Source organism: Oncorhynchus tshawytscha, linkage group LG20 (genome assembly GCF_018296145.1).
Source record: "Oncorhynchus tshawytscha isolate Ot180627B linkage group LG20, Otsh_v2.0, whole genome shotgun sequence".
In the NCBI taxonomy this organism is placed as follows: domain Eukaryota; kingdom Metazoa; phylum Chordata; class Actinopteri; order Salmoniformes; family Salmonidae; genus Oncorhynchus; species Oncorhynchus tshawytscha.
In genome coordinates, this window is record NC_056448.1 from 48,990,074 (window position 1) to 49,062,162 (window position 72,089).

General features: G+C 42.9%; 2 protein-coding genes across 3 annotated transcripts; both read left to right on the forward strand.

The window, feature by feature from the left end:
- The first annotated feature begins 8,316 nt into the window (after window positions 1-8,316).
- On the forward strand, window positions 8,317-44,270 carry ythdc1 (YTH domain containing 1). Of its 2 annotated transcripts, none has more exons than XM_024381446.2 (15): window positions 8,317-8,594; window positions 12,655-12,756; window positions 18,304-18,626; window positions 20,168-20,534; window positions 22,451-22,599; window positions 22,970-23,078; window positions 23,648-23,765; window positions 24,046-24,130; window positions 25,924-26,093; window positions 30,349-30,428; window positions 31,309-31,345; window positions 41,196-41,238; window positions 42,416-42,481; window positions 43,066-43,224; window positions 43,332-44,270. In XM_024381446.2, exons 1-15 carry the CDS (start codon window positions 8,567-8,569, stop codon window positions 43,545-43,547), a joined length of 2,052 nt encoding a protein of 683 aa, XP_024237214.1. In that variant the 5' UTR covers window positions 8,317-8,566; the 3' UTR covers window positions 43,548-44,270. The 2 variants fall into 2 exon arrangements, with proteins under 2 accessions (XP_024237214.1, XP_024237215.1); XM_024381447.2 differs by having other exon boundaries at window positions 43,066-43,200.
- Window positions 44,271-50,925: 6,655 nt separating this feature from the next.
- On the forward strand, window positions 50,926-60,329 carry dnajc25 (DnaJ (Hsp40) homolog, subfamily C, member 25). Its single transcript, XM_042302772.1, has 4 exons — window positions 50,926-51,260; window positions 53,979-54,131; window positions 56,697-57,167; window positions 59,855-60,329. The coding sequence occupies exons 1-4, from the start codon at window positions 50,961-50,963 to the stop codon at window positions 59,975-59,977; spliced, it is 1,047 nt and encodes a 348-aa protein (XP_042158706.1). The 5' UTR covers window positions 50,926-50,960; the 3' UTR covers window positions 59,978-60,329.
- Window positions 60,330-72,089: the final 11,760 nt, after the last annotated feature.

The window sequence follows — 72,089 nt, forward strand, 5'->3', positions numbered from 1 at the left end:
AGGTAGTCTGAGAGTATTCACGTCTCCTGGATACTCTAGGCATGGTGGGTTACATTTTCCCAGAAACATTGGACTTGAATTTGATTGTTTGTTATGATTAACTAGTCATGTGACTCAAGTCACAGACACATCTCAACATCAAATGTTCAGGGAGACTGTGTGAATCAGGCCTTCATGGTCCAATTGCTGCAACAACAACAAACACTACTAAAGGACACCAATAAGAAGAGACTTGCTTGGGCCAAGAAACACGAGCAATGGACATTAGACCGGTGGAAATCTGTCCTTTGGTCTGATGAACGGATGATCTCTGCATGTGTGGTTCCCACCGTGAAGCATGGAGGAGGAGGACGTGTGGGGGTGTTTTGCTGGTGACACTGTTGTTGATTTATTTAGAATTCAAGGCATACTTAACCACCATGGCTACCACAGAATTCTGCAGTGATACGCCATCCCATCTGGTTTGCGCATAATGGGACTATCATTTGTTTGTCAACTGGAAAATGACCCAAAACACAACTCCAGACTGTGTAAGGGCTATTTGACCAAGAAGGAGAGTGATGGAGTGCTGCATCAGATGACCTGGCCTCCACAATCACCCGACCACAACCCAATTGAGATGGTTTGAGATGAGTTGGACCGCAGAGTGAAGGAAAAGCAGCCAACAAGTGCTCAGCATATGTGGGAACTCCTTCAAGACTGTTGGAAAAGCATTCCCCATGAAGCTGGTTGAGAGAATGCCAAGAGTGCGAAAGCTTTCAAGGCAAAGGGTGGCTACTTTGAAGAATCTCAAATATAAATTATTTTTATTTGTTTAACACTTTTTTGGTTACTACATGATTCCATGTGTGTTATTTTTGTACTTTTCTATTTTTCGGACAACTTTCACTCCACTACATTCCTAAAGAAAATATGTCCCGAGACAGAGATGCATACAAAGCTCTCCCTCGCCCTCCATTTGGCAAATCTGACCATAATTCTATCCTCCTGATTCCTGTTTACAAGCAAAAACTAAAGCAGGAAGTACCAGTGACTCGCTCAATACGGAAGTGGTCAGATGACGTGGATGCTACCCTACAGGACTGTATGTTCTGGGATTCATCCAATGGTATTGAGGAGTCAATTAGTACATCAACGACGTCGTCCCCACAGTGACTGTATGTACATTTCCCAACCAGGACCCATGGATTACAGGCAACATCCGCACAGAGCTAAAGGCTAGAGCTGCCGCTTTCAAGGAGCGAGACACTAATCAGGACGCTTATCAGAAATCCCGCTGCGCCCTCAGACAAACCATCAAACATCAATACATGACTTAGATTGAATCCTACTACACCGGCTCTGACGCTCGTCGGATGTGGCAGGGTTTGGAAACCATTACAGACTACAAAGGGAAACCCAGCCACGAGTTGCCCAGTGACGTGAGCCCACCAGACGAGTTAAATGCCTTTGATCCTCGCTTCGAGGCAAGCAACACTGAAGCATGCATGAGAGCACCAGCTGTTCCAGATGACGGTGTAATCACGCTCTCCGTAGCCGATGTGAGCAAGACTTTTATGGGAATCTCTCCTGTCTGAGGCAACACTGATTGCTACGCAAATGGATGTTGCACCTCAATTTAGCAAGGAACACAGCCGCCAGAGGAAAAGGAAGAGATTCCATGATGAGACCTCTCAAGAGGAGACCGCTCAGGACAGTGGAGCAACGGTGTTTCGGAACTGTGTTTTTTACTGCTATGGGCAACATCACAAGTGACTTGGACACTAGGTTCCACACCACTGCAAAAAAATTGTCATACTTTTCTGCTGTTCTGAAAGTTGGGCAGATTAGTGAAGATAAAGTCCCTTCTGTGTGCCAACCACTGATCATGAAGTATTCTATAGATCTGAGTTTCAAAATGAAGTAAGACACCTGAACACTGTATATGCTGCCACTTTCCCCCCTAACTTGACCCCTCTTGGTCTCCTGACACCTGAACACTGCCACTTGTTCCCTCTTGGTCTCCTGAATGCAATTTGTAAGACCAGCCCTGCCCTGTCTGGAACTGTGAGGAGTAACAGCGTAACCTATGTTGTTAGCTACCATGACAAAGACCAAAGCCGGCGGGAGTACTGTTGAGGACAGTGGTGTCTCTCTATCACAGGTGACGGGTCTTTTAAACAAACAAAAAGAGACCTACAAGCAGTTGTTACAACAACAAGAAAATAGCTTCAAGTGTTTTGTCCAAATACTTGTCTATTCTACTTAGAAAATAATGGGCGACCTGACCAGAGAGGTCCAGGACCTGAAGAACAGTTTGTAGTTGTCCCAGGGTCAGCTCGACAAGTTGAAGCAGGAGAACGGCAAGATGACAGCAATCTGTAAGTCATTGAGAGAGGACATCAGTTCTGTGTGTGAACCCATGATAACGATGACAGATAAATGGAGGGACAATCAAGGCCAGAACAACACGGGGAGTGGGCGGAATTGCAGAATCTCCACATGAGACCTGGACAGAATCTGATGACAAAGTGAGGGAAATGATCTCTGAGAAATTGAAGATGGACCAAAGGAAGATTGAGGTGGAGCGCGCCCACAGGACTGGAAAACCCACCACTGGCCTAGGTGACAGGCCCAGGCTGATAGTGGTCAAGTTCCTGAGGTTCAAGGACAAGTTAGATGTTCTGGAAAGAGCCAAGAACTTGAGAGGATCTTATATCTTCCTCAACGAGGACTATCCTGAAGCTGTGCACCAGAAGAGGATAGAACTGTTCCCAGACATGAAAGCTGCCAGAGCGCGTGGGGACATTGCGTACATCCGCTATGACAGACTCATTGTCCACCCGACCTCCCAGAAGCCTGGAAGGGATGAGAGAGCCAAGCCTATGGGTTCATGTCTTCAACCCTGCAGCACACACAAACACACCAATTGATTAATGGACTGCTGAATGTATATATTTTTATTTTGCTTTGTCTGCTTTTTTAAGTATTAAGCCCATCTCTGATCAGCTACCCAGGAAAGGGCTGAAAACAGCCCATATTAATAAATGTAGCCTTAGAAATAAGGTTTGTGAAATCAATAACTTGCTAACATCAGATAACATTCATATATTATCCATTTCTGAGACTCACTTAGATAATTCATTTGATGATACATCAGTAGCAATACAAGGATAAAACATCTATAGAAGAGACAGAAATGCTTATGGGGGAGGTGTTGCTGTATATATTCAGTCATATCCCTGTAATGCTTAGAGAATATCTTATGTCAAGTGTTATTGAAGTTTTGTGGTGGCAGGTTCCCTTGGCACATCTAAAGCTATTTATTGTGGGGTGTTGCTGTAGGCTACCAAGTGCTAACAGTCAGTATCTAAATAATGTGTGTGAAATCCTTCATAGTGTATGTGATGTAAACAGAGAGGTCTACTTTCTTGGGGACCTGAATATTGACTGGTTTTCATCAAGATGTCTGCTCACGAGGAAGCTTCTCACTGTAACCAGTGTCTGTAATCTGGTTCAGGTTATTAATCAACCCACTCAACAGGAAGCTTCTCACTGTAACCAGTGTCTGTAATCTGGTTCAGGTTATTAATCAACCTACCAGGGTGTTTACAAACACTACAGAAACAAGATCATCCACATGTATCGATCACATGTTTACTAATACTGTAGAACTTAGTTCTAAAGCTGTATCTGAACCCATTGGATGCAGTGATCACAATATAGTGGCTATATGCAGGAAAGCCAAAGTTCCAACAGCTGGGTCTAAAATAGTGTATAAGTGATCATACAAAAGATTTAGCTGTGACTCTTATGTGGATGATGTTAAAAACATTTGTTGGTCTGATGTGATTAATGAGGAGCATCCAGACGCTGCACTTGATTCATTTCTGAAATTGCTTCTTCTAATTATAGTTAAACATGGAAATGTTAAGAAACTGACTGTTATAACTGTTAAGGCTCCATGGATTGATGAGGAATTGAAAAACTGTATGGTTGAAAGAGATGGGGCAAAAGGAGTGGCTAATAAGTCTGGCTGCACATCTGACTGGCTGACTTACTGCAAATTAGAAATGATGTGACTAAACTCAACAAGAAGAAGAAGAAACTGTATTATGAAGCCAAGATCAATGATGTAGAGAATGACACGTTAAATTAAATTATGGGCAGAAAGACATTCAACTCCATCTTTCATCGAATCAGATGGCTTATTCATCACGAAATTATTTGATGTTGCCAATTATTTTAATGATTATTCATTGGCAAAGTGGGCAAACTTAGGCAGGAAATGACAACAACGAACAGTGAGCCATTAATTATAGTCACGCATAAAAAACAAAGAAAGAAAAGCATTATAATTTTGAATATTATAAAGTTAGCGTGGGAGAGGTGTAAAAATGATTTAACGATCAATCATGACAAACCTCCTGGCCTTGACAACTTAGATGGAAAGCTACTGAGGATGGTAGCTGACTCTATAGCCACTCCTACTGAGGATGGTAGCTGACTCTATAGCCACTTCTATCTGTCATATCTTTAATCTGAGTCTAGAGGAAAGTCTTTGTCCTCAGGCCTGGAGGGAAGCCAAAGTCATTCAACTACCCAAGAGTGGTAAAGCGGCCTTTATTGGTTCTAACTATGGATGCACGATATATCGGTGAACATATCGGAATCGGACGATATTAGCTAAAAATGCCAACGTCGGTATTGGCCGATGTCAAGTTTAACGCTGATGTGCAAAACCGATGTCTTTGTCATGGGTGATGTTGGCTTTCGCCGACTGGCCGTGCACCGGTACACACTACCAAGTGAGCTATTTTTCAGATGTTGCCCTACAGGAGTTACACAGTAATAGCGTCACTGCTATCAGCTTCACGACATACATACTATGGAACGCCGTTTGGGTCTTTGCCTGTCAAAAAAGATACAGTAGCACTGCCAAAGCTGTACAAAAAAACACTGCAAACACCGGCCACGAAAGATGTGTTTACAATACCGCCTTGGTAATGAAGCATAATTTGTTCGACCGCAACCTCTGGGGTAGCTAGCTTTAGCTTAGTACCCAGCTAGCACCAATACAACCATCCTGAAAACAATGACCAGTGGAAATGGCAGTCATTTTCATTATTCTTAGCAATGATTTAGGAATCCTTGTGAGTAAGTATTAGCTAGGTTGCCACTTGTTGGTCACCTGTTGAAATTGAACTTTAGTTCATAAAAATAAATAGCTAGCCAGCTACTTAACCATGTTGTCCAAAGATAACGTTATAAGCAGCCAGCTAGCTTCATCTGGCAAGTGATGCTCGACCGGACCGAGTTATGTGGTGTGAAGCTAGCCACAATAAGGATTAGCCACAGCAGTTTTCAAAATAAAAGTAGGGAATAATGCTACTATTTGTATTAATTTGCATCACTGTCAATTACATACTTTTATTTTGAAGACTAACCGCAAAGTCCACTATTGTGGCTAATCCTTATTGTGGCTAGCTTCACATAGATGGGTCCGACCACCATTAATCAAATAAGAACTGTCTTGTAAATTAGGGTTATTTTAGATGATGGCACCTAGTTATATAGTTAGCTAGGTAACTATCGCTACTGAAACAGATTATGTCGTGTTGCTGTGTTTTGGGGAAGAACATTGTTTGCACCCATCAGCTAGCTTTTTTTTAATGACCAGCAGTGTAGGTACGCGAGACAACTTTACCAGCATCATAGCATACATATCGATGAATCGTTGTGACATATGAAATACGAGTGATTAGTGTAATCAATGTGTAATAACTACTTAAAAAATGTATGAGCGTGTTAAATTATTATGTGACCTGCAGTCATATTCAGGCCCTGATTGGTCAACAAGCTTAATTGACACGTCAAATAGTGTTATAGTATATTTTTTTGACACGCAAAGACCCAAGCGGCGTTCTATAGAAATCCTGGTTGAGAATGAAACGACTGAACAAATGAACAACGAAACAGCACATCAAGTAAGTGAAAGAAATAGGTTGTGATTATGTTTTACTGGTAATGGGGACATGCGTAAATGCCAACAAAATAAATTTTTGGTCAGTGCGGTGTGTGTATCCTTTATTTAACTAGGTAAGTCAGTTAAGAACAAATTCCTATTTACAATGACGGCCTAAGCTGGGCGAATGCTGGGCCATTTGTGCGCCGCCCTATGAGACTCCCAATCACGGCCGGATGTGATGCTTTTTTGACACCACACTCCACAAAGAAAGTTCTGCAGGCTCTAGTTTTGTCTAATCTTGATTATTGTCCAGTCGTGTGGTCCAGTGCTGCAAGGAAAGACCTATTTAAGCTGCAGCTGGCCCAGAACAGAGCGACACGTTTTGCTCTTCATTGTAATCAGAGGGCTGATATAAATACTATGCATGCCCAGTCTCTCTTGGCTAAGAGTTGAGGAGAGACAGACTGCATCACTTCTTATTTTTATAATAAACATTGTGTTGAAAATCCCAAATTGTTTGCTTACACTTACACACACACTTATCCCACCAGACATTCCACCAGGGGTCTTTTCACAGTCCCCAAATCCAGAACAAATTCAAGAAAGCGTACAGTATTATATAGAGCCCTTATTGCATGGAACTTCCTTCCATCTCATATTGCTCAAATAAACAGCAAGCTGGTTTTAAAAAATAGATAAAGCAACACCTGACGGCACAACGCCTAGATAGTTTGTGTGCATGTATTGATATGTAAGGCTACGTGTGCCTTTAAAAAAATGTATGTAGTTCTGAGCTGTTCTAGTCTATTGATGTATTATGACATCATTATTATGTCACTCTGTTTCATGTTCTGTGTGGACCCCAGGAAGAGTAGCTGCTGCTTTTGCAACAGCTAATGGGGATTCTATCAACTGGGCAGCAGGTAGCCTAGTGGTTAGAGCGCTGGGCCAGTAACCGAAAGGTTGCTGGATCGAATCCCAGAGCTGACAAGGTAAAAAAAAGACACTTAACATACTGTAGGCCGTCATTGTAAATAAGGATTTGTTCTTAACTGACCTGCCTAGTTAAATAATAATCCTAATAAATGACCGAATACCAATTCAATTGAAAGAGGACAAAATTAGATTAAAACATTGGATCCTGTTGATCAGGTAGCTTTGGTCAACAAGATCTGCCATTCTTATTGTGCATAATGGAACTGACATAGATTGGAAAAGGTGCTATCTCAAACCTAAAAGGGTTCTTTGGCTGACCCCATAGAACCCTTTTTGGTTCCAGGGAGAATGCTTTTGAGTTCCGTGTAAAAAAACTTTTTTTACATGGAACCAAAAAGCGTTATCCTATGGGAACAGCCAAAGAACCCTTTCGTGAACCCTTTTTTTCTAAGATTGTAGATGAGTGGGCTGTCATTACTTCAGAACAATTGAAAGTTGTGTACATTGCAATAAAGTAAATAACTTTTGCCTTTAATTTGATATTGAATATACAGAGGGAGTTCTAGCCCTTGACCTTGACCATGACATTAGACATATGTCATTGGATGAAGAGGTCTTCTGTATGGGGGAGTTTTGTTAGAGGCCCTACGCTTGTTCTGAACATTAACATACATCGCTTGAGGTAAGGTTTTCGAAGCTTAAGGAACTTATCTTTCATATCAGCAAGAAATCATTAAAAAAAAAAACGTTAAATTGATGGGAGTTGTTGAACACAAAGCAGCACTTCGGGCTGTCTAGCTCCTGGCTATCCTTTCTTTGGATTGTGGGATAGATCTCATTATTGTAAGGATTTTTTAAATATTTGATAAGGGCTGTTTACGTTAATCGCCTGTATTCAATGGAGAAAAAGCATATGCTTCGAGACTCATTTCATGAATATGCATTAGCTATCTCGAGACCACGCCCATATGTGTTTATTTGTCACATGCGCTGAGTACAACGGGTGTAGTAGACCTTACCCTGAAATGCTTACTTTAAAAGCCATTCATTTTTGTTGTTGGCCAAATTCAAAAGTTATTGATCTCCAAATAAAAAACGAATTCCTTGCTTTAGTGGGGGAAACAACGCCACCTGCTGGAGGGAGACATGTTTCCCTTCGAGTTGAGCCTCTCGCTCCCCCCCCCCCAGCCCTCGGAGTTGTGGGTAAAACGTTTTGCAGCGGTCCACTAGATAGCACAGCCTCAAAGTTAACGACATCTTAAAAAAAAAAAAAAAAAATTCATGAACACAAAAAAAATCGTATTTTTATTTTTTATATACAAGGTTACCAGTTTGGTCAACGTTAGGGTTAAAAGTTGTGTTTAATGTTAGGTTTCATCACATTTAAAAGACGACAACGTGCCTGAAATAGGAGGAGTTTCAGACTTTGTGGCTGTGGTAACGACCCTTTGCAGCAGGAGGAGGGATGCAGTCATCCGCCATTTCAGCTGCTACGATGAGACCTACTTCCAGTAAACATTGACGAGGGAACCATCCATTTACCTCATTGTAGATGTTGTAGTTAGATATAGAGCAACGATTAGGTATAGGGCAACGATTAGGTATAGGGCAACTATTAGGCATAAGGCAACCGTGAGAGGAGACAAAACGAGTCCTCTAAAGGTTTGCGGAAAGGGGCGGAAGATGGCGGTCGACAGACGAGACGACAAAGGTACGACGCCTCTAACCATTCTCCCTCCTATCCCTGTGTGTGTGTGTGTGTGTGTGTGTGTGTGTGTGTGTGTGTGTGTGTGTGTGTGTGTGTGTGTGTGTGTGTGTGTGTGTGTGTGTGTGTGTGTGTGTGTGTGTGTGTGTGTGCCACAGCTAAGTTAACCATTTGAGGGGTTAGGTAACGTTGTCTACAGCGATGCTTAACCGTTAGTATCATGTCGCATTAGCTATAAAAACATAATCAAGCTGATTTATGCCTCCCCCCCGGATCTAGTAACCAAACCCCATTCCAGGGCCGTCATTGGAAATACCAATTTGTTCTTATTTTAACTGACTTGCCTAGTTAAAGGTTAAATAAGGGTAGATCAACAAAGTAAATCACGTTATTCAGCTGTTTTTACCTAATTTAAGTAGAATACTATTGGAGATGTGTGATGCTAATTAAATGTGTATTCTGGGTTAGGGTATGGTGATATCTTACTATCCAAACACATCTGGAAATGGATGTTATTGGTCTCAAACACATTTAGCAGATGTTATTGCGTGTGTAGCGAAATTCTACTATTCTCCCCCATGTACCGGTACGTACATGATCCATTCATGCTGCAAAGTCGTCAAGTAACTCCTTAACAATATTTTATGGTGAGATGGCGGGCAAAAACTGGCAAAATATGTGTGCTTTCTTTGAGACGTTTTCCAACACAACACTAAAATGCCTAATGCCTAGGAATGCCAGTCAGGGATGTTGCTTCTCTCTTTAAGCCAATCAGGTTTCAGCAGTCTGTTTACCCCTGGCAGAACGCAGCCGTGCAACATCAGGAAGTAGCATTAGTGTCTAGCATGGTGGTGGAAACTAATGTTTCCCAAACAAAGTATGCATATTTAACGCATTTTTTTCCCAGCCTACTCGCTATTTATTATTATAAATTCATTAGGTCCTAATCTATGGATTTCACATGGCTAGCCTTGGGAGGGCAAAGGCTCACCCACTTGGGAGCCAGGTCCACCTACTGGGGAGCCAGGCCCAAACAACCAGAATTAGTTTTTCCAAACAAAAGGGCTTTATTACAGACAGAAATACTCCACAGCTGTCCGGGTGGGTGGTCTCCGATGATCCCACAGGTGAAGAACCCAGATATGGAGGTCCTGGGCTGGCGTGGTTACATGTGGTTGTGAGGCCTGTTAGACTTACTGCCAGATTCTCTAAAACAACGTTGGATTCAGCTTGAACATTAAATTATCTGACACAGCTCTGGTGGAGATTACTGCAGTCAGCATGCCAATTGCACGCTCCCCCAAAACATTAACAAAAAAAAAAACTCCACATTTGAGTGGCCTTTTTTTTGTCCCTAGCACAAGGTCCACCTGTGTATGCGGTTAGCTGCGGAAAATAGATTTGGGTTAATTTGCATAATTACGTGTTTTCGTAGGTCGTCTTATCTTTTCACACGCACAGCAAACATACGCTATTTGGCTGCTCAACTTGGCTGGCACCTCTCAAGACAGTTTTTTTTCCTTGACGCATAAGTCCTGTGATTATAAAGAATTTAAAAAACAACATTTCCACAATGGAAAAATGCTTTGTTCCTTTTATATCTGGTGTTAGTCATATAACTTATGTAGAAATTATAATGTACCCGACCGACAAGATCAACAGTATGTGCACACCTCGAATATCTCATTCCAAAATCATTGGCCATTAATATGGAGATTGTCCCCACCCCCTTTTGCGGCTAAAAAGCTCTATTCTTCTGGGAAGGCTTTCCACTAGATGTTGGAACATTGCTGCTATAACAGCCTCCACTCTTCTGGGAAGGCTTTCCACTAGATGTTGGAACATTGCTGCTATAACAGCCTCCACTCTTCTGGTAAGGCTTTCCACTAGATGTTGGAGAATTGCTGCTATAACAGCCTCCACTCTTCTGGGAAGGCTTTCCACTAGATGTTGGAACATTGCTGCGGGGACTTGCTTCCATTCAGCCACAAGAGCATTAGTGAGGTCGGCCACTGATGTTGGGTGATTAGGCCTGGCTCACAGTCAACGTTCCAATTCATCCCAAAAGTGTTCGACAAGGTTGAGTTCATGGCTCTGTGCAGGCCAGTCCAGTTCTTCCACATCGTTCTCGACAAACAATTTTTGTCTGGACCTTGCTCTGCACGGAGGCAGTCATGCTGAAACAGGAAAGGGCCTTCCCCAAGCTGTTGCCACGAAGTTGGAAGCACAGAATTGTCTAGAATGTCATTGCAAGCCATAGCGTTAAGATTTCCCTTCACTGGAGCTAAAAAGCCGAACCATGAAAAACAGCCCCAAACCATTATCCGTCCTCCACAACTTTACAGTTGGCACTATGCATTGGGGCAGGTAGCCTACCACTTTGCAGCACAGCCGTTGTTGCTCCTAGACGTTTCCACTTCACAATAACAGCACAGACAGTTGACCGGTGAAGCTCGAGCAGGACAGAAATCTGACAAACTGACTTGTTGGAAAGGGTGTCATCCTATGACTGTGCCACTTTGAAAGTCGCTGAGCTCTTCGGTAAGGCCATTCTACTGCCAATGTTTGTCTATGGAGATTGCATGGCTGTGTGCTCGATTTTATACACCTGTCAGCAACGGTTATGGCTTAAATGGCAGAATCCACTAATTTGAAGCGGTGTCCACATACTTTTGTAACTATAGTGTATAAAGATTAGCTGGCTACTCACTAGCATGTGGGCTTGAGAGCTTGTTTATGAGGCCTGTTGATTTTTCTTATTGCCTGCTACAAGAAGTTAGTCATTTAGTGGTTCAAGTCAAATGTGTAACTGAGGCATTTTCAAAGACTGACTTGACTGCAAGTGATTATTGCAAAAACGTTTCAATTTTTTTTTAAATTTAATTGAACCCTTTTATTTAACTAGGCAAGTCAGTTAAGAACACATTTTTATTTACAATGACGGCCAAACCCGGACAGGGCTGGGCCAATTATGTGCCGTCCTATGGGGCTCCCAATCACAACCCGGTTGTCATACAGCCTGGATTCGAACCAGGGTGTCTGTAGTGACACCTCTAGCACTGAGATGCTGTGCCACTCGGGAGCCCAAAGTGGATCTTATGGATGTTGGAGGCTTATACTTAGCCTGAGTATAATATCACAAGCCCTGAATTAAATTGGATTATTGCTGACTGTTAGGAATGCAGTGTGTTTGACCTTTAAATTGTACAACAGTGGAGGGGGGTCTCCTGTTCTGTTCAAGCTAACAGAAAAAAACAAAGCGACAACAGGTTTTTAAGACATGTTTATTTACTTAAGTATTCAGTCTCTTTTGCTATGAGACTCAACATTGAGCTCAGCTGCATCCCGTTTCCACTGATCATCCTTCTAGATGTTTCTATAACTTGGAGTCCATCTGTTATGCAAGGGGGTAACGAGTAGAATCATGCCTCTGAACTAGCTGACTAAACTCAGCTTCACCGTTTTATGATGGCGTTGACTAGTGTCGGCGGACTGGAGCTCTGACGTGTAAAATACTGATTTCATCACCCAAAGCCCCCTGGGTGATTTGGTAATCCGTCCCTGGTCGGAGCTCCGACCCACACTATTTGCCACTCAACTCCGTAACTCGTTGAGTCTAGTCGGCTCTACCTAGTCTAGTCGGCTCTACCTAGTCTAGTCGGCTCTACCTAGTCTAGCCGGCTCTACCTAGTCTAGCCGGCTCTACCTAGTCTAGCCGGCTCTACCTAGTCTAGCCGGCTCTACCTAGTCTAGCCGGCTCTACCTAGTCTAGCCGGCTCTACCTAGTCTAGCCGGCTCTACCTAGTCTAGCCGGCTCTACCTAGTCTAGCCGGCTCTACCTAGTCTAGCCGGCTCTACCTAGTCTAGCCACTCTGATTCTCAAAGATGATTTAAAAACACTTATGCTAGCTACATCCCAAATAGCATCTTATTCCTTTCCATAGTGCTTGTTTTGACTAGAGCTCTATGGGCCTTGGTCCATGTTAGCTACCCTAAATGGACTCTGCACTCTGTTAAGTTGAAATGTGCTATGTGTAACTGTGATTGTACCTATCTGTCGTCCCAGAGGGAGAGCTCAACGTGCTGGATGACATCCTCACCGAGGCCCCGGACCAGGATGACGAGCTCTATAATCCTGAGAGTGAACACCACATCAACCAGAAAAAAGGTACCTTTTAACAGTGCACTTCGGTCCGTTATAAAAGATTTAAAAGGTTATATTAGCGAGCCTCATTGTCAATCTGTACCATCATGCCCAAATCATTGTCACTCTTTGTCATCCCTTTTTGCAGTGTACACTGAGCAAATATATATATGCAACCATTTTTAAAGATTTTTATTTAGTTACAGTTCATATAAGGAAAATGGTCAATTGATAAATAAATTAATCTATGGATTTCGTGACTGGGAATACAGATATGCATCTGTTGGACCCATACCTTTAAAAAAAGGGTAGGGGCGTGGATCAGAAAACCAGTCAGTATCTGGTGTGTCCACCATTTGCCTCATGCAGCGCGACACGTCTCCTTCGCATAGAGTTGATCAGGCTGTTGATTGTGGCCTATGGAATGTTGTCCCATTCCTTTTCAATGGCTGTGCAAAGCTGCTGGATATTGGCGGGAATTGGAACGCGGTTGTACATGTTGATCCAGAGCATCCCAAACACGCTCAATGGGGTGACCTGTCTGGTGAGTCTGCAGGCCATGGGAGAACTGGGACATTTTCAGGTTCCAAGAATTGTGTACAGATCCTTGCGACATGGGGCTGTGCATTATCATGCTGAAACATGAGGTGATGGCGGCGGATGAATGACAGGACACCGGGCCTCGTCTCGTTTAAATTGCCATCGATAAAACGCAATTGTGTTCGTTGTCCGTGGCTTATGCCTGTCCATACCATCACCACACCGCCCCTATGGTGCACTCTGTTCACAACGTTCCCCTCAAAACCGCTCACCCACACAACACCATACAGACTATCTGCCCTCTGCCCAGTCCAGTTGAAACCGGACCACGTCAAATTAAATTGTTTACCTTTGATGAGCTTCGGATGTTTTCACTCACGAGACTCCCAATTAGATAGCAAATGTTCCTTTTTTCCCCAAAATATTTTTTTTGTTGGCGAAATAGCTCCGTTTGTTCTTCACGTTTGGCTGAGAAATCGACCGGAAATTGCAGTCACAAACGCCGAAAAATATTCAAAATTAGCTCCATAATATCGACAGAAACGTGGCAAACGTTGTTTATAATCAATCCTCGAGGTGTTTTTCAAATATCTATTCGATAATATATCCACCGGGACAACTGGCTTCTTAGGAGAGAGAGAAACAATGGCCGCATTTGTCCTTTATGCACCAAACACTAAATCAAATCAAATCAAATTTTATTTGTCACATACACATGGTTAGCAGATGTTAATGCGAGTGTAGCGAAATGCTTGTGCTTCTAGTTCCGACAATGCAGTAATAACCAACAAGTAATTTAACTAACAATTCCAAAACTACTGTCTTATACACAGTGTAAGGGGATAAAGAATATGTACATAAGGATATATGAGTGATGGTACAGAGCAGCATAGGCAAGATACAGTAGCTGATATCGAGTACAGTATATACATATGAGATGAGTATGTAAACAAAGTGGCATAGTTAGTGGCTAGTGATACATGTATTACATAAGGATGCAGTCGATGATATAGAGTACAGTATATACGTATGCATATGAGATGAATAATGTAGGGTAAGTAACATTATATAAGGCAGCATTGTTTATATATTTACATCATTTCCCATCAATTCCCATTATTAAAGTGGCTGGAGTTGAGTCAGTGTCATGTCAGTGTGTTGGCAGCAGCCACTCAATGTTAGTGGTGGCTGTTTAACAATCTGATGGCCTTGAGATAGAAGCTGTTTTTCAGTCTCTCGGTCCCAGCTTTGATGCACCTGTACTGACCTCACCTTCTGGATGATAGCGAGGTGAACAGGCAGTGGCTCGGGTGGTTGATGTCCTTGATGATCTTTATGGCCTTCCTGTAACATCGGGTGGTGTAGGTGAGAGACTTCAGCTGACCACTGACGCAATGTTGACGTTCAGGCTCATTTTTTCAAAATAAAAGCCTGAAACTATGTATTGTGACACTAGACACATTAGGGAAGCCATAGAAAAAGTGAACTGGTTGATAGCCCATTCACTGCTCAATAGGGACGCATAGGAACGCAGAGGATCTAAATAAGAGTCCCTTCCTGTTTGGTTTTTTTCAGGCTTTCGCCTGCAACATCAGTTCTGTTATACTCACAGACAATATTTTTATAGTTTTGGAAACTTTAGAGTGTTTTCTATCCTAAGCGGTCAATTATATGCATATTCTAGCATCTTGTCCTGACAAAATATCCCGTTTGCTACGGGAACGTTATTTTTCCAAAAATGAAAATACTGCCCCCTAGTCACAAAAGGTTAAGTTGGGTGAATTTTGGCCCATTCCTCCTGACAGAGCTGGTGTAACAGAGTCAGGTTTGTAGGCCTCCTTGCTCACACGCGCTTTTTTAGTTCTGCCCAAACATTGTCTATAGGATTGAGGTCAGGGCTTTGTGATGGCCACTCCAATACCTTGACTTTGTTGTCCTTAAGCCATTTTGCCACAACTTTGAAAGTATGCTTGGGGTCATTGTTAATTTGGAAGACCCATTTGCGACCAAGCTTTAACTTCCTGATTGATGTCTTGAGATGTTGCTTCAATATAACCAGATAATTTTACTACCTCATGATGCCATCTATTTTGTGAAGTGCACCAGTTCCTCCTGCAGTGCTTCACGGTTGGGATGGGGCTTCGTGGATAAGGTCCTTTGCTGTTGTTCTGGGATTGATTTACACTTTTCACACCAAATTACGAGCGCTGTGACGGCTGCATGGTCCCGTGGTGTTTATACTTGCGTACTATTGTTTGTACAGATGAACGTGGTACCTTCAGGCATTTGTAAATTACTCCTAAGGATGAACCAGACTTGTGAAGGTCAACAAATATTTTTCTGAGGTCTTGGCTGATTTCTTTTGATTTTCCCATGATGTCAAGCAAAGAGGCACTGAGTTGGAAGGTAGGCCTTGAAAAACATCCACAGGTACACCTCCAATTGACTCAAATGATTTCAATTAGCCTATCAGAAGCTTCTAAAACCATGACATAATTTTCTGGAATTTTCCAAGCTGTTTAAAGGCACAGTCAACTTTGTTTATGTAAACTTCTGACCCACTGGAATTGTGATACAGTGAAATAATCTGTCTGTAAACAATTGTTGGAAAAATGACTTGTCATGCACTAAGTGGATGTCCTAACCGACTTGCCAAAGCTATAGTTTGTTAACAAGAAATTTGTGGAATGGTTGAAAAATGAGTTTTAATGACTCCAACCTAAGTGTGTTTAAACTTCTGACTTCAACTGTATGTACATACAAATATTTACACATGTCAAGTTTGCTGAAAATAAACGCAGTTGACAGTGAATTTCTTTTTTTTGCTTAGTTTATTTTCATTAACAAACTTTTTTTTAAACCTAAAATATATATTTTTTTTACAGCTGTTTTGAAGCTGGGGGACCAAAACTTGAGTTACTTTAATTTTTTGGGCTCCATTGTGAAAACATATTTCAGTGATTTTTAGATGGTACAGTTGTTCCCTACACCATTCAGTTTGTTTTTCCCATAAACTAAAATTGAGTGAACTGATTTTCATCAACCAGTAAATTAGCGATTTCCTCTAAATAACTGTCGTGGAAATTCAGTACCGAGAGAGATTTGGGCATTTCTTCAAACAGTACTTTTTTAAATTTAATTTCGATTAATTATTGCAATAATGAGGCTGGTCTTTTAAAAAAAACATTTTTTAAATGTTTTTTTAAAATTCCCACCCCCACCCTTGAGTTTAGGACCGAGTAACCTAACCTTTACACAAATGCAGAGTATATAGCGGACACTAAAAATGCTTAGTCGTGGTTGGTTCCACCAATCCCATGCAGATTGGGGTGTCATAAGTCACTCTGGGTTCATCCCCCGGCTTAGTTTCCCCAGATGCAAGGATGATTGAGACAATGAGGCATTGTTCTACCCCTAAGCTATCTCTAGTAAAACACATTATTGTCTGTATAATGCAGTCTTTAGATCATTTGTCAGCTCAAGCCATCTCTGGTAACCATACACCCAGATTAGCTGCAGGGAACTAGAGTGGAGCCCATGAAAACACAGAATTAAACAGAACAGTAATGTCCTATTTTTTTTAAAGTATTAGTTGCTAACTTAATATCAAACAAACCAGGTAAATACACCACCGTTCAAAAGTTTGGGGTCACTTTAGAAATGTCCTTGTTTTTGAAAGAAAAGAGTACATTTTTAAAATACAATCAAATTGATCAGAAATACAGTGTAGACATTGTTGATGTTGCAAATGACTGCGCTGGAAACGGCTGATTTTTAATGGAATATCTACATAGGTGTACAGAGGCCCATTATCAGCAACCATCATTCCTATGTTCCAATGGCACGTAGTGTTAGCTAATCCAAGTTTATCACTTTAAAAGGCTAATTGATCATTAGAAAACCCTTCTGCGATTGTTACCACAGCTGAAAACTGTTCAGATTTCTTTTTAAACTATAAAACGGGCCTTTTAGACTCGTTGAGTATCTGGAGCATCAGCATTTGTGGGTTCAATTGCAGGCTCAAAATGGCCAGAAACAAAGACCTTTCTTCTGAAACTCGTCAGTCTGTTCTTGTTCTGAGAAATGAAGGCTATTCCATGTGAGAAATTGCCAAGAAACTGAAGATCTCGTACAACGCTGTGTACTACTGCCTTCACAGAACAGCGCAAACTGGCTCTAACAGAATAGAAAGAGAAGTGGGAGGCCCCGGTGCACAACTGAGTTTGAGAAACCGACGCCTCACAAGTCCTCAACTGGCAGCTTCATTAAATAGTATCCGCAATAACACCAGTCTCAACGTCAACAGTGAAGAGGCGACTGGAACACAGTTGGGACTCTGAGATGCTGGCCTTCTAGGCAGAGTTCCTCTGTCCAGTGTGTCTGTTCTTTTGCCCATCTTAATCTTTTCTTTTCATTGGTAAGTCTGAGAGATGGCTTTTTCTTTGGAACTGCCTAGAAGGCCAGCATCCCGGAGTCACCTCTTCACTGTTGACAATGAGACTGGTGTTTTGCGGGTACTATTTAATGAAGGTGCCAGTTGAGGACTTGAGGCGTAAAGAACTACACTCTTTATGACAATTTTGTTAGCACAGTTTTCAGCTGTGCTAACATAATTGCAAAAGGGTTTTCTAATGATCAATTAACCTTTTAAATGATGAACTTAGAACACAACTTGCCTTTGGAACACAGGAGTGATGGTTGCTGATAATGGGCCCCTGGACGCCTATGTAGCTATTCCATAAACAATAGTCATTTACAACATTAACCATATGCTATACTGTATTTCTGATCAATTTTATGTTATTTTAATGGATAAAAAATGGGCTTTTCTTTTAAAAAACAAGGACATTTTCTAAGTGACCTCCAACGTTAGAAAGGTAGCGTATGTCATTTTTCTGTCACATAACACAACCACAAAGAACCGATACTACTCCGGGGGAGACATAAAGTGAGAAACTGACAGTCCAACGCAGAGGGATTTAAGAACATAATATTGAAGATTTAATGACTTTTTTTCCCTCCCTCCTGCAGGATCTAAGAGGAAGAATGACCGAGGGGATGACCACGATCTGAAACGTCTCCGGCCCTCGGCTCACACCACCACCAGACAGGCCACTAAAAGATCTGCCCCCTCGGCTGGTGGGAAGAAACTGGTCAACCTCAGGGGGGTGCGGCACCCCTCCGAATACAAGACCGAAGATTATTACGACGACCGGAAAACCCATTCCATCCGAGCTGGTGGGGCGCAGAGGGGGGACCCTCCCAAAGCAGCCCACCTTGACAAGCCTCTGGGCCGCAGGAGAGAGCCAGACAGACAGAGGATCAAGCCCCTCATGCCTGAGCTAACCACAGAGGTAGGAGTGGCTTCGCTAAGGGTCACGAGGGGAAGTTACTTTAGCATATCTGCAGGGCTGTTTTCACGTCTTTTCACTTCGCTAGTCAGTATAGCCTTTTCTTGTTAGAATGAAATGAGATGCATCTTCTAGTGATCTGTAGATAGGACAGGCCCCTGTCGGGTCACCAAGCCAGAGACGACAGAGAAACACTGCTGGTTTGTCAGCCTGTCCCGCTTCTCGGTACCTGTTTTTGTGCGCTGTGGTTGACTATCTTCTGTGAGTGAATGTCCACATCCTATGTTATATAACTTTTACCGATGAGTTGAGGTCCACTTCCATTATTGTTTTCTGGCACGTTAATTTCCACCACGGCGTCGGGGCACATGGGCTATTTACGATTCCTTTGATTCTATTTTTTTTATTTCTGGTTCTTTGATTGGCCGCTGAACAGCGTGTGTTGACTAGTATTCAAAGCACCGTGTCGAGACTTGCCAGTGATCCCTGAAGTGACTCGTCAGCGTAGCCTAGTGATTGGTTGTTTGGGAATGAATGGCTCTTTTTGAACTGATCTTTTAGGTGAATCGGTGAGCTATTCGAATCGCATCAATGAGAGAGCCGTTCATTTGGCTCCCTAATTTGCATACTAGTCGGCTACCACTGCTTCTTGGTGAATATCTGCAGATACATTAGAGAATAATTTTGATGAAGATGGTGAATCATCACTGCAGGAACAATAGGTAGTGGAGAACCTCATTCTGGTGCAAAATATGAAAGAAAGAAAAACCGATTTTGAAGGTTATAAAAGCTGATGTCATTATACCTGTATGGTATTATTAAAGAGACTGGAGTTGTAGCAGTCAGACAGGCCCTAGTCCATATCCAAAACGACCAACACGCTGAAGTCAGACAGGCCCTAGTCCATATCCAAAACGACCAACACGCTGAAGTCATATAGGCCCTAGTCCATATCCAAAACGACCAACACGCTGAAGTCAGACAGGCCCAAGTCCATATCCAAAACGACCAACACGCTGAAGTCAGACAGGCCCTAGTCCATATCCAAAACGACCAACACGCTGAATTCAGACAGGCCCTAGTCCATTTCCAAACGCTGAAGTCAGACGGCCCTAGTCCATATCCAACACGCTGAAGTCAGACAGGCCCTAGTCCATATCCAAAACGACCAACACGCTGAAGTCAGACAGGCCCTAGTCCATATCCAAAACGACCAACACGCTGAAGTCAGACAGGCCCTAGTCCATATCCAAAACGACCAACACGCTGAAGTCAGACAGGCCCTAGTCCATATCCAAAACGACCAACACGCTGAAGTCAGACAGGCCCTAGTCCATATCCAAAAGACAACTCCCTGCCTTGCTGCTTTTTCTATTTGGCTGACTTACAGGAAACACTTAAAGTGCACTGGTTTTGAACAGAGCCCTGTGGTCCACTTTTTTACCAAAACCTTATGGCCTTTGCCAAAAGTAGTGCACTATATGGGGAATAGGGTGTAATTTGCGATACAGACCCTGATGCCTTTCTGTTCTCCTCTTGTCTAGAAGCTGATGCGTCCCAGTGAGGGGAGTGTTGGCAGGGTCAGCACCTCCTCCAAGGAAGAGGCAGAAGAGGAGGCATCAGACCAGGAGACGGGCAGCACGGCTGAGTCCTCCGAGGGAGACCGATCCAACATGGAGGGAGAAGAGGTGATGGAGGAGGAAGAAGAGGAGGAGGAGGAGGGAGAGAAGGGCCCAGAGGAAGATGAGGAAGAGGAGGAAGAAGAGTATGAACAGGAGGAGGGGGATCAGAGAGTTGTGAACGAACCGCCGGATTACGACACTCGCAGCGAAGCCAGCGACTCCCAGTCTGATTCAGTGTCGTTCTCTGAGGGGGAGTCGGTTCACTCTGGGTCTGGATCTGACGCCTCAGGTAAACAAAACATCTGCTCAACAACCTTTTCTTCTTCTCTTTTCACTATCCTGGTTGCATCCCATTCTCCCGACATCTGTTCACTTCCCTTCATGGATTAAGATAAAATAAAATAATAATTTGTTCTTAACTGACTTGCCTAGTTAAATAAAGGTAAAATAAAACATAAAAAAGAAGGAAATGACTGGTATCAGAAAATGGGTGAAACGGCCTAATTAGAGGCACCCATCCATCCCATTTAGAGAGCCTGGGACTGTCCTAGAGGCACCCATCCATCCCATTTAGAGAGTTAGAGATCCTTGGACTGTCCTAGAGGCACCCATCCATCCCATTTAGAGAGCCTGGCCTGGGACTCAGGCACCCATCCATCCCATTTAGAGAGTTAGAGCGCCTTGGACTGTCCTAGAGGCACCCATCCATCCCATTTAGAGAGCCTTGGACTGTCCTAGAGGCACCCATCCATCCCATTTAGAGAGTTAGAGAGCCTTGGACTGTCCTAGAGGCACCCATCCATCCCATTTAGAGAGCCTTGGAGATGATTCCACCAGTAAGGTGCCAAAAATCTAACAGCAGATGTACCTAACTGGTTGGAGATGGAAGGTATCTCCAGAGTTAGCCATCTCTCAACCGGGTCTGGTATCTCTGTCCTATGAAGGTACCGTAGGAGGGCTTTATAATAACAGTGCAATTCATCAATCTAGCTTTCAAAGAGGACCAGGCTACTTTCTGATACAGAAAGCTATGATGTGTACTGAACCTGGTGCCCCGTCGTAAAAGCCTAGTGTGTTTACCATAAACTGTGTCCAGTAGCTCTTCAATACAGTGCCGGCTACATTCATATAAATTATATCCCCATAGTCTATAAGCAGTGTGAATATCAACTGAATAATTTGTTTTCTGCTGTCTAATGACACACGACCTGTTATTTTATATAGGAAGGCCGTGTTAGTTCATTCTTAACTCATCAACATGCTTTCTGAAACATGGCTCTCATCAATCCAGATGCCTACATGAGCAAAAGTATGTGGACACCTGCTCATCCAACATCTCATTCCAAAATCATGGGCATTAATATGTAGTTGGTCCCCCCCCCCTTTACTGCTGTAAAAGCCTCCACTCTTCTGGGAAGGCTTTCCACTAGATGTTGGAACATTGCTGCTATAACAGCCTCCTCTCTTCTGGGAAGGCTTTCCACTAGATGTTGGAACATTGCTGCTATAACAGCCTCCTCTCTTCTGGGAAGGCTTTCCACTAGATGTTGGAACATTGCTGCTATAACAGCCTCCGCTCTTCTGGGAAGGCTTTCCACTTGCATTCCATTCAGCTTTCTCAAGATGTTGGAACATTAGTGAGGTCGGGCACTGATGTTGGGCGATTAGGCCTGGCTGGCAGTCGGCGTTCCAATTCATCCCAAAGGTGTTCGATGGGGTTGAGGTCAGGGCTCTGTGCAGGCCAGTCCAGTTCTTCCATACCGATCTCGACAAACCATTTCTGTATGGACCTCACATTGTGCACAAGGGTCATTGTCATGCTGAAACAGGAAAGGGCCTTCCCCAAACTGTTGCCAAAAGTTGGGAGCACAGAATCATCTAGAATGTCATTGTATACTGTAGTGTTAAGATTTCCCTTCACTGGAACTAAGGGGCCTGAACCATGAAAAACAGCCCCGACCATTATTCCTCCTCCACCAAACTTTACAGTTGGCACTATGCATTGTGGCAGGTAGCGTTTTCCTGGCATCTGCCAAACCCAGATTTGTCTGTCGGACTGCCAGATGGTGAAGCGTGATTCATGAGTCCAGAGAACGCATTTCCACTAGTCCAGAGTCCAATGGCGACTAGCTTTACACCACTCCAGACGACTCTTGTAATTACTTTGGATTTTGTGATTTATTTTTATTTTTTCTTGTCCTCCAGGTTCTGAGAAGAAGCATGAGAAGCTATCCTCCTCTGTCCGAGCCGTCCGCAAGGATCAGACCAGCAAGCTGAAGTACATCCTACGAGATGCACGCTTCTTCCTGATCAAGAGCAACAACCATGAGAACGTCTCCCTGGCCAAGGCTAAGGTGCACTTCTCTATCTTAACTTAGTCTCTCAATCTCTACCCATTACAGCCAGTAGAGGACTGGTCACCCCTCAGAGACTGGTTCCTCTCTAGGTTTCTTCTAAGGAGTATTTCCTAGCCACTGTGCTTTGACTTTTGCTTTTCCAGCTGCTTGGTTCTCGGCTGTGATAACAGTTCAGCATGTTGTGATAACTGCTGATGTGAAAAGAGCTTTTATTTAAAAAAAATGTTGATATAGAATGTACAAAACACAAATGACCGCCATCAATCTAATTGTCTGTTTATATGTACTTTAAAAAAAATCAGTACGGTAATATAGACTGATGCTGAACACAAACAAACAAGTGTTTTATGTTGGTTGTTATTGCCAGGGAGTGTGGTCCACTCTGCCTGTGAACGAGAAGAAGCTGAACGCCGCCTTCCGTTCTGCCCGCAGCGTCATCCTGGTCTTCTCAGTCAGGGAGAGTGGAAAGTTCCAAGGTAAACGGTCTTAAATGGAATCCTATTCCCTATATATATAGTGCACTACTTATAGTGCACTACTTTTCACCAGGGGCCTCATTTATGAAAGGCACAAATAAGACTTTAAAACTAGCGTGTGCCACTTTTCCCACAAAAGGTTGTGATTGGTCCATTTTTTAGAACTCGACGGGAAGGTGGGCGTATCTCCACACGAATCTCAGATCAAGAGAACGCACAGCTTCTTGTTGTCGATCAATTGTATTGCAAATAAATATAGTTTATTTTGAGGGAAATGGAGGTGTTGAATGCACAGTATTTATAATGATGGTTGGCTAATGATCAGGCACGGTTGATGAGGTCCCAGAGCCCTATTGGACTTCCTAACTAATCGATAACCTTAGACATCAAGCAAGTACAAGGGAGGAGCGAAAACCTGTAGACACTGAATCTTCCAGGAATTAACAGCCCTACCTGAGACAGCATCTTGGTTTTCCTGTTCTTGGATCACATCCCTGATGTTATCATGCCGAGTGGAGGTCGACCTGTGCATAGTGTACTGAATATGGTCTGTCATCCTGTGTGTGCAGGTTTTGCCAGGCTGTCCTCGGAGTCCCATCATGGAGGGTCTCCCATCCACTGGGTCCTGCCTGCTGGGATGAACGCCAAGATGCTGGGTGGGGTGTTCAAAATCCACTGGATCTGCAGGTAAACGCTTCTGGCTTATCCTCAAAGACATGAGATACGTTCCAAATGGCACCCTATTCTCTAGAGTGCACTCCTTTTGACCCGGGCCCATAAGATTTAGGTCTAAAGCAGTGCACTACATAGGGAGTTTGGCATGTCATTTGTAGACGTATCATGTCTTTACTGGCATTGTGGTAGCAGCCAGAAATACGAATATGATTTTTAATTTTATTTCTGTGATCTCAGATCTGTTGTATTGTGCATCCCATGATCCGGTTTAAAGGAATAATCTTGTTTTCAGACGCGAGTTGCCGTTCACTAAAACAGCTCACCTCTCCAACCCGTGGAACGAACACAAGCCTGTAAAGATCGGCCGAGACGGACAGGTAGACGTTCTTCATCCATCTATCTATCTATCTATCTTATGCTGTCCTTGGTCTTTTGGTTCTGCGTCGATCACTTTCTAGAGCTTGTCACTCTAGGATAGTGGGTATGATTCCTGCTGAGGTCAATCATACATTTTGTTAAGTTGCTTTGTATAAAAGCATCTGCTGCCTATACAGTGTATTCGCTAAGTATTCAAAACCCTTGACTTTTTTCCACTTTAAAAAAAAACGTTATAGCCTGATCCTAAAAACAGATTAAATAGTTTTCCCCCTTCATCAATCTACAAACAATACCCCATAATGACAAATCAATAACAGGTATCAATAACAGTATTCAGACCCTTTACTTCTTATGGCTGAAATCCCATTAACAGGATCGATATGACAACGGCAGGTGAAAGTGCAGGGCGCCAAATTCAAAACAACAGAAATCTCATAATTAAAATTCCTCAAACATACATGTATCTTATAACCTTTTTAAATGTAATCTTTTTGGTAATCCCACCACAGTGTCTGATTTCAAATAGGCTTTACAGCGAAAGCACCACAAACAATTATGTTAGGTCACTGCCAAGTCACAGAAAAACACAGCCATTTTTCCAGCCAAAGAGAGGAGTCACGAAATAGAGAGAAAATTAATCACTAACCTTTGATCTTCATCAGATGACACTCATAGGACTTCATGTTACACAATACATGTATGTTTTGTTTGATAAAGTTCATATTTATATTTTTAAAAATCGTGTTTACATTGGCGCGTTACGTTCACTAGTTCCAAAAACATCCAGTGATTTTGCATAGCCACATCATTCAACAGAAATACTCATCATAAATGTAGATGATAATACAAGTTATACACATGGAATTATAGATATACCTCTCCTTAATGCAACCGCTGTGTCTGATTTTTTTTTTAAACTTTACGGAAAAAGCCAGCCATGCAATAATCTGAGACGGCGCTCAGAAAAATAATACAATTAGCCGCCATGTTGGAGCCAACAGAAACCAGAAATCACATGCTAAATATTCCCTTACCTTTGATGATCTTCATCAGACTGCACTCCCAGGAATCCCAGGTCCACAATAAATGCTTGATTTGTTCGATAATGTCCGTTATTTATGTCCAATTAGCTACTTTTGTTAGCGTGTTTGGTACACCTATCCAAACGCTGGTGCAGGTTCCCGCATAACCTAAGACAAAAAGTTATATTACAGGTCGAAGAAACATTTCAAACTCAGTTTAGAATAAATCTTTAGGGTGTTGTTATCATAACTCTTCAATAAAGTTCCAACCAGAGAATTCCTTTGTGTCTAGAGATGCAATGAAACGCAGGTCTTTCAGCTCTTATTCAGGCCCACAACACAGAAGCCTCATTCAAGTTAAGACGGTTGACATCTAGTGGAAGCCCTAGGAAGTGCAACTTCATCCATATCCCACTGTGAATTCAATAGGGGCTGGGTTGAAAATCGACCAACCTCAGATTTCTCACTTCCTGTTTGGATTTCTTCTCAGGTTTTTGCCTGCCATATGAGTTCTGTTATACTCACAGACATCATTCAAACAGTTTTAGAAACTTCAGAGTGTTTTCTATCCAATACTACTAATACTATGCATATATTAGCAACTGTTTTTGAATAAGGTTGTAATGTAACAATGTGGAAAAAGAGAATGGGGTCTTGAATACTTTCACAATGCTCTGTATTTTATATTTATGTATTTTCACACTAATTCTATTTTTTGTAATTTTTTTTTATCTACCGATCTGTGTCTCCCCCCTCCTCGGGACCACCAGGAGATCGAACCAGGGTGTGGGATGCAGCTGTGCATGCTGTTCCCCCAGGACGAGAGCATTGACTTGTATCAAGTTATTCATAAAATGCGACACAAGCGGAGGATGCCTTCGGAGCCGCGTTCTCGAGGACGCCCGCCGCACAGAGAACCCGCCCGAGGCGACCTGGGAAGGTTAGAAATATTCTTTGGACTGCTAGTGAGCTCTGGTGTCGGCGTGACATGATGCCCGGAGCAGTGTTCTGATCCGATGGTCTAACCGCCCCTTCCAGAATGCTCTCATCACATCCCAGCGAAGAGGGAAACCTGCTGACATCCTCTGGGCTGTTGCTAAGGACCCCGTACCACAGCTCCACAGTATCTATGGGCCGGGCCAGTCTTAACCCCAGTATCTATGGGCCGGGCCAGTCTTAACCCCAGTATCTATGGGCCGGGCCAGTCTTAACCCCAGTATCTATGGGCCGGGCCAGTCTTAACCCCAGTATCTATGGGCCGGGCCAGTGCTAATCCAAGTATCTATGGGCCGGGCCAGTGCTAACCCCATCTATGGGCCGGCCAGTCTAGTATCTATGGGCCGGGCCAGTGCTAGTATCTATGGGCCCCAGTATCTATGGGCCCAGGGCCCCAGTATCTATGGGCAGGGCCCCCCAGTATCTATGGGCCGGGCCAGTGCTAACCCCAGTATCTATGGGCCGGGCCGTGGGCCGGGCCGGGCCGTTGCTAACCCCAGTATCTATGGGCATGGGCCGGGCCGTTGCTAACCCCAGTATCTATGGGCCGGGCCGTTGCTAACCCCAGTATCTATGGGCCGGGCCGTTGCCCCCAGTATCTATGGGCCGGGCCGTTGCTAACCCCAGTATCTATGGGCCGGGCCGTTGCTAACCCCAGTATCTATGGGCCGGGCCGTTGCTAACCCCAGTATCTATGGGCCGGGCCGTTGCTAACCCCAGTATCTATGGGCCGGGCCGTTGCTAACCCCAGAATCTATGGGCCGGGCCGTTGCTAACCCCAGAATCTATGGGCCGGGCCGTTGCTAACCCCAGTATCTATGGGCCGGGCCATTGCTAGTAGGCTGAGTGTGGCTTGTCTCTCTACAGGTGATGGTGGTTAATTAGTTTGATCTCTCAATATAAAGAATGCCATTTTTAATTTATACCATCATGATACTTAAAACCACTTAAGTTGTAGTTGCGTTTTAATACATTTGTCTTCAGGTTTGCTTGAATGAATTTGTCTAGATAAGTTTGTTTTTTAAAATTTGTTCCCGAAGCCTTTTCTTTCAGGAGTATCCTGGCGAGTTAAAACCTAGTCATATATTGGACTTAGAAAAAGGAGCCGTTCCATTTAAGCAGAAGATGGCACATGGATTTGAGTGGGGAGAATGATGATGCTGTCTTAAATGCTTCCAGGGGACTTACCTCTCCCTCCATGGGCCATTTATTGAATATACATAATGTATACCTGTGGTGAAATCTACACTACTGCTGTGTGTGCCTGTAGCTTCAGATGGGCAGGGGTGGGTGTCTATCTACAAAGCTGCCTGGAAAGGGAGTAGGAAAAAAAAGCGTTGGAAAGTTCTGGAAAGCGGTCAGCCTTTTGGGAGACCTGGCGACAACCTAGAGAGAGAGAGAGAGAGAGGGCTTGGCTCTGCTGTGTGGTTCTCTCTACCTCCTGTTGCAATGCTCCATTTACACCAGCAATCCAAATCTCCCGACATCCCCTTCGAGAGATCATATACCCGCAAAAAACCATTTTGGTAAATGGTCGGTCAGTCACTGTCCCCCGTCCCCCCCCACAACCAAACAGGACTGAAGATGGTTGTGGTGCTGAGAGAGCCTGCCAGCCGTTTCTTGTTAATGTTTCTTCATCTGGAATGAATGGCACCTGGTGGTAGGTGGTTAGAGAAACCTAAAGGACTAGGTTAGGAGTGTTTCCATACCCTGACCTAAAGGACTAGGTTAGGAGTGTTTCCTGAAGGACAGGAGTGTTTCCATACCCTAACCTAAAGGACTAGGTTAGGAGTGTTTCCTGAAGGACAGGAGTGTTTCCATGCCCTAACCTAAAGGACTAGGTTAGGAGTGTTTCCTGAAGGACAGGAGTGTTTCCATGCCCTAACCTAAAGGACTAGGTTAGGAGTGTTTCCTGAAGGACAGGAGTGTTTCCATACCCTAACCTAAAGGACTAGGTTAGGAGTGTTTCCTGAAGGACAGGAGTGTTTCCATGCCCTAACCTAAAGGACTAGGTTAGGAGTGTTTCCTGAAGGACAGGAGTGTTTCCATGCCCTAACCTAAAGGACTAGGTTAGGAGTGTTTCCTGAAGGACAGGAGTGTTTCCATGCCCTAACCTAAAGGACTAGGTTAGGAGTGTTTCCTGAAGGACAGGAGTGTTTCCATACCCTAACCTAAAGGACTAGGTTAGGAGTGTTTCCTAAAGGACAGGAGTGTTTCCATACCCTAACCTAAAGGACTAGGTTAGGAGTGTTTCCTAAAGGACAGGAGTGTTTCCATACCCTAACCTAAAGGACAGGAGTGTTTCCATACCCTGACCTAAAGGACTAGGTTAGGAGTGTTTCCTAAAGGACAGGAGTTTCCATACCCTAACCTAAAGGACAGGAGTGTTTCCATACCCTGACCTAAAGGACTAGGTTAGGAGTGTTTCCTAAAGGACAGGAGTGTTTCCATACCCTAACCTAAAGGACTGAGAATAAGGTAGGAGGAGACCCACTGGCAGAATGATACAACCCTCCTTTCCTTTTTAAGGCCTCAATGGACTGAGAATAACACCACAAGGAAGGGATGTTCTAAGCCAAAGGGGGCCGTCACCTTTTTGGTTTTATAAAATGGCCGATGTGAAGTTCGTCCCCTGGTCTTTTCGATTGCAATGGACTGCATCAATCACCCTTATCAATCACCCCCTTTGCCCTCCCCAGCCCGGCCCCATCCGTGTAATGTCTTTGTGGCTGTAGACCCTAAACCGTAAGATGGACTGTCTATATGAACTTTTGATATCTTAATATATGTCAACGGTAACAGGTCACAAAACTACAAGAAAGCGGTATGTTACAATTTTAACCGGCTCTTTCTTCATTTTCCTGTAGACAGTCATTATCCCAGCTGTAAAAACAAACAAAACAACATTTTAGTATCTGGTTGATTTTTGAATTGAACATGGAAAGTTGTGTTGTGGAGTAATGATCATTCACTTAGTGCTAACGTGGTTATTGATGGCTAGTCAGAAGCTGTTAGAATAGAACTCTAGCTCCTTATTGGAGACAAGTGATACCTCAAACTATCCCCAAACAGGTAACTAGGGTGTACTTCCAATAGTTACAGTACTGTAAACATCCTGTTTTAGCTACAGAATGAGTTGAACTATCATAGGACCGATCTGAACAAAAAAAACTTACTGGTCAATTCACTGTTTTAATGGAACTGTCCACAACCAGTAAGATATCATTCAGAATATAATGGTTGATTCAGTCAGATATCATTCAGAATATAATGGTTGATTCAGTCAGATATCATTCAGAATATAATGGTTTATTCAGTCAGATATCATTCAGAATATAATGGTTTATTCAGTCAGATATCATTCAGAATATAATGGTTGATGCAATCAGATATCATTCAGAATATAATGGTTGATGCAGTCAGATATCATTCAGAATATAATGGTTGATGCAGTCAGATATCATTCAGAATATAATGGTTGATGCAGTCAGATATCATTCAGAATATAATGGTTGATGCAGTCAGATATCATTCAGAATATAATGGTTGATGCAGTCAGATATCATTCAGAATATAATGGTTGATGCAGTCAGATATCATTCAGAATATAATGGTTGATGCAGTCAGATATCATTCAGAATATAATGGTTGATGCAGTCAGATATCATTCAGAATATAATGGTTGATGCAGTCAGATATCATTCAGAATATAATGGTTGATGCAGTCAGATATCATTCAGAATATAATGGTTGATGCAGTCAGATATCATTCAGAATATAATGGTTGATGCAGTCAGATATCATTCAGAATATAATGGTTGATTGATGCAGTCTGCTCATTATAACTGTCTCTACATGTTTAGTGTTTTTTAAAAAATAAGTATTTGGGAATACTGTCAAGATTCAATGAAATGCATCCTGAATTTTGGTCATGAATTAAGTTTCCCCCTTTATGGAGGTGGATGAGATCAGAAGAGACAGAATGGTGATATGGCTTAAATCAATTTGTTTCTCAATCTGTCAATGGGTGTTTTTTTTGTGTTTTTTACTAGTTCATGTAAATGTTTTGGTGTATAGATGTATACATATGCTTTTCAGATGATACTAGATGTTTTACACAGTTCTATTATGACTTAGGGCAACTAGGATGCTGTGCTGTATCGTGGTGCTTGTCTCAATTGTTTACCTAATTCATGTAGGCGTCGGCCCGAGGAATATGACATTCACAACAGGAAACGCCCAAGGATTGACTATCCAGCCGAGTTCCCACAGAGACCAGGTTACTATTACTGCCATATGTATTGGTCCAGCATGGACATGTATCCCAGATGGTCCCCTATTCCCTATATAGTGCACTACTTTAGACCAGGGTCCTATGGGGCCCCCTATTCCCTATATAGTGCACTACTTTAGACCAGGGTCCAAATGGCTCTGGTCAAAAGCAGTGTGTGTATATATATATTTTTTAATTGTATTTGTTATTTATTTAAGGAACTTGGCCATTTGGGCACACAACTAGTAATTGTATTGGTACCGGTCAATGTCAGTTATAAGAACGAGCTGGACCAACAGGAACGTCGGCCGTGTGCAGTAGATCTCCTGCTGGGTGTCGACGAACGATTGTGATCAAACATGAAGACACGTCTGGAAATGAACAGAAAATGACGGCCATTGTGGTCAGAGGTGACAGTACGGCCACCCGCTGTGCACCGCTGACGTTTGTGTTGGTCTGTCTTGTCCTTTTACTGGTATCTGAACGATAAGAATGTACTCATGAAACATGCTTGAGTTTACCAGTAAAGCTCATTTTGAAATCCATATCGACAACAAATGGAACAGAGTTGAAGCCAGATCCAGATGACCGATGTTTAGCCTAGCTGACTTATTACTGTTACAACTATCAGTTTACTGTAGTGGCAAGAGGTTAGATTTAATGTCCCAATTTTCTGTGTGATATTTACCACTTTGGATGTTATGAATCAGAGTAGGAGGTTGTAAGTATTGATTTTTACTTTTCTTATTGACTACCGATGTAGCAGTATTAGGACAAAACGTGTTGAAATGGTCAACTTGTGTGTCTGTAAACACAGATGTTCCACAGGGACATGAACGAACATGATTTGCCAGTCGGAGTAAATCAGCTTTCTCTCTTTACACAGGCTTTATGCCAGTTCCACGTAACCCACCAGTTGACCGGTAAGTACCTGACATAACCCCCAGGCTCTAGTGTAGATTGATGACAGCTTCAGTTAGCTTCGCATTCCAGCTCTGGCTTCATCTGCACTACGACGGTGGATATTACTCGTCTGCCTGCCGCTAACTAGCAGGCTTGTAACTGCGTGTGCTTGTCGGTCGTGGTTAGTCGAACGTCAAACTCTTCCATTGAGACCATGCTGAAACATCAATCCACGGGCAAGTCAGTGACACGTTTTCATTTGTGTCGAAAACACAATGAAAATGTATCTTGCAAATTAGAAGTGCCGTCTTTATCCTATTACTTAGCATCAGTGCCGTCTTTATCCTTTTACTTAGCATCAATGCCGTCTTTATCCTTTTACTTAGCATTAATGCCGTCTTTATCCTTTTACTTAGCATCAATGCCGTCTTTATCCTATTACTTAGCATCAATGCCGTCTTTATCCTATTACTTAGCATCAATGCCGTCTTTATCCTATTACTTAGCATCAATGCCGTCTTTATCCTTTTACTTAGCATCAATGCCGTCTTTATCCTTTTACTTAGCATCAATGCCGTCTTTATCCTTTTACTTAGCATCAATGCTGTCTTTATCCTTTTACTTAGCATCAATGCCGTCTTTCCTTTTACTTAGCATCAATGCCGTCTTTATCCTTTTACTTAGCATCAATGCCGTCTATCCTTTTACTTAGCGTCAATGCCGTCTTTATCCTTTTACTTAGCATCAATGCCGTCTTTATCCTTTTACTTAGCGTCAATTACCGTCTTTATCCTTTTACTTAGCGTCAATGCCGTTTTATCCTTTTACTTAGCATTTGTCAATGCCGTTACTATCCTTTTAAATCTTAAAGTTTAATGCCGTCTTTATCCTTTTTACTTAGCGTCAATGCCGTCTTTATCCTTTTACTTAGCATCAATGCCGTCTTTATCCTTAGCCCCTTGACATTCAAGAATAGCCGTATTTATCCTTAGCATGACAAAACTGCCGCCCTTTTATCCTTAGCGTCAATGCCGATTGGGCTTTATCCTTAGCGAACAATGCCGTCTTTATCCTTAGCGCACAATGCCGCCTTTATCCTTAGCGCATCAATGCCGTCTTTATCCTTAGCGTCAATGCCGTCAACACAGAGTGGAATAAACAAATTAACAAGTCAATAACACAGTAGAAAACAAAGGGAGTTATCCTTAGCGTCAATGCCGAAAAGTAAATTTATCCTTAGCGTCAATGCCGCTCTTTATCCTTAGCGCTCAATGCCGATCTTTATCCTTAGCTCAGTGCCGTCTTTATCCTTAGCGTCAGTGCCGTGTTGGCTTTATCCTTAGCGTCAGTGCCGTCTTTATCCTTAGCCAGTGAACAGTGCCGTCTTTATCCTTAGCGACCTGGAGCAGTGCCGTCTTTAGCCTTAGCGCATACAGTGCCGTGGTGGGTTTAGCCTTAGCAAAACGGATCAGTGCCGTTTGCTTTAGCCTTTTGTAGATGACAGCGTCAGTGCCGTCTTTAGCCTTAGCTTTGTCAGTGCCGTCTTTAGCCTTAGCGTCTGGAGTGCCGTCTTTAGCCTTAGCGTCAGTGCCGTCTTTAGCCTTAGCGGTTGAAGTGCCGGTTTTAGCCTTAGCGAGGCCACAGTGCCGTTTTAGCCTTAGCGATAGCAGTGCCGTCTTTAGCCTTAGCGTCAGTGCCGTCTTTAGCCTTAGCGTCAGTGCCGTCTTTAGCCTTAGCCAGGCAAGGCAGTCAGTGCCGTCTTTAGCCTTTTACTTCGGACAGGACATGCCCTCCGATTTGACACACTGAACTCTGTCTGCAAAGTGGTGGTGAACAGTGCCGTCTTTAGCCTTTTACTTAGCGTCCGGGTTGGCTAGGTTACTTTCTAAATTGTAATCATTAAAGTAACTTTTGAATTACTATCCCCTTACGAGACATTTGTCGTTTTCTAATACATGTTACCAACTGAACGACTTCTCTTGCAGGATAAATCAATGTTAAAGTTTAAATAGCTGGCCAGATATGGATGTTAGTTTGTGGGTTGGTTACGTAGGCTTCATCTAACCCATCACTTTCTACTACATTATAATAATATGATTAAATTACATCTTTACATTAAAAACCAGTCATTCCTATACATGTTATACCCCTTGACATTCAAGAATAGGACTTGGAAATATAGAAGTATAGATTAGAAAAATTGTTTTACCTGAGCATGACCCCAAAACTAAGGATGTATTAGCCAGCCCTACTCTGTTTATGATTTAATTGTCACGGAGGACTGATTGGGCTCATTGATTCATTGAAGTTGAACAGTAAACGCTGTGCCCATGGAATGGCTTTGAGCACTATTGAAAAGTGCCATTTACATGTGATAAATGAATGTCATATGCTGCATTTGCTATAGGGCATAGTTACCTTTTTAGTTGGTGACACTTTGATATCTTGATAATATGCAGCTGTTTAAAGGGAAAATCCACAAGATGAAACGATAACAAAAGATGCCCCCGTCTCTGTTTTGGGATGGGCCTGGAGAAATGTAACCCCTCTCAGATGAATAGACATCTACAATGTTTACCGACATTGGATAAAAAAAAAAAACAAGCTTATATTTTGCGTTCTGATCGAGTGTAACAGCTGAACGAAGCTCATGAGACATTTACAAGTTATATTCAAGAATCAATGGAGATGTAAAGTAGCAGTCAAAGGTTTGGACACACCTACTCATTCAAGGGTTTTTCTTTTCTTTTTTCTATTTTCTACATTGTAGAAGTAACTATGAAGTAACACACAGAACCAAAAAAGTGATAAACAAATCAAAATATATATATATATATATTTTTATAAGAGATTCTTCAAAGTAGCCATCCTTTGCCTTGATGATAGCTTTGCATACTCTTAGCATTCTCTCAACCAGCTTCATGAGGTTGTCACCTGGAATGTATTTCAATTAACAGGTGTGCCTTAAGTGAATTTGTGAATTTCTTACCTTCGGGCTCCAGAGTGGCTCAGTGCTAGAGGCGTCCCTACAGACCCTGGTTCGATTCCAGGTTGTATTGCAACCGGCCGTGATTGGGAGTCCCGTAGGGCGGCGCACAATTGGCCCATCGTCGTTGGGGTTTGGCCGGGGTAGGCGTCATTGGAAATAAGAATTTGTTCTTAACTGACTTGCCTAGTTAAATAAATGTATTAATTAAAGATGTGTTCGAGCCCATCAGTTGTGTTGTGACATGGTAGGGGTGGAAAATTTCAAGAACTTTGAACATTTCTTCTAGTGCGGTCACAAAAACCATCAAGCGCTATGATGAAACTGGCTCTCAGGAGGACCTCCACAGGAAAGGAAGACCCAGAGGTACCTCTGCTGCGGAGGATAGGTTCAATAGAGTTACCAGCCCACTTTGTGATTTATTTAGAATTCAAGGTACACTTAACCAGCATGCCTACCACAGCATTCTGCAGCGATACGCCATCCCATCTAGTTTGTGCTTATTGGGACTATGAATTGTTTTTCAAAAGGACATTGACCCAATACACACCTCCAGGCTGTGTAAGGGCTATTTGATCAAGATGGAGAGTGATGGAGTGCTGCATCAGAAGACCTGGCCTCCACAATCACCTGACCTCAACCCAATTGAGATGGTTTGAGATGAGTTGCACCGCAGAGTGAAGGAAAAGCAACCAAAAAGTGCTCAGCATATGTGGTACCTCCTTCAAGACTGTTGGAAAAGCATTCCCCATGAAGCTGGTTGAGAGAATGCCAAGCGTGTGCAAAGCTGTCAGGGCAAAGGGTGGCTACTTTGAAGAATCAAAAATATATTTTGATATAACTCTTCTTTTTTTGGTTACTACATGATTCCATATGTGTTATTTTGTAGTTTTGATGTCTTCACTTTTATTCTACAATGTAAAAAAATAAATAAATAAAAACCTTGGAATGTTTCTAAAAGTTGGTGTCCAAAAATGGATGTGCCACTACAGATCGACTTAAAGGGGCGTGTGTTCATTTGGCCATTTTTGTAAAAAAAATTATTAGCGTAAATTAGATTGAGCAATAAAAGCCAGACTTTTATTCCATAGGCTGTTTCGAGAGCGCATTTTTCATTGACTATCCACTGGTTTTAAAAACGATGATTGATAGGCACCTTAAACTCCTTGAATTCAACCATTTAATTAGGTTCAAATACAACATTTTAGATTTGTGAACAGCCATCCACAACAACCACAATTCGTTAGGCTGCTTTTTCATTTAGCTATTTGTGCCTATGTAGATATGTAGTGATATCCGAATACAGTACACGTATTCATACCGAACCTCTCGAAGCCTACCATTGACTATGTACGGTGCGCAACAGAGCTCTCTCTCATTCCCTCTCCCTCATTCCCCCTCTCTCTCTCATTCCCTCTCTCCTTTGTTCGCTCTCTCTCGCTCTCATTCCCTCATTCCTCCTCTCCCTCCTTCCCTTTCTCCCTCATTCCCTCTTTCTCTCTCTCTCATTCCCTCTCTCCCTCATTCCTTTTAAGAGCTTTATTGTCATGGGAAACATATGTTATGTGGGACACTAGCGTCCAACCTGGCCAACATCCAGTGAGATTGCAGAGCGCCAAATTCAAATACAGAAATACTCATTATAAAAAAAATCAGAAAAGAGACAACTATTTTACATAGTTTTAAAGATGAACTTCCTGTGAATCCAACCACGGTGTCAGATTTCAGAAATGCTTTACGGCGGAAGCATACCTTACAATTATTTGAGAACATAGCCCAGCAGACAAATCACTGTTCCTTTTGTTCGATAGTCTCTCTTTATATCCTAAAACCTCAGTTTTGTTTTCTTCAGTTTTCTTCAGTAATCCACAGGCTCAAACGCAGTCACAACAGGCAGACAAAAAAATCTAAATTGTATCCGTAAAGTTCATAGAAACATGTCAAACAATGTTTATATTCAATCCTCAGGTTGTTTTTAACCTAAATAATCGATAATATTTCAACCGGACAATAACGTTGTCAATATAAAAGGTAAACAAGAAAGGGGCGCTCTCGGTTGCGCGCATGAAAAGGCTCTGTGACAGGGTCTACTCATTCAGACTGATCTTACTCCCTCATTTTTCAGAATACAAGCCTGAAACCATTTCTAAAGACTGACATCTAGTGGAAGGCATAGGAACTGCAATATGAGTCCTAAGTCTATGGATCCTGTAATGGCATTGAATATACAACTAACAACAAAAATCCTACTTCTTGAATGGATTTTTCTCATTTTTTTTGCCTGCCAAATCAGTTCTGTTATACTCACAGACATTAATTTAACAGTTTTGGAAACTTTAGAGTTTTCTATCCAAATCTACTAATTAATTGCATATTCTATCTTCTGGGCCTGAGTAGAAGGCAGTTTAATTTGGGCATGCTTTTCATCCAAAATTCCAAATGCTGCCACCTACCCTAGAGAAGTTAAAGTATGTTTTTATGCTAGTGGTTATATTAATTTGGGATCTATAGCATCCCACAACTGTCCCAGACTATGTTTTGATTATTTAATTATTGCATAGAATAGGACAACTTTTTTTGTACTGTGGTTCTACCAATATCTTCAATATGCGCCTCGGAATTGGAAAAGGACGTGCACAGTTCGGTCCCCGGCGTGTCTGTATTCACTTGTTGAGAAAGACCAGATTACGTGATGGAGAGCCATGTGAGTGGTGCTTAGCAGCACTCGAGGAGAAGGGGATTATAATGATTATATTGTGGCCACTGGCCGCAGAAGGATTTTATTTAGGGGACATTACACAAAGGGGATGTCTCCGGGAAATTCAAGGCATTATCAAGGTCTTGTCAAATTGTGAGAGAGACTGATGAAGTGTGCGCCAAAAAACAAAGCAGAGCTCATGACTTTCATGCAACTTTTTTCAAATCATCGTTAAAGGCATCACGCAGCCTTGCAATGTATTAAACATCCAAACATAAACGGAAGTTCCATAAATAACTCTAAGCATTTAGGAGGACCTGTTAATTGGAACCTTATTTATTCAGCTATGTTCAATTGTTTTCTTAATGCTATATAATAATGCCACAGAATTCTAAGCAAATCTTGTCTGTTAAATGAACTAGTGTAGCCCACAGCCGTATGGCACAGCCAGATCAGGACCTAGCATAAGGGCAACTCTTGAGTACGCTATTCTGTTCTTCTGAAATAGACAACCTGTTCTTCGTTGTTTTTTTTAAATAGTGTTTTTTTTTTGTGACGGTGTAGGCTATATTACATGGATTTATTAGACTTTTTTTTTTATGTGGATGTTCCAAAGGTCTGCATCATTGGCAGTGTGTGGAAACCAGGAGATGCTAAATGTGTTTGTTAGTTAACGCTCAAATTTTTAAAAATGCATATGTATATAGGGAGAGGCTGCATGCTCATCCTGTGTTATTTTTTTAAATACCTTTTATTTACCTAGGCAAGTCAGTTAAGAACAAGTTCTTATTTACAATGACAGCCTGGGAACAGTGGGTTCACTGGTCTAGGAACAGTGGGTTCACTGGTCTAGGAACAGTGGGTTCACTGGTCTAGGAACAGTGGGTTCACTGGTCTAGGAACAGTGGGTTCACTGGTCTAGGAACAGTGGGTTCACTGGTCTAGGAACAGGGGTTCACTGGTCTAGGAACAGTGGGTTCACTGGTCTAGGAACAGTGGGTTCACTGGTCTAGGAACAGTGGGTTCACTGGTCTAGGAACAGTGGGTTCACTGGTCTAGGAACAGTGGGTTCACTGGTCTAGGAACAGTGGGTTCACTGGTCTAGGAACAGTGGGTTCACTGGTCTAGGAACAGTGGGTTCACTGGTCTAGGAACAGTGGGTTCACTGGTCTAGGAACAGTGGGTTCACTGGTCTAGGAACAGTGGGTTCACTGGTCTAGGAACAGTGGGTTAACTGCCTTGTTCAGGGGCAGAACGACAGATTTTTACCTGAGTCCAGGAGAGAGAACGTCTAGCCCCACGCCATGCTGTTGGGTCATTGATTGTGCAGGGCTGCTTTACAGAGCCTACAATTATAGTGAATTTGATTTTGAATAGCCTGGTAATAGTGCATTTTTATATGGCCTTTTTTTTTTTTCGCTCCGGAGTGTCTCTCCACTGTGTGTTTCCATCTCCTCCTCTCCTTCATTCCTTTCTCCAGAACACAGAGAGGGGCTGGCAACAGTTTAATTAAATGTTTTTGTTTGTTGTGAAAACATGTTACTGTCGATGTTCCCGATCAGATTTCATTTGGTTTCCCACATTAAATCACTGGGTAGCTGCAGGAACAAGGTTGGGAGAGACCATGGCATCCAGAGTTTGGGCGGGAATGTCGCCTAGGGAGAGGCTGCATGCTCATCCCGTGTGAAAGCAGAGTTTTGATGGTTGCCACAAGCAACAGGAGACTCCCGGCGGCTCCTCTAGTTACTCCGGCGGCTCCTCTAGTTACCCCGGCGGCTCCTCTAGTTACCCCGGCGGCTCCTCTCCGGCGGTTCCTCTAGTTACTCCGGCGTCTTCTCTATATACCGGAGTAACCTACCCAGCATGATTTTACAATGGAAAGCGGCCTCCATTCGTTTTTCCAGTGCATACGGATGACATCCTAAATCCCAACAAATTTGACATATTAGTGAAGACTAGATTACATTGAGTATCGTTTGATGGGTGAAAAGGTGATCACTTGAGGCACAAGCTTCTTTTTTTTTGCGACTTTTTCAAATAGCCGATTTAGTTGAATCCTGCAGCCCATTTATGTTTTGATTTCTAAGACATTCTGAGGTTTGTATCGTTCAAAACTAAAGTTGCCAAATAACTCTAAATCTAGTGTATAGGACCCGTTTCAAATTATCACTTTGACGCTCAACATAGCCACTTCATATGCGCACACATACTATAAAATAATGTTACGGGGACTTATGAGCATTTCAGCTAAATGAATACGCCTACAGCCTATGGCACGGAGCATAGCCAGATAACAGACTTTTTTTTTCTTAAAATGATAACTTTTCTTTAAACCCGCCTAAAATAATGGATTTATTGTGATGTTGTATAATAAATTGACTTTTTTTAAATGTAGATTTTTCAGAGATCTGCATCAGTGGCTATGTAGGCTATGCGTGGAAGCCAATAGATGCTAAATGTGTTGGTTAATTAATGGTAAATTACTGTGAGACCGGCAGTCATTTGCATGACAATAACCGGCTGACAAAATGTAATGACCGCCCTTGCCCTCCCCATCTCCACCAACCCTTCCCTGGCCCTCCCCATCTCCACCAACCCTTCCCTGGCCCTCCCCATCTCCACCAACCCTTCCCTGGCCCTCCCCATCTCCACCAACCCTTCCCCCTGGCCCTCCCCGTCTCCACCAACCCTTCCTCCTGGCCCTCCCCGTCTCTACCAACCCTTCCCCCTGGCCCTCCCCCTCTCCACCAACCCTTCCCCCTGGCCCTCCCCCTCTCCACCAACCCTTCCCCCTGGCCCTCCCCCTCTCCACCAACCCTTCCCCCTGGCCCTCCCCCTCTCCACCAACCCTTCCCCCTGGCCCTCCCCTCTCCACCAACCCTTCCCCCTGGCCCTCCCCCTCTCCACCAACCCTTCCCCCTGGCCCTACCTCTCTCCACCAACCCTTCCCCCTCTCCACCAACCCTTCCCCCCCCCTCTCCACCGACCCTTTCCCCCCGGCCCTCCCCCTTCCCCCCCGGCCCTCTCCACCAAACCTTTCCCCCGGCCCTCCCCCTCTCCACCGGCCCTTTCCCCCGGCCCTCCCCCTCTCCACCGGCCCTTTCCCCCCCTTTCCCTCCCCCCTCTCCACCGACCCTTTCCCCCCCCCGGCCCTCCTCCCCACCCTCTCCACCGACCCATTCCCCCCCCTCCACCGCCCTCCTCCTCTCCATCGACCCTTCCCCCCCCCACCGACCCCTTCCCTCCTCCTCCCACCGACCCATTCCCCCCCGGCCCTCCCCTCCCTCCACCGACCCTTTCCCCCGGCCCTCCCCCTCTCCACCGACCCTTTCCCCTCCCCCACCGACCTCTCCACCGACCCTTTCCCCCCCCCGCCCTCCCCCTCCACCGACCCTTTCCCCCCCACCGGCCCTCCCCCCCCTCTCCACCGACCCTTTCCCCCCCCGGCCCTCCCCCCCCCTCTCCACCGACCCTTCCTCCCCCCTCTCCACCGACCCCTTCCTCCCCCCCTCTCCACCGACCCCTTCCTCCCCCCCTCTCCACCGACCCCTTCCCCCCCCCTCTCCACCGACCCCTTCCTCCCCCTCTCCACCGACCCCTTCCTCCCCCCCCTCTCCACCGACCCTTCCTCCCCCTCTCCACCGACCCCTTCCTCCCCCCCCTCTCCACCGACCCTTCCTCCCCCCTCTCCACCGACCCTTCCTCCCCCTCTCCACCGACCCTTCCTCCCCCCCTCTCCACCGACCCTTCCTCCCCCCCCTCTCCACCGACCCTTCCTCCCCCCCTCTCCACCGACCCTTCCTCCCCCTCTCCACCGACCCCTTCCCCCCCCTCTCCACCCGACCCCTTCCTCCCCCCCTCTCCACCGACCCCTTCCCTCCACCGGCCCTCTCCACCGACCACCGACCCCTTCCTCTCCCCCTGGCCGACCCACCGACCCCTTCCCCCCTCCCTCCACCGACCCCTTCCTCCTCCCCCTCTCCACCCCGCCCTCCCCCCTTCCCCCGGCCCTCCCACCGACCCCTTCCCCCCCCTCTCCACCGACCGCTTCCACCGGCCCCCTCCCCCGACCTCTCCACCGACCCCTTCCCCCCCTCTCTCCACCGACCCCTTCCCCCCCCCTCTCCCCCTGACCCCTTCCTCCCCCTGGCCCAGACATTAACCAGTAGTAACTTCATTTCCCCAGGCGCTTCCCAACTGGAGTAAGAAGAGATGTGTTTCTCAATGGGGTGAGTTCAGTAAATATACACTACATCACCAAAGGTATGTGAACACCTACTTGTCAAACATCTCATTCCAAAATCATGGCCATTAATATGGACTTGGTCCTCCCTTTAGTCCTATAAAAGCCTCTACTCTTCTGGGAAGGTTTTCCACTAGATGTTGGAACGTTGCTGCTGGTACTTGCTTCCATTTCAGCCACGAGCATAAGGAAGGTCCGGTACTGATGTTGGGCGATTAGGCCTGGCTCACAGTCAGCGTTCCAATTCATCGCAAAGGTTGAGGTCAGGACTGTGCAGACCAGTCAAGTTCTTCCACACCGATCGACAAACCATTTGTGTATGGACCTTGCTTTGTGCACGGGGGAATTGTCATGCTGAAACAGGAAAGAACCTTCCCCAAACTGTTGCCACAAAGTTGGAAGCACAGAATCGCCTAGAATGTCATTGTATACTGTAGTGTTAAGATTTCCCTTCACTGGAACTAAGAGGCCCGAACCATGGAAAAACAGCCCCAGACTATTATTCCTCATCCACCAAACTTTACAGTTGGCACTATTCATAGGGGCAGGTAGCGTTCTCTTAGCATCCGCCAAACCCAGATTCGTCTGTCGGACTGCCAGATGGTGAAGCGTGATTCATCCCTCCAGAGAACGCGTTTCCACTAGTCCAGAATCCAATGGTGGTGAGCTTTACACCACTGATCTTAGGCTTGTGTGCTGCTGCTCGGCCATGGAAACCCATTTCTTGAAGCTCCTGATGAACAGCTCCCGGCAGTCTTGTTCTGTGAGCTTGTGTAGCCTACCACTTTGCGGCACAGCCGTTGTTGCTCCTAGACGTTTCCACTTCACAATAACAACACTTACAGTTGACCGGGGCAGCTAAAGCAGGGCAGAAATCTGACAAACTGACTTGTTGGAAAGGTGGCATCCTAATGCAGTGCCTCGTTGAAAGTCACTGAGCTTTTCTGTAAGGCCGTTCTACTGCCAATGTTTGTCTATGGAGATTGCATGGCAGTGTGCTCGATTTGATTCACCTGTCAGCAACGGGGGGTGGCTGAAATAGAATCCACTCATTTGAAGGGGTGTCCACATACTTTTGTGTGTGTGTGTGTAGTATATGATATTAACACACAGTTCATTTGATTCACTCCTATTGATATTATCGTGTGTTTTGTTATCCCCAGTCCTACAACGATTACATGAGAGAGTTCCACCACACCATTGGGCCGCCTCCTCCTTGGCAAGGAATGGTATGTTCTAGAAGTTTGGTTCATAGAGCTATAGAGTGCTCCAAGTAATATGGTTTAATATAGACATAAGACTAAAAGGCCTATTAATGCTACCTGAGAAATACCTGTCTGGTAGAAACGCGTTGCAGTACATCACCTGTTAATATGTTACCTGTCTGGCGGAAACGCGTTGCAGTACATCACCTGTTAATATGTTACCTGTCTGGTCGAAACGCGTTGCAGTACATCACCTGTTAATATGTTACCTGTCTGGTCGAAACGCGTTGCAGTACATCACCTGTTAATATGTTACACTGATCTGCTCCTGTCTGTATATTAGTCAATATTTTGGGTGAATCTCTGAAGTTTCTCATCATAGTCTCTATTGTTAATGGCTCATCTCTTCAGAAGACTTTATCTAATATTTGTTTGTTAAATTTACATGCAACTCATTTTACGTACATGGCTCTTCAATTTTTGTACCGTAGTTATATAGCAAGTACATTGTTTTTGTTATTCTTAATTGATCCTACCTGCCATTTTTAAGAGGTTTTCTTGCCACTGACTTCATTCATAGTGTCATTTAAAAACCATCTCCCCTGTAGGCACCGTACCCTGGGATGGAGCAGCCACCTCACCACCCGTTCTACCAGCACCATCCTCCACCTCCCCAGGCACATCCCCCGTACACTGGGCACCACCCTGTACCACATGACGCCCGCTTCAGGGAGAAGAGAGTTGTACGTTCCTTCAGCTCTACCCTGGTACAGCTCATTTCTGTCCTGGTTAAATGTGTAGTGCACTATAAATGGAATAGTGAGTCATTTGGGACGTAGTATAGCCTGAACACCATCTCTCTCTCCCTCTGAAGCATGACTATGACATGCGGGTGGATGACTTCCTGAGACGGACCCAGGCCGTGGTGACAGGTCGCCGCAGCCGCCCCAGAGAACGAGACCGGCAGAGGGAGCGAGAACGGCCCCGGGATGCCCGCCGGGACCGCGACAGAGACCGTGGACGCGAACGTGACCGAGAGAGAGACCGGATCAGAGACAGGGAGAAGGAGAGGGGGCGCTACAGGAGATAATCAGGGACTAAATCAAATCAAACGAAGTCCTGTGGTAGTTTCTCTGACTCTGTCATTTCTTTTCTCTTTTTTTTATTTTTTTAAGAATCTGAACTGTTCTGAGTGATTGTTCTGTTTTACATCGTGATGTGAAGTCGCCTCATGTCCATCATGCATGCAGTGTAACTGAACTAACTGGGGGGGGGTTCCAACCCCAAAATACACATTTTTAGTTCATCTTGTTTTGGAGGAGACGCGGTTAAGAGCATTTAACTATTTGGAGCTGGTTTTCGTCTCTTCTTCCTGTCCCCGACTTTCAGTGTTGAATGCCAGTCTTCTGCGTGTATATTTTAGGAAGCGATTGATCCCGAGACAGTTGTCCACTTGTCACATTTGTCTTTGTGCTGTTCATACTTGTACATGGTTCAGATGAAGATCTCTACTGAAATGGGTATAATTGTGTTGTACTGAATCTGACTGCCAGTGTTGTTGCGAGTCCCTCTTTTGCCTTTAAAAAAAAAAATGTCAAGCCATTTTTTTTCTTCTTTCTAGTGTTTTGACTGATCTGGAAGCAAAAAGCAATATTGTTATGATCGAGCCCGTTTCCTTTCGGAAGTTTAAACCAATCAGTGCTGTAAAGTTTAGAGAACCTGCAAGGTTTTGTCGGGGGCGGGGGAATAAGGTGTCGCTTTGTCTTGGATGACTGTTTTGTACAAAAAAAATAAAATACTATTGAGTGTTTTACTACTGTCGTCAGTTTGAGTAAAAGATGTTTGGATTGATTCACTTTACATTAAACAGGTTTTACCCTGGACTTTCTGCTGGTTTTAATCATAAGATCAACAATGGCACATCAGTCAGATTTAAATGTTTGGGAAAACTCTGGTGACATTTTAGGCCTTATGTTTGGGCTCCCGAGTGGCGCAGCGGTCTAAGGCACTGCCTCTGCATCACTAAGACACTGCATCTCAGTGCTAGAGGTGTCACTACAGACCCTGATTCGATCCCGGGCTATATCACAAACGGCTGTGATCGGGAGTCCCATAGGGTGGCGCACAATTTGGCCCACGGTTATCCGGGTTAGGGGAGGGTTTGGCTGGGGTAGGTCATCATTGTAAATTAATAATTTGTTCTTAACTGACTTGCCTAGTTAAATAAAGGTTCAATTAAAATGGAGAATAAACAAACGTACATTTGAAAAAGGTTCTATGTTCAATTAATTCTAAAAACAGTCTTTGGTCACATTTGTTTTGGGGGCGCCAGAGAAAGTTGACACAAACTTGTGACCGTTGTGAAGGAGGCAAGAATAACTAAGCACTTCCTGGTCACAGATTTTCAGAATAAGAGTCCCGTCCTGTAAACAGGGTTGGGGATTAACGATACCAGCCAACTATTGTAATCAAATGAGATCCTTTTGAACAACTAGATTACTACTTTGATTACTTTTGTTTTCTCGACTTTCAAAGTTTTACGTTTGTTTCTCGCCCGAGTGTTTCCCGGCCATAAATCCGAGATGATGACGCCAAATTATTTTGGGCTGTTAGTGCAAACTATGTCTTTCAATCATGCCACTTCTGTCTTCATCTAAAGATTATACGACAAACTTGAATAAATGCTTGGCGGTAAGGAGGACACGGCCGACACGCAAATATCAGATTGTGGTTGTAAATGGCTGTTCACCAATGTACAGGTGTGTTTTTTAAATATTTTTTTTTACCTTTATTTAACTAGGAAAGTCAGTTAAGAACAAATTCTTATTTTCAATGATGGCCTAGGAACAGTGGGTTAACTGCCTGTTCAGGGGCAGAACGACAGATGTGTACCTTGTCAGCTCGGGGGTTTGAACTTGCAACCTTCCGGTTACTAGTCCAACGCTCTAACCACTAGGCTACGCTGGTTTCTGGCTATTTCAGCCACACCCGTTGCTGACCGGTGTATAAAATCGAGAACACAGCCATACATTTTCCATAGACAAACACTGGCAGTAGAATGGCCCGTACTGAAGAGCTTAGTGACTTTCAACGTGGCACCGTCATAGGATGCCACCTTTCCAACAGTCAAATGTCTGCCCTGCTAGAGCTTCCCCGGTCAATGGTCGTGGCTGTTCTTGTGAAGTGGAAACGTCAAGGAGCAACAGCGGCTCAGCCACGAAGTGGTAGACCACTGAAGGGAACGGGCCCGGCGAGCGCTGAAACGCGTAGCACGTAAAAACCGTCTGTCTTCTGTCGCAACACTCATAACCGAGTTCCAGGCTTCCTCTGGAAGCAACATCAGTACAAAAACTTCGGGAGATTCATGAAATGGGTTTCCGTGGCCGAGCAGCTGCGCACAAGCCTAAAACCACCATGCGTAATGCCAAGCATCGGCTGGAGTGGTGTAAAGCTCACCGCCATTGGATTCTGGACTAGAGGAAACGCGTTCTCAGGAGGGATGATTCACGTTTCACCATCTGGCAGTCCGACAGACGAATCTGGGTTTAGTGGATGCTAAGAGAACGCTACCTGACGAATGGATAGTGCCAACGGTAAAGTTTGGTGGAGGATGAGTAAATGTCTCGGGCTGTTTTTCATGGTTCAGGCTCCTTAGTTCCAGTGAAGGGAAATCTTAACGCTACAGCATACATCAACATTCTAGACGATTCTAGGCTTCCAACTTTGTGGGAACAGTTTGAGGAAGACCCTTTCCTGTTTCAGTATGACAATGCCCCTGTGCACAAATCGAGGTCCATACAGAAATGGTTTGTCGAGATCGGTGTGGAAGAACTTGACTGGCCTGCACAGAGCCCTGATCTCAACCCCATCAAACACCTTTAGGATGAATTGGACCGCTGACTGTGAGCCAGGCCTAATCACCCAACATCAGTGCCCGACCTCACTAATGCTCTTGTGGCTGAATGGAAGCAAGTCCCTGCAGCAATATTCCAACATCTAGTGGAAAACCTTCCCAGAAGAGTGGAGGCTGTTATGGCAGCAATTCTCCAACATCTAGTGGAAAGCCTTCCCAGAAGAGTGGAGGCTGTTATATCAGCAATGTTCCTACATCTTGTGGAAAGCCTTCCCAGAAGAGTGGAGGCTGTTATAGCAGCAATGTTCCAACATCTAGTGGAAAGCCTTCCCAGAAGAGTGGAGGCTGTTATAGCAGCAATGTTCCAACATCTAGTGGAAAACCTTCCCAGAAGAGTGGAGGCTGTTATAGCAGCAAAGGGGGGGACCAACCAAATTAATGGCCATGATTTTGGAATGAGATTTTTGACGAGCAGGTGTCCACATACTTTTGTCAATGTAGTGTAAGTAAACTCTTAACATTGATTCTGTAAAAAACGTCTTTCAATTGGTAATATTCCTTTTTGTCTTCTAATGGAAAGTAATCTAAAAGTAACAAAATAATCTGATTATTTTACAGAGTTTGAGTAATCCAAACGTTACATGAGTGATTTTACATTTTGGACAGGTAACTAGTAACAGATTGCATTTAGAAGGTAACCTACCCAACCCCTGTTTGTAAATGAATCTTTAGGGGAGAAAATTTGCTGAATTATCTATATATTTTATACTAGTTATCATACAAAGAAGAATTACATCTATTTTAGATATGTAATTAATTTATACGTTTCTTTCAAGCCTAAATGGTCAACAATATTTTGTGTGTGTGTACTCTTCATTTATTGGACTGTACATAATTGCATTTGCATTCTGTCGCAGTGAAAATGGGGTCCACTCTACTCAGGAGCTAGTGGGGTCCACTCTACTCAGGAGCTAGTGGGGTCCACTCTACTCAGGAGCTAGTGGGGTCCACTCTGGGCTAGTCCACTCTACTCAGGAGCTAGTGGGGTCCACTCTACTCAGGAGCTAGTGGGGTCCACTCTACTCAGGAGCTAGTGGGGTCCACTCTACTCAGGAGCTAGTGGGGTCCACTCTACTCAGGAGCTAGTGGGGTCCATTCTACTCAGGAGCTAGTGGGGTCCATTCTACTCAGGAGCTAGTGGGGTCCATTCTGGGGTCTCTTCAGGAGCTAGTGGGGTCCACTTCAGGAGCTAGTGGGGTCCACTCTACTCAGGAGCTAGTGGGGTCCACTCTACTCAGGAGCTAGTGGGGTCCATTCTACTCAGGAGCTAGTGGGGTCCATTCTCTCAGGAGCTAGTGGGGTCCATTCTACTCAGGAGCTAGTGGGGTCCATTCTATTTCAGGAGCTAGTGGGGTCCACTCTACTCAGGAGCTAGTGGGGTCCACTCTACTCAGGAGCTAGTGGGGTCCATTCTCTCAGGAGCTAGTGGGGTCCACTCAGGAGCTAGTGGGGTCCACTCTACTCAGGAGCTAGTGGGGTCCATTCTACTCAGGAGCTAGTGGGGTCCACTCTACTCAGGAGCTAGTGGGGTCCACTCTACTCAGGAGCTAGTGGGGTCCACTCTACTCAGGAGCTAGTGGGGTCCACTCTACTCAGGAGCTAGTGGGGTCCATTCTACTCAGGAGCTAGTGGGGTCAATTCTACTCAGGAGCTAGTGGGGTCCACTCTAATTTCAGGAGCTAGTGGGGTCCATTCTACTCAGGAGCTAGTGGGGTCAATTCTACTCAGGAGCTAGTGGGGTCCATTCTAATTTCAGGAGCTAGTGGGGCCAATTCTACTCAGGAGCTAGTGGGGTCCATTCTAATCAGGAGCTAGTGGGGTCCACTCTACTCAGGAGCTAGTGGGGTCCATTCTACTCAGGATCAGGAGCTATTCTACTTTCCAAATGTAGAGTTTACACACCAAGGAAAGTCACTGCTCATCTTGCAACCCATCTTGTCCAATCAGTTAAAATCTCCCCAAAAATGTACATTGGACATATATATATTGCACCGTACACTATGTTCTGTACTTTTGTGTCACAGTAAAAGTTGATTCTCGTCTGGATCACTTTTAGTTTCCAAATCCACCGAGTTTACACTCAGAGGACCGTCTCTTCTCAGTGTGTGGCCCTTAAAAGTGGCAAATCGTCTTAAATACAATATTTCTTTCATATTGGACATACAGTGCCTTCGGAAAGTGTTCAGACTCATGAGGAATGGGGGATGGTCCTTTCAGAAAAAAGGGGTGGGTAATTTAAAAAAGTTCTTATGGCCTATTTTGTACCGCAGAAAAGCCGAGACCAGAAAAGTCTGATCCGCAGCCTCGGCCTTTTAAAAACCAGTGGTCACAGTGGCAGTTGGTGATTGTGTGCGTGTTCTCTAAAGCAGTCTTCTGAGAGGGCAATATCAATACACTTTTTCACAGTGGCATCCAAGACTGTGTTTTACATGAGTTATGAGAGAGGACTTAGTGGAAAGAAGTTACAATGTTAAGCTTGAATTATGCAGCAGAATGACGGAATGAAGAAATATGCTTGATAATTAAATTATAGTCTAACAAAAATATGAACTCAAAATGCAACAATTTCAACAATTTTACTGAGTTACAGTTCATATAAGGTAAACAGTCAATTGAAATAAATTCATTAGACCCTAATCTATGGATTTCACATGACTGGGTAGGGGCGCAGCCATGGGTGGGCCTGGTTCCCCAGTGGGTGGGCCTATGCCCTCCCAGGCCAGCCAATCAGAATGAGTTTTTCCCCACAAAAGGGCTTTATTACAGACAGAAATACTCAGTTTCATCAGCTGTCCGGGAGGCTGGTGTCGGACTATCCTGCAGGTTGTGGAGGTCCTGGGCTAGCGTGGTTTGTGGTTATGAGGCCGGTTAGACGTACTTCTCTAAAACAACATTGGAGGCGGCTTATGGTAGAGAAATGAACATTAAATTCTCTGGAAACAACTCTGGTGGACATTCCTGCAGTCAGCATGCCAATTGCATGCTCCCTCAAAACTTGAGACATCTGTGGCATTGGGTTGTGTGACAAAAGTGAACATTTTAGAGTGGCCTTTTATTGTCTCCAGCACAAGGTGCACCTGTGTAATGATCATGTTGTTTAATCAGCTTCTTGATATGCCACACCTGTCAGGTGGATGGATTATCTGGGCAAAGGAGAAATGCTCACTAACGGATATAAACAAATTTGTGAGAAGTAAGCTTGGAAAATGTTTGGGATCTCATGAATCATGGGACCAACACTTTACATGTCACGTTTATATTTTTGTTCAGTATATATTTAAATATAAATGTGTTATTTATTTAATATAGTGGTGGGCACTAATATAGATAATTCTATATGATATTGATATTGTTTGACATCGATATGATCAAGGCGTATTGTGCTATTGCTTTATTCTTCCGGTTGACGTACACTATTCTGGAATAAAGCACACATGACTGTATCTGCAGGCACAAAGCCCTCTCACAGACTTTCTAACAGGCTGCTTAGCATACAATAAAAAACAAACAGTTAAACAGGCTGCTTAGCATACTTAACTGTCTGCTGATGGTCCATCAATTGTGGATGAGCTTCCCATTGTATTAAAAGCAGTCGTCGGGTTCAGAAAAGTGAACATTTACACAGTTGCAATGTATTTTCTACAAAACTATATGCTATCAATATGGAATCGTAAAATGCAACTGATATGTGTACAGATGTTCCATTTCGGTGCCCATCACTAATTGGATGGATTAATTTGATGAGGGATTGCAACTAATTAATGTACCATAAAGTGTGTTAAACCATGCATTTTGATTTTATAAATTGGGGACTGTAGTGGTGATTAGTGACTGTCGTGGTGACTGTAGTGGTGACTAGTGACTGTAGTGGTGACTAGTAACTGTAGTGGTGACTGTGTACCTATAGCCTGGTTGATATTCATTATGATTAAATTGTAAATAATTGAGATTTTCGTTTTGACTAAAAAAATTGACTTATGTGTTTGTTTTTTGAGTTCTGATAGTTTAATGTATATAGAGGTATTGACTTCAGGACCATGGATAGTTTAATGTATATAGAGGTATTGACTTCAGGACCATGGATAGTTGAATGTATATAGAGGTATTGACTTCAGGACCATGGATAGTTTAATGTATATAGAGGTATTGACTTCAGGACCATGGATAGGCACCCAATTTTAAGCAGTTTGACCACAGTGAAAGGCCAGCAACACTCTGTATTATTCAGAGCCCCATGAAATGACACCATATACACATTCTACAGACCCAACTGAGTTTTCCCTACAATACTTTTGCAGCAAAACTACAATAGTTCTTGCTCTATTCCATATACAGTGATTTGCTTTGGAACATGTTTTAAATCCCACATGTAATACAACTTAAATATTAACACATATGAATCATTATTCATGTTTAGACAATTATTTGTCATATCATTAATAAATAAAGGTTATTGACACTTTTCTACCACTACGTGTGGAATTTTGGGGGGAACATTTCCAAAATCCGTAACCCGGAAGTACTTCAAAAAAAAATGTTATGTTGCTGACGAGACGTGGATCAAATTCTGCGACTCATCAAGTGGTGAAAATGGCTGCACTCACTGAGTGTGGTCGACACTGTGGTCAATGGATAGGCATTATATTCATTGTGGTGGTGGTTTTCGTACCGTCTGCCACGGCGCTTATCGAGGGACTGTATTGTGGCACCCAGATTTGTTACGATGTTCTCGGAGTATCGAGGGAAGCGGTTAAATCGGACATAGCCCGGGCTTACAGACAGATAGCCAGAAAGTATCACCCGGACAGATTCTCAAGTCTTGCAGGCGAGACAAGAGAAAGTGCTCATCAAAAATTTCTGCTCATTGCGACTGCATATGAAACGTTGAAGGTAAGTGGAGAAACCTGGCATTTTGATTCGTTTCAGCTTATCTTTTCAAAGTAAAACGCTGCTTCTCCGGTCAGGTAGTTTACCGTCAACTTATGTTGTATGCCAATGTGGCACTTTTCTCAACTCCGTCAAAAAAAATGCCTTCAGTCAATTTGATCGTTTTGCCTTCTAGTGTACAAATACTGTAAATGACTGTGTTATGAATCAACCTGAACAGGTTCAAAGTCAAGTTATCATTGGGATGGTTTTTTCCTTCACATGCAGGTAGGGGCAGCCCGATCAAATCTCAGACACCCAAGATGTTGGGAAAGTTGTTGTAGTGATTCAGATGAGCAGTATGTATCTGGAGGTTGACATGGTCATCTCTGAATCAGATGATCAGTATATCTAATCAGAGAGGATCCACTGAAATGTGTTTTGTCAGATGAGGCAAAGTTTGGAGGGTTCATGCTTACCACTCCACATAATAGTGAGTTTACGTTGACTCGTGAGGATTGGGAGAGGGTCCTTTCAGAAAGAAGTGGTAGGTATTTTTTTTAAGTTCCTATGGCCTATTTTGCACCGCCGATAAGCCGGGTCCAGAAAAGTTGGATCCTCGACCTTTAAATAAATAAATAAAACGAACAGTTTTTTGTGTGTGTGTCCTTGGCCTCGATAACCATTACGGTGTTATTGCGGAAAATAGTACGCAGCATTATCTGGATAGGTGTTCGAAAAATGTTTAACATTTACCTTTATAACATTTCTGCCAAGCCGTCCACGCATACAGTTTGACGCATACGTTCGATAAATCCAACGTATGAACCACACAGAACGCGCTGCCTCTGCAACGCACTGCCTCTGCAACGCACTGCCTCAGCAACGCACTGCCTCTGCAAGGAAAACGCAGCGTTCCATTGGAAATGAATGTTACTTCTGGTGAACCAAAATGCAATGAGGCTGTGGATCACACGGAGGCGTTATGAGAGGGCAAGGCGGAAAAAGCCTTTTACACAGTGGCATGCAAGACTGTTTTAATACGAGTTATCGGAGAGAACTGTTATCTTAAAGGCAGAACTGCACTCCAACTCTGATAGGCTTGATACATACAGTACCAGGCAAAAGTTTTAGAACATTCCAGGGTTTCTGTATTTTTTAAAACTATTTTCTACATTGTAGAATAATAGTGAAGACATCAAAACTATGAAATAACACATGGAATCATGTAGTAACCAAAAAATGTACGCAAATCAAAATATATTTTATATTTGAGATTCTTCAAAGTAGCTACCCTTTGCCTTGATGACAGCTTTGCATGGGCTTGGTATTCTCTCAACCAGCTTCATGAGGTAGTCGCCTGGAATGCATTTCAATTAACAGCTGTGCCTTGTTAAAAGTTGTGGAATTTCTTTCCTTAATGCGTTTGAGCCAATCAAGGTAGGGGTGGTATACCGAAGAGAGCCCTATTTAGTAAAAGACCATATTATGGCAAGAACAGCTCAAATAAGCAAAGAAAAATGACAGTCCATCACTACTTTAAGACATGATGGTCAGTCAATAAGGAACATTTCAAGAACTTTGAACATTTCTTCAAGTGCAGTCACAAAAACCATCAAGCGCTATTATAAAACTGGCTCTCATGAGGACAGCAACAGGAAAGGAAGACCCAGAGTTACCTCTGCTGCAGACTATACGTTCATTAGAGTTACCAGCCTCAGAAATTGCAGCCCAAATAAATGCTTCAGAGTTCAAGTAACAGACACATCTCAACATCAACTGTTCAGAGGAGACTGTGTGAATCAGACCTTCATGGTCAAATTGCTACAAAGAAAATACAACTAAAGGACACCAATAACAAGAGACTTGCTTGGGCCAAGAAACGCGAGCATTGGACTTTAGACCAGTGGAAATCTGTTATTTGGTCTGATGAGTCCAAATTTTAGATTTCTGGTTCCAACCGCCGTGTCTTTGTGAGACGCAGAGTAGGTGAACAGATGACCTCTGCATGTGTGGTTCCCACCGTGAAGCATGGAGGTGGTGGTGCTTTGCTGGTGACACTGCCAGTGATTTATTTAGAATTCAAGGCACACTTAACCAGCATGGCTACCACAGCATTCTGCAGCGATACGCCATCCCATCTGGTTTGTGTTTAGTGGGACAATCATTTGTTTTTCAACAGGACATTGCCCCAACACACCCAGTCTGTGTAAGGGCTATTTGACCAAGAATGAGAGTGATGGAGTGCTGCATCAGATGACCTGACCTCAACCCAAATTGTGATAGTTTGGGATGAGTTGTACCGCAGAGTGAAGGAAAAGCAGCCAACAAGTGCTCAGCATATGTGGGAACTCCTTCAAGACTGTTGGAAAAGCATTCTTCATGAAGCTGGTTGAGAGAATGCCAAGAGTCTGCAAAGCTGTCATCAAGTCAAAGGGTGGGGGGGCTACTTTGTAGAATCTAGAAAATATATTTAGATTAGTTTAACACGTTTTTTTGTTACTACAAATGTGTTATTTCATATTTCATGTCACTATTATTCTTCAATGTAGAAAATAGTTTAATTTTTTTTTTTTTTAACTTGAATGAGTAGGTGTGTCCAACCTTTTGATTGGTACATACAGCTCTCAATCATTCCGATACGGAGATATCTTCTTGTAACTTGTATCTTAGTACATGGCCTATAGCAATTAGCTAGTCGTCATAATAGTGTTATAAGGGCCATTTCCTCCTGTGTATCAGGATGAGGACTCCCGTAGAGACTACGACTACATGCTGGACCACCCTGAAGAGTACTACAGCCACTACTACACCTACTACAGGAGACGACTGGCACCTAAAGTGGACGTACGGATTGTCATTCTGGTCACTGTGGTTGCTATATCCATCTTCCAGGTAGGATCATACACACTCGTATAGTGCACTATAAAGGGAACAGGGTGGTATTTGGGACGCAGTGTGTGTTTTCTCAATACCAATCATGAGCAGTAGAATGTCACCGTTTTGGAGGTTACGAATGGTACCGTTTGGAAAATGTAAGGTTAGGAATCGCACCGTTTGGTACATAGCAGTGTGTGAATAATCAGAAAGGTTCTGATGGACCCATAGGAACCCATTTCCTCCCCAGCTCCTGAGATCTCTAAATGTCATCTGTTTTTCAGTGGAAACTGTTTAGTCTACAGAATAACTATGCAGACTGCAGTGGTGGAAAAAGTACCAACTGTCATACTAAAATACTACTTGAGTAAAAGTAAAGATACCTGAATAGAAAATGACAGTCACCCAGTAAAATACTACTTGAGTAAAAGTAAAGATACCTGAATAGAAAATGACAGTCACCCAGTAAAATACTACTTGAGTAAAAGTAAAGATACCTGAATAGAAAATGACAGTCACCCAGTAAAATACTACTTCAGTAAAAGTAAAGATACCTGAATAGAAAATGACAGTCAAAATACAGTAAAAAAGATACTAATAGAAAATTCACCCAGTAAAATACTACTTGTAAAAGAAAGATACCTGAATAGAAAATGACAGTCACCCAGTAAAATACTACTTGAGTAAAAGTAAAGATACCTGAATAGAAAATGACAGTCACCCAGTAAAATACTACTTGAGTAAAAGTAAAGATACCTGAATAGAAAATGACAGTCACCCAGTAAAATACTACTTGAATAAAAGTAAAGATACCTGAATAGAAAATGACAGTCACCCAGTAAAATACTACTTGAATAAAAGTAAAGATACCTGAATAGAAAATGACAGTCACCCAGTAAAATACTACTTGAGTAAAAGTAAAGATACCTGAATAGAAAATGACAGTCACCCAGTAAAATACTACTTGAATAAAAGTAAAGATACCTGAATAGAAAATGACAGTCACCCAGTAAAATACTACTTGAGTAAAAGTAAAGATACCTGAATAGAAAATGACAGTCACCCAGTAAAATACTACTTCAGTAAAAGTAAAGATACCTGAATAGAAAATGACAGTCACCCAGTAAAATACTACTTGAGTAAAAGTAAAGATACCTGAATAGAAAATGACAGTCACCCAGTAAAATACTACTTGAGTAAAAGTAAAGATACCTGAATAGAAAATGACAGTCACCCAGTAAAATACTACTTGAGTAAAAGTAAAGATACCTGAAAGAAAATGACAGTCACCCAGTAAAATACTACTTGAGTAAAAGTAAAGATACCTGAATAGAAAATGACAGTCACCCAGTAAAATACTACTTCAGTAAAAGTAAAGATACCTGAATAGAAAATGATAGTCACCCAGTAAAATACTACTTGAATAAAAGTAAAGATACCTGAATAGAAAATGACAGTCACCCAGTAAAATACTACTTGAGTAAAAGTAAAGATACCTGAATAGAAAATGACAGTCACCCAGTAAAATACTACTTGAATAAAAGTAAAGATACCTGAATAGAAAATGAGTCACCCAGTAAAATACTACTTGAGTAAAAGTCTAAAAGTATTTTGTTTTCAATCTACTTAAGTATCAAAGGTATATGTAATTGTTAAAATATCATTAAGTATCATAAGTATAAATAATTTCCAATTCCTTATTTTAAGCAAACCAAACGGCACCATTTTCTTGTTTTTATTTATTTACGGATAGCCAGGGGCACACTCAGACATAATTTACAAACAAATCGTGTGTTAAGTGAGTCCGTCAGATCAGAGGCTGTAGGGATGACCAGGGATGTTCTCTGTTTAGTGAGTCCTCCAGATCAGAGGCAGTAGGGATGACCAGGGATGTTCTCTGTTTAGTGAGCCCTCCAGATCAGAGGCAGTAGGGATGACCAGGGATGTTCTCTGTTTAGTGAGTCCTCCAGATCAGAGGCAGTAGGGATGACCAGGGATGTTCTCTGTTTAGTGAGTCCTCCAGATCAGAGGAAGTAGGGATGACCAGGGATGTTCTCTGTTTAGTGAGTCCTCCAGATCAGAGGAAGTAGGGATGACCAGGGATGTTCTCTGTTTAGTGAGTCCTCCAGATCAGAGGCAGTAGGGATGACCAGGGATGTTCTCTGTTTAGTGAGTCCTCCAGATCAGAGACAGTAGGGATGACCAGGGATGTTCTCTGTTTAGTGAGTCCTCCAGATCAGAGGCAGTAGGGATGACCAGGGATGTTCTCTGTTTAGTGAGTCCACCAGATCAGAGGCAGTAGAGATGACCAGGGATGTTCTCTTGATAAGTGCGTGAATTAGACCATTTTCCTGTCCTGCTAAGCATTCAAAATGTAACAAGTACTTTTGAGTGTATGGAGTAAAAAGTACTTAAAAAAAAAAAAAAATCTTTTTTAGGAATGTAGTGAAGTAAAGGTTGTAAAATAATATATAAATACTAAAGTACAGCTACCCCCAGAAACGACTTACAGTAAGTAGTTCTTTAAAGTATTTTTACATCATTACTTTACACCACTGCCTGATTGTAATTTTCCTGCTTCAGTACTACAGTTGGTGGGCCAGCTACACTGAAGCCATCAACTACCTATCAACGGTCCCCAAGTACCGTATCCAGGCGACAGAGATAGCCAAGCAGCTGGGTCTCCTGAACAAGACAAAAGAGAAGGGCAAGAACCGTCGGTCCAAAGAGGAGATCCGAGAACAGGAAGAAGAGGTCATCCGTGACATCATCAAGAACAAGATCGACATCAAGGGAGGATACCAGAAGCCTAAAATCTTGGACATCCTGCTCTGTCAGATTGTCCTGTTCCCTTACTGCCTGTGTGCCTATGTGGTCTGGTACTGTAAGTGGATCTACAGGTTCACCATCTGCAGAGAGGAGTACGGAGACGAGGAGAAGCTCTACATCATCAGGAGGAACATGAAGATGTCTCAGTCTCAGTTCGACAGTCTGGAGGCGGAGCAGAGAGACACCTTACTGGAGAGGCAGCTCTGGATCAAAGACAACTATGAGGTCTGTAGTAATGCAGCTGTAGTAGCAGTAGCAGCAGTAGTAGCTGTAGTAGCAGTAGCTGTAGTAGTAGCAGTAGCTGTAGTAGTAGCAGTAGCAGTAGTAGCAGCAGTAGCAGTAGCAGGAGCAGCAGTAGTAGTAGTAGTAGTAGTAGCAGCTGTAGTAGTAGTAGTAGCAGCTGTAGTAGTAGTAGCAGCTGTAGCAGTAGCAGCTGTAGTAGTAGTAGTATTAGTAGTAGTTGTAGCTGCTGTAGTAGTAGTAGTAGTAGTAGTTGCAGCAGTAGCAGCAGTAGTAGTAGTAGTAGTAGCAGCTGTAGTAGTAGTAGTAGTAGTAGCAGCTGTAGCAGCAGTAGCAGCAGTAGTAGTAGTAGTAGTAGTAGTAGTAGTAGCAGCAGTAGGAGCAGCAGTAGGAGCAGCTGTAGTAGTAGTAGTAGCTGTAGTAGTAGTAGTAGTAGTAGCAGCTGTAGTAGTAGTAGCTGTAGTACTAGTAGCAGCAGCAGCAGAAGTACAGCTGTAGTAGCAGCTGTAGTAGTTGCAGCTGTAGTAAGTAGCAGCTGTAGTAGTAGCAGCAGTAGTAGTAGTATTAGTAGTAGTAGTTGTAGCTGCTGTAGTAGTAGTAGTAGTAGTAGTTGTAGCTGCTGTAGTAGTTGTAGCTGCTGTAGTAGTTGTAGTAGGTAGCAGCTGTAGTAGCAGTAGCAGCTGTAGTAGTAGTAGTAGTAGTAGTAGTTGTAGCTGCTGTAGTAGTTGTAGCTGCTGTAGTAGCTGTAGTAGTAGTAGCAGCTGTAGTAGTAGTAGCAGCTGTAGTAGTAGTAGTAGTAGTAGTTGTAGCTGCTGTAGTAGTAGCAGTAGCAGCTGTAGTAGCAGTAGCAGCTGTAGTAAGTAGCAGCTGTAGGCAGTAGCAGCTGTAGTAGTAGCAGCTGTAGTAGTAGTAGTAGCAGCAGTTGTAGTAGCAGCTGTAGTAGTAGTAGTAGCAGTTGTAGTAGTAGTAGTAGCAGTTGTAGTAGCAGCTGTAGTAGCAGCTGTAGTAGTAGCAGCTGTAGTAGTAGTAGTAGCATCCTGTAAAATCTGTAGTAGTAGTAGTAGCAGCTGTAGTAGTAGCAGCTGTAGTAGTAGCAGTTGTAGTAGTAGCAGCTGTAGTAGTAGCAGTTGTAGTAGCAGTAGCAGTAGTAGCAGTTGTAGTCGTAGCAGCTGTAGTAGTGGTAGTAGCTGTAGTAGCAGCTGTAGTAGTAGCAGTTGTAGTCGTAGCAGCTGTAGTAGTGGTAGTAGTAGTAGTAGTAGTAGTAGCAGCTGTAGTAGTAGTAGCTGTAGTACTAGTAGCAGTGTAGTAGTAGTAGTAGTAGTAGTAGCATGAGTAGTAGTAGTAGCAGCTGTAGCAGCAGTAGTAGTAGTAGTAGTAGTAGTAGGAGCAGCAGTAGGAGGCAGTAGGAGCAGCTGTAGTAGAGTAGTAGCTGTAGTAGTAGTAGTAGTAGTAGCAGCTGTAGTAGTAGTAGCTGTAGTACTAGTAGCAGCAGCAGCAGCTGTAGTACAGCTGTAGTAGCAGCTGTAGTAGTTGCAGCTGTAGTAGTAGTAGCAGCTGTAGTAGTAGCAGCAGTAGTAGTAGTATTAGTAGTAGTAGTTGTAGCTGCTGTAGTAGTAGTAGTAGTAGTAGTTGTAGCTGCTGTAGTAGTTGTAGCTGCTGTAGTAGTTGTAGTAGTAGTAGCAGCTGTAGTAGCAGTAGCAGCTGTAGTAGTAGTAGTAGTAGTAGTAGTTGTAGCTGCTGTAGTAGTTGTAGCTGCTGTAGTAGCTGTAGTAGTAGTAGCAGCTGTAGTAGTAGTAGCAGCTGTAGTAGTAGTAGTAGTAGTAGTTGTAGCTGCTGTAGTAGTTGTAGTAGCAGCTGTAGTAGCAGTAGCAGCTGTAGTAGCAGTAGCAGCTGTAGTAGTAGCAGCTGTAGTAGTAGTAGTAGCAGCAGTTGTAGTAGCAGCTGTAGTAGTAGTAGTAGCAGTTGTAGTAGTTGTAGTAGCAGCTGTAGTAGCAGCTGTAGTAGTAGCAGCTGTAGTAGTAGTAGTAGCATCAGTTGTAGTAGCAGCTGTAGTAGTAGTAGTAGCAGCTGTAGTAGTAGCAGCTGTAGTAGTAGCAGTTGTAGTAGCAGTAGCAGTAGTAGTAGCAGTTGTAGTCGTAGCAGCTGTAGTAGTGGTAGTAGCTGTAGTAGCAGCTGTAGTAGTAGCAGTTGTAGTCGTAGCAGCTGTAGTAGTGGTAGTAGCTGTAGTAGCAGCTGTAGTAGTAGCAGTTGTAGTCGTAGCAGTGTAGTAGTGGTAGTAGCTGTAGTAGCAGATATAGTAGCAGCTGTAGTAGTAGTAGTAGCAGCTGTAGTAGTAGCAGCTGTAGTAGTAGCTGTAGTAGTAGTAGTAGTAGTAGTAGTAGTAGTAGTTGTAGTCGTAGCAGCTGTAGTAGACTACACACAAACAGTGGAACACTTTGCATCAGATATTACAATGTTATAACAACAGAACACATTCTGTATGTGAACATTTATATCTGTTTATCTTAAGCCGAGTACTGGTACAAAAGGTACAAAGGGAAGCTGGAGAGAGAGAGAGAGAGAGAGAGAGAGAGAGTATCTCCATTTAAACATAATGATGCTTTCTCTTTGGTGCCTTTAAAAAAACAAAATTCTGTGTTTGTATATTTATATTGCATGATGTTGTTGTACAGGTGTACAAGGAAGAACAGGAGGAAGAGATGAAGACGAAGATGGCCCTGGATCCCAGGTGGAAGAGGTACCGACGGTGGATGAAGAATGAAGGACCTGGACGACTCACTTTTATTGACGATTGACAACATGCCGATCGACAATCACACCTGACTTGTGGCAATACTTACAGATACACACTGTGTTATACCGATACAGGGCATTCGGAAAGTATTCAGACCCCTTGACTTTTTCCACATTTTGTTACGTTACAGCCTTATTCTAAAATTGATGGAATAAATTATTTATTAAATCTACACACAATACCCCATATTGACAAAGCAAAAACTGATTTTTTTTTGGTATTTTTTGTGTGCCTGGCCAAACGATTGCTTAGTTTGTCCGGGCAGCCAGCTCTAGGAAGTGTCTTCTTCTATTTAAGAATGATGGAGGCCACTGTGTTCTTGGGGACCTTCAATGCTGCAGAAATGTTTTGGTACCCTTCCCCAGATCTGTGCCTCGATACAATCCTTCCGTATTAAAAATAAAAAAAACATTTACGTAAGAATTCAGACCCTTTACTCAGTACTTTGTTGATGCACCTTTGGCAGCGATTACAGCCTCAAGTCTTCTTGGGTTTGACGCTACAAGCTTGGTACACCTATATTTGGGGAGTTTCTCCCATTCTTCTCTGCAGATCCTCTCAAACTGTCAGGATGGATGGGGAGCATCGCTGTACAGCTATTTTCAGGTCTCCAGAGATGTTCAAGTCCGGGCTCTGGCTGGTCTTCTCAAGGACATTCAGAGGCTGGTCCTGAAGCCACTCCTGCGTTGTCTTGTCTGTGTGCTTAGGGTCATTGTGCTGTTGGAAGTGAACATTTGCCCAAGTCTGAGGTCCTGAGAGCTCTGGAGTAGGTTTTCATCAAGGATCTCTCTGTACTTTGCTCCGTTCATCTTTGCCTCGATCCTGACTAGTCTCCCAGTCCCTGCCGCTGAAAAACATCCCCACAGCATGATGCTGCTACCACCACGCATTACCATAGGGATGGTGCCAGGTTTCCTCCAGACGTGACACTTGGCATTCAGGCCAAAGAGTTCAATCTTGGTTTCATTAGACCAGAGAATCTTGTTTCTCATGGTCAGAGTCCTTTAGGTGCCTTTTGGCAAACTCTAAGCGGGCTGTTACTGCCTTTTTACTGAGGAGTGTCTTCCGTCTGGCCACTACCATAAAGGCCTGATTGGTGGAGTGCTGCAGAGATGGTTGTCCTTCGGGAAGGCTCTCATCTCCACAGAGGAACTCTGGAGCTCTGTCAGAGTGACCCTTGGGTTCTTGGTCACCTCCCTGACCAAGGCCCTTCTCCCCCGATTGCTTAGTTTGGCCGGGCAGCCAGCTCTAGGAAGAGTCTTGGTGGTTCCAAACTTCTTCCATTTAAGAATGATGGAGGCCACTGTGTTCTTGGGGACCTTCAATGCTGCAGAAGTGTTTTGGTACCCTTCCCCAGATCTGTGCCTCGACACAATCCTGCCTCGGAGCTCCGTGGACAATTCCTTCGACCTCATGGCTTGGTTTTTGCTCTGACTTGCACTGTCAACTGTGGGACCTTATATAGTCAGGTGTGCTCCTTTCCAAATCATGCCCAATCAATTGAATTTACCACAGGTGGACTCCAATCAAGTTGTAGAAACATCTCAAGGATGATCAGTGGAAACGGGATGCACCTGAGCTCACTTTTGAGTCTCATAGCAAAGGGTCTGAAAACTTATGTAAATAAGGTACTTCTGGTTTGTATTTTTACTACATTTGCTAAAATGTCTAAACATTGTGTAGATTGAGGAAATAAAGTAATTCAAAACATTTTAGAATAAGGCTGTAATTTATCAAAGTGGACAACAGATACACTGTGATGAAATATATACAGACACAGTGTTATACAAATACACTGTTTGCATACCTGAGTGTTTGTGAATACATCTACTGATGTGTGTGTGTGCAGAGCATTGACAATAATGCCTGTTTGTATGGAGAATTATTTTCATAGATATTGTATTGGGGATGTTTTAAAGCCGATGAAAGGTACTACTGTATAACTAATAAGATGTATTGAAGCCTCATACAGCATATCGAGAGCTGAGGACTAGAAGGGTCTATCTGCAAAAAGATCATTCTGAGATCATTGGCTTTCAAGTTCTGAACCCTCATTGGTTTGAACGGTGTCGGCTATTTTTTTAAATCTTGTATTCTTTGGAACTTAACATGAATTGTGGTACTCATGAATTGAGTACTATATACCTAGTGTATTTAGAGTATTATATATGTAGTGTATGTAGAGAACATTGTATTTAGAGTACTGTGTAGTATATATAGAGAACATTGTATTTAGAGTACTATGTAGAAAACATTGTATTTAGAGTAGTATATATAGAGAACATTGTATTTAGAGTACTATATAGTATATGTAGAGAACATTGTATTTAGAGTACTATATAGTATATGTAGAGAACATTGTATTTAGAGTACTGTGTAGTATATGTAGAGAACATTGTATTTAGAATACTATGTAGAAAACATTGTATTTAGAGTACTAGGTAGTATATGTAGATAGAACCTTCTAGCCCCAACCTCTGCTGGTGTTTGTGACGCCTTTCATAATATGACCTTTCAGCTTTCTGCTCTACAGGGAAAAGCTCATGGTATGAAAGAGTCAGAAGATGTATTTAAAACCTGCATGGAGGAACTGTTCTTATTACGAAGGGTGCATCCTGAATAGAACCCTGTATAGTGCACCACTTCTGGTCAAATCTAGTGCACTATATAGTGTGCCACTTCTGGTCAAAACTAGTGCACTATATAGTGTGCCACTTCTGGTCAAAACTAGTGCACTATATAGTGCGCCACTTCTGGTCAGAACTAGTGCACTATATAATGTGCCACTTCTGGTCAAAACTAGTGCACTATATAGTGCGCCACTTCTGGTCAGAACTAGTGCACTATATAGTGTGCCAGTTCTGGTCAAAACTAGCGCACTATATAGTGTGCAACTTCTGGTCAAAACTAGTGCACTATATAGTGTGCCACTAGGGACAGACACACCAAGGGCTAGGCAGGGTTGTGTAGTCTTATTACAGATGCTCATCGTCTGTCTCTGCTTCTAACTGTTATCCCGTCAGACACAGATTAAACCCTATTTCTGGAATCTCTACTGAAAGTGCTTCTTAATCCAGGAATTGTCTTAATCTGTGTCTGGGAAACTTGTCTGTTATGGGTCAGAATGGAATTGACCTTCCTGTGAATTGTCTTACCTGGGAAGGCTATTTTGAATCACAACCCAGCACAGCCAGAAGAGGACTGGCCACCCCTCATAGCCTGGTTCCTCTCCAGGTGTATAATCTCCACCCGGCACAGCCAGAAGAGGACTGGCCACCCCTCATAGCCTGGTTCCTCTCCAGGTGTATAATCTCCACCCGGCACAGCCAGAAGAGGACTGGCCACCCCTCATAGCCTGGTTTCTCTCTAGGTTTCTTCCTAGGTTCTGGCCTTTCTAGGGAGTTTTTCCTAGCCACCGTGCTTCTACACCTGCATTGCTTGCTGTTTGGGGTTTTAGGCTGGGTTTCTGTACAGCACTTTGAGATATCAGCTGATTTAAGAAAGGCTTTATAAATACATTTGATTTGAATTGAAAGTACTGGTTCACAAAATTGTACAAAGTATTCAGAACCCAGTAAAAATGAGTCCTGGGTCTGTGATATTAGTTCTACCCCCATCCTTTATTTTAAATATTGACTTTGTTGCATGTTAACAGCCAACCAATCAAGCTTAATTTGACCTATACTGTAATAATATGGTATATTACGGAGTAGTTGGGTACGTGTTGAGATTTGTTGGATTGAAAACACAAAAAAATGATTTTAAAAAATGAAACCAGAGATTCTTGTTGGTACTGCATTGAGTTTACTTGTTTAAAATCACTGTCCGTCTCTGGCTGTGTCCCACATGGACCCTATTTCATATAGACCTGTGATACTTTTGACCAGGGCACATAAAACTTTGGTCAAAAGTAGTGTACTATATAGGGAATTAGGGTTTGTCCCAAATACACCACCTATGTTTATTGTTTATCATGTTACCATAACATGATGAAATCAAATCTGCCCCTCAGACTGTGGTTGCTACACATCATTTACAATTCAATGCTAAATCATCTCTGTAGTATATGTTATAGTAATTAGCAACATCAACAAGAATGTAGTGAGGTTCAACTATTTCTCACTTAGTTGGAACTAATGTTTGGGTGAGAAATATTTGGGGGAGGGAAACATTTTTATTCTAAACATATTAAAATAATAGTATATTTTAAATGTCAGGGTACATGCCATTACAAAAACAAACAAAAACATGTCATAAAGGGAATGCATTGCTTGACTGCTGGACACGTGATACATCCAGATGCTTCAAACCTTTTGTCATTCCAGCGGAAGTCATTCGTCGTCAGTGGAGCTGTCCGCAACGATCCGTTGCTAAAGGAAAGACGGGCTGAAACTTTTTGCATAGTTAGATTTCGGGTATATAAATTGCATATACGATGATTGTAAACGTGTGGGTGATGATGATGTCACGCCAGCTACTTCGAACAGTTTCAGGCAGCGCTTGTGTTGTCCACTATGATGTGATGCTGTGACCAACATTGGCCTGGATGCTTCCTACATAGAAAAGGACGTTTTTATTAATTTAGTAGCCTAAGCTAAATAAAATGTAAAAAATTGCACGGTTGTCTGTCACTTATTATTAATGCTATGCTATTGCTATTTTGCGATATTAAAGGGCTGCTGTCAAAAATAGCAACATTTAGCTAAATTGTCTCTTGACGTTCTGGTCATTTGTCAACCGTGCCTTTGCTGTTTCTGTCATCGCAGTGATTTACGGTAATTACACGGTAATTACAGTGCATTCGGAAAGTATTCAGACCTTTGTCTTTTTCTACATTTTTTAAAAACATTACAGCGTATTTTAAAATGGAGAAGGAAAAAAAATAATCAATCTTCACACAATATCCCATAATGACAGCGAAAACAGCTTTGTAGAAATGTTTGCACATTTATAAAAAACAAATACCTAAGTATTCGGACCCTTTGCTTTGAGACTTGAAATTGAGTTCAGGGTGCATCCTGTTTCCATTGATCATCCTTGAGATGTTTCTACAACTTGATTGATGTGCCCCTGTGGTAAATTCAATTGCTTGGACATGATTTGGAAAGGCACACATCTGTATATAAGGCCCCACAGTTGACAGTGCACGTCATAGCAAAAACCAAGCCATGAGGTCAAAGGAATTGTCCGTAGAGCTGCCCCTCAGGATTGTGTTGAGGCACAGATCTGGGGAAGAGCGCCAACATATTTCTGCAGCATTGAAGGTCCCAAAGAACACAGTGGCCTCCATCATTCTTAAATATAAGAAGTTTAGAACCACCAAGACTCTTCCCAGAGCTGGCCGCCCGACCAAACTGACCAATCCGGGGAGAAGGGCCTTGGTCAGGGAGGTGACCAAGAATCCGATGGTCACTCTGACAGAGTTCCAGAGTTCCTCTGTGGAGATGGGAGAACCTTCCAGAAGGACAATCATCTCAGCAGCACTCCACCAATCAGGCAGCACTCCACTAATTTATGGTTGAGTGGCCAGACGGAAGCCACTCTTTAGTAAAAGGCACATGACAGCCCGCTTGGAGTTTGCCAAAAGGAACCAAATGGACTCTCAGACCATGAGAAACAAGATTCTCTGGTCTGATGAAACCAAGATTGAACTCTTTGGCCTGAATGCCAAGCATCACATCTGGAGGAAACCTGGCACCATCCCTACGGTGAAGCATGGTGGCGGCAGCCTCATGCTGTGGGGATGTTTTTCAGCAGCAGGGACTGGGAGACTAGTCAGGATCAAGGGAAAGATGAACGGAGCAAAGTACAGAGAGATCCTTGATGAAAACCTGCTCTAGAGCAGCTAGCTGTAGGCTAATTGTCTAGTGATATTGGTGTCTAGCTAGCTGTAGGCTAGTTGTCTAGTGCTATTGGTGTCTAGTGATATTGGTGTTTAGCTGTAGGCTAGTTGTCTAGTGATATTGGTATCTAGTGATATTGGTGTTTAGCTGTAGGCTAGTTGTCTAGTGCTATTGGTGTCTAGTGATATTGGTGTTTAGCTGTAGGCTAGTTGTCTAGTGATATTGGTATCTAGTGATATTGGTGTCTAGCTGTAGGCTAGGTGTCTAGTGATATTGGTGTCTAGTGATGTTGGTGTCTAGTGATATTGTTGTCTAGTGATATTGGTGTCTAGTGATATTGTTGTCTAGTGATGTTGGTGTCTAGTGATGTTGGTGTCTAGTGATATTGTTGTCTAGTGATGTTGGTGTCTAGTGATATTGTTGTCTAGTGATATTGTTGTCTAGTGATATTGGTGTCTAGTGATGTTGGTGTCTAGTGATATTGGTGTCTAGTGATATTGTCTAGTGATATCTCTAGTGATGTTGGTGTCTAGTGATATTGTTGTCTAGTGATGTTGTCTAGTGTCTAGTGTCTAGTGATATTGGTGTCTAGTGATATTGTTGTCTAGTGATATTGTTGTCTAGTGATGTTGGTGTCTAGTGATATTGTTGTCTAGTGATGTTGGTGTCTAGTGATATTGTTGTCTAGTGATATTGTTGTCTAGTGATATTGTTGTCTAGTGATATTGTTGTCTAGTGATGTTGGTGTCTAGTTGTCTAGTGATATTGGTATCTAGCTGTAGGCTAGTTGTCTAGTGATGTTGGTGTCTAGTTGTAGGCTAGTTGTCTAGTGATGTTGGTGTCTAGCTGTAGGCTAGTTGTCTAGTGATATTGGTGTCTAGTGATATTGGTGTCTAGCTTTAGGCTAGTTGTCTAGTGATATTGGTGTCTAGTTGTAGGCTAGTTGTCTAGTGATGTTGGTGTCTAGCTGTAGGCTAGTTGTCTAGTGATATTGGTGTCTAGTGATATTGGTGTCTAGTGATATTGGTGTCTAGCTGTAGGCTAGTTGTCTAGTGATATTGGTGTCTAGCTAGCTGTAGGCTAGTTGTCGAATAATATTGGTGTCTAGCTAGCTGTAGGCTAGTTGTCTAGTGATATTGGTGTCTAGCTGTTGGCTAGTTGTCTAGTGATATTGGTGTCTAGCTGTTGGCTAGTTGTCTAGTGATATTGGTGTTTAGCTGTAGGCTAGTTGTCGAGTGATATTGGTATCTAGCTGTTGGCTCATTGTCTAGTGATATTGGTGTCTAGTGATGTTGGTGTCTAGCTAGCTGTAGGCTAGTTGTCTAGTGATATTGGTGTCTAGCTAGCTGTAGGCTAGTTGTCTCGTGATATTGTTGTCTAGTGATATTGTTGTCTAGTGATATTGTTGTCTAGTGATATTGGTGTCTAGTGATATTGGTGTCTAGTGATATTGGGATCTAGCTGTAGGCTAGTTGTCTATTGATATTGGTGTCTAGCTTTAGGCTAGTTGTCTAGTGATATTGTGGTCTAGTGATATTGGTGTCTAGTGATATTGGTGTCTGGTGTCTAGCTGTAGACTAGTTGTCTAGTGATATTGGTGTCTAGCTGTAGGCTAGTTGTCTAGTGATATTGGTGTCTGGTGATATTGGTATCTAGCTGTAGGCTAGTTGTCTAGTGATATTGGTGACTAGCTGTAGACTAGTTGTCTAGTGATATTGGTGACTAGCTGTAGACTAGTTGTCTAGTGATATTGGTGACTAGTTGTAGACTAGTTGTCTAGTGATATTGGTGTCTAGCTGTAGACTGTTTAGTCTAGTGATATTGGTGACTAGTTGTCTAGTGATATTGGTGACTAGCTGTAGACTAGTTGTCTAGTGATATTGGTGTCTAGCTGTAGGCTAGTTGTCTAGTGATATTGTTGTCTAGTGATATTGGTGTTTAGCTGTAGGCTAGTTGTCTAGTGATATTGGTGTTTAGCTGTAGGCTAGTTGTCTAGTGATATTGTTGTCTAGTGATATTTGGTGTTTAGCTGTAGGCTAGTTGTCTAGTGATATTGTTGTCTAGTGATATTGGTGTTTAGCTGTAGGCTAGTTGTCTAGTGATATTGGTGTTTAGCTGTAGGCTAGTTGTCTAGTGATATTGGTGTTTAGCTGTAGGCTAGTTGTCTAGTGATATTGGTGTTTAGCTGTAGGCCAGTTGTCTAGTGATATTGGTGTCTAGCTGTAGGCCAGTTGTCTAGTGATATTGGTGTCTAGCTGTAGGCCAGTTGTCTAGTGATATTGTCGACCATCATCAGCTGATCCAGGAAAGAAAACAAGTATTGATAGAAAAGAATAGAGCTAAAATGAAAGGGTCTACTTCTCGTGGCCACGGACAGCTCAGAGAACACTCAATACCCAGCACGCACCTGAAAAACAAAGCAATGAGCTGACTGACAAAAGCAAACAATGATAAATTAACTGATACCTCGAATGCATTGGAATAAAGGCAAAAAAAAATTTAAATCGAGGATGCATGGCAAACAAATGACGAACATTAGGAACTACAGAAGGCGATCTGTCCGTAAAAGAGCTCAGCTGAGGCCAAAATGTATGTAGAAATACATTATTTTAACTATGACAGAGAGGTGAGGTTGTTCATTTCATTTGGAAGCTTGGGTAATGATGGGTAACGATGCTTAGAGGGTGTCAGAGTTGATGTGTGCAGAGGGTCCCTGGTTCGAGCCTGGGAGGAGCGAGGAGAGGGACTGAAGCAATCCTGTTACAGGAGCTAATGTCTCGCTAGACCAATAAGAAACAGTTCCAAACCTCTCTGCCAATAACTAATTTTCAGTTTTCCCCTCCCCACTGAAACCACTTCTTGCTTGAGAAATTGCTCTTTGCTAAGAAGCTATTTAAAAAATAAAAATGACCATTTTAATTGAAAATAATCTCAGTAAGGTACTTAATTGTTACCCAGAAGTGATTTGATTTTGAGATAAAAAAATGTCTGCATTGGATCTTTTTAAAAGACCAATCTGGGATCGTTACATAGACTTTTTTTGTAACAGTATTTTTATTGGAATTTCACAATTTTCACCCATATTAAGAGATACAACAACAGAGACAAAGCACACAGAACAAAAACAAGAAAAACAGCACCCACTTACACATATCTACGTGTATATATATACACATACATACATACACACACATACATATACCCATGCATATACACACATACGCACGCACACACACACATATACACACCCATACATCCGTACACCATTTTCCTCTTCCCGCTCGGTGCTTCTCTCACCCCATCACCATCATTGCGTCTCTCAATACATAAATTTTAAACAAACTTACAAACAGAAATTAAACAAAAAAGCTCAGTTGAAACCAAGAGGTTAGGTTCCACACATGGAACGTACAGTGTAGTTCTGAAATACATAGATCCCCGCCATTCTAAGAGAATCCTTGCAGCATAATAGCTGATACCTCAGGTTCTAGGTAATTTAGATAAGGTTCCCATACTTTGTAGAACTGGTCTGTTTTAGAATGCAATGTACATGTCAGATATTCCAGAGGCACCCATTCAAATAGTATCTTATGCCAATCTTTAATAGAAGGAACCTTATCACTAATCCACTGTAAAAGGATGTTTTTCCTCGCTGCGAAGGTAAGGATGTTGTAAAGCCTCCTTTTACCGACAGAAGTAACATGCCTACTAGGGAGACCTAACAGTAAAGAAACTGGGTCCAATTCCAGATCAACCCCTAGGAAGGATCTTTTCAATTTCTTGCAGAACACCAGACCAGTATCTTTGTATTTTGGTACATGACCATAAACAATGTGTTAGGGTGCCTGTATCAGTTTTGCATTTAAGACACTGAGGGGAAGAGGAAGTGGGGCTAAAAGCATGTCTGCGATTTGGGGATATATGCAATCTGTGTATTATTCTTAATTGGATTGCTCTAGTACGGTTACATATAGATATTGTTTTTGCATATCTCCAAATGTCCTCCCACATCTCTTCGTCAATAGTAACAGACAATTCTTTCTCCCACACTTGTTTCACCCTCTGTGTGTTGGCAGCAGAAAAGGACCTTAAAGTATCATAAAACAGACAGACATTTTCCTTTGTGGGAAAAAAAGCATTCTTTCAATGACAGACACATCAGGATTACCAATTAAGGTGGTGCTCTTCAGAATATAATGTCTTACTTGTAGGAAGCGGAAAAAGTCCTGCTTTGGGAGTCGATATTTCTCGACCATCTGCTCAAATGACAACAAAATCTTATCAGCAAATAAGTCATTTAGCCTGCGTATGACCTTATTAAGCCATAAGTTAAAGCCAGCATCCAGCAATCCTGGACTGAAATCTGGGTTGTTAAGAATTGGGGTAAGAGCAGAGGTTAGTTTGGACCTTCCCAGGAAGTGTTGAACTGACCTCCATACTTTGAGTGTGTTAAGTGTAACGGGATTATTGCAGTGATCTTCTACAGACTTGAAACTGAAAAATAAAAGATCCTGTAAGGGGTATTTTGAAAGAGAAGTCTCAATGTCTAACCAAATAGAGGAGTCATCATTTGTGATCCAGTCAGAAATATAACAAAGGTGGGCACACCATTGATAGAGCCTGATATTGGGCAGGTCCAAGCCGCCCATAGAACTTGGCAGCTGCAATATTGCCATCTTAAGTCTTGGCTTGCGTTTACTCCATATAAAGGAACTTAGCCATCCATTTACATCCTTTATTACCTTATTGGAGAGTAATACTGGGATCATTTGGATTGGGTAAAGTAGTCTAGGTAAAATGTTAATTTTCAAGAGGGATATTCTACCCAACCAAGAAATCAGGAGAGAGTTCCAGCACTCCAGATCCTGTCTTATTGTATCAAACAAGGGAACAAAATTGGCTTTGTACATTAGCTGGAATTTAGGAGTTACAAATATACCCAGATACATGAACCTGAGGGAGACCATTTAAAAGGGAAGGGGGGAGAAGTATTAGGTACAGAGTGTAGGCTACCAAGTGGCATAGCCTCTGACTTAGTAAGGTTAATCTTGCAGCCTGAGAATTCGCTGAATAATTCAATAATATTAATAAGAGATGTAATTGAAGTCTCGGGACTAGAGATGAATATCAGGACATCATCAGCATACAAGCTTATTTTATAGCAGGCGTTACCCTGATGGCCTCGGGCAGTGGTTCCATAACGAATGCAAAGAGGAGGGGGGATAAAGGACAGCCCTGTCTGGTACCTCTGTGTATAGAGAAGCTATTTGACCGTAGCCCATTAGTAAAGACAGCAGCCTGAGGATCATCATATAAAACTTTCACCCATTTTATAAAGTTGTCCCCCAGACCAAATTTATTTAGAGCAAATAATAGGTAAGACCACTCCACACGATCAAATGCTTTCTCAGCATCTAGGGAGAGCACAAGACCATCCACAGCACTTTGTTGGTAGGCTTGAATTACATTAAGAAGCCGCCTGACGTTGTTGCATGACTTTACGGCCCCTAATGAAGCCAGTTTGGTCTCCGTTCACAATTAGTGGCAGTGAGTCCTCTAATCTTGTGGCTAGAATTTTAGAAAGCAATTTTCTATCCACATTCAGAAGGGAAATTGGTCTGTACGAGGAACAAGACTCTGGACATTTTCCCTTTTTGAGAATAAGTGAAATGTTGGCTTCTCTCAGCGTTTGAGGGAGTTGGTCATTTGAAAATGAGTGGTTAAACATATCACGCAATGGCTCAAGGATCAGGCCATGGAACTCTTTATAGAACTCACTACAAAACCCGTCTGGTCCTGGGGCCTTACCATTTTGCAGATTCTTAATTGCGAACATGATCTCTTCCTTGGTAATAGGGGCATTAAGGAGGGACCTCTGCTCTTCGGAGATAGTAGGGAGCTCAATCTTACAAAAGAAGTTCTCCATTAATTTGGGTGCATCCTTTGGCAGTTCTGAGGCATAAAGGTTTGTATAACATTTCTTAAATGAGTCACTTATCAATTTATTTTCATATAAATGATCAGTAATCAGAATCAGTAACAGTTGCAATTGACTGAGAGTCAGCCCTCTTTTTAGCTAGGTATGCCAAGTACTTTTCTGGCTTATCGCCATGTTCATATAGCTTTTGCCTGACAAATCTCATTTTCTTTTCAGCGTCCTGTTTTAGGAGAGAGTCTAACGTTGATCTAATGACTGATATTTCCTTTAATAGGGCAGGAGTGGGCGTTTTAATGTAGTCCTTCTCTTTAGTTCCTAATTCACCCTCTAAC

Coding starts and splice junctions, on each gene's coding strand:
- ythdc1 (XM_024381446.2), top strand. CDS start 8,567: ATGGCGGTCGACAGACGAGACGACAAAG. Junction 23,079..23,647: donor GGAGAGTGGAAAGTTCCAAG/GTAAACGGTCTT, acceptor CTGTGTGTGCAG/GTTTTGCCAGGCTGTCCTCG. Junction 30,429..31,308: donor CGAGTTCCCACAGAGACCAG/GTTACTATTACT, acceptor CTCTTTACACAG/GCTTTATGCCAGTTCCACGT.
- dnajc25 (XM_042302772.1), top strand. CDS start 50,961: ATGGCTGCACTCACTGAGTGTGGTCGACACTGTGGTCAATGGATAGGC. Junction 51,261..53,978: donor CTGCATATGAAACGTTGAAG/GTAAGTGGAGAA, acceptor CCTGTGTATCAG/GATGAGGACTCCCGTAGAGA. Junction 54,132..56,696: donor TTGCTATATCCATCTTCCAG/GTAGGATCATAC, acceptor TTCCTGCTTCAG/TACTACAGTTGGTGGGCCAG.